Genomic DNA, 69,976 nt, shown 5'->3' on the forward strand with positions numbered 1-69,976 from the left:
TATGTATATCAGCTGCTAAATGCAGAACTAAGTATAAGTTCCTCACATCTGCTGTTTTCGGTTTTTTTTATTACATTTGGAATTTTTGTTGAAACTGGGTTTGCTAGTTGGGTCAACCAGATGATCTGAAATGCTGGCCGCATTCAGAGAGGCAGGGGAAGGGGATTGCCTTAGTTTAGATATTAAAAGTGAATTTTTATAAACTCTGCATTTTAGGGTTAGGAGATCATCTTGCATTACTACCTTTTTCCTCCCCACCTTGGATTGGAGTGATAATCTTTCCTTAGCCTCAATACAGCTTTAGAAAGTCTTTACCCTCCTGGATCAGTTTGGGTAACATTTTCCAAACAGTTTTTCAGGGATCGTTTCAGTGGCCTACAACCAAGGACTTTCCCTTTACTTTGAGTCTTAACTGTTTTCTCCCATCCCGTTGGGGAAGGGCTTCAAAGCACCACCTTTAGTATTTATTAGTACTTATACCATGCCTTTAATTTTAGTTATACACATTACAGTAATCCACTTGGTAAAGTGTTTAAGGAAAAACTAAGATAGCCTTTCCACAAGTATTTTAGGTTATGCCTGGGCTCCTGGACCCAAGCCAGTTGTTCTTAATTTCTAGATCTCATCTTCCTCTAGTCCCTTCTTTTGACCACCACTTTAAGAATCTGCCCAGTAGGTCCCCTCCGTTCTAGTGGGCATTTGCTAACTAAACTTTAGACTGGCTTTTGGGAAAGCTGTTTAACCTCAGTGGCTCCTTTCCTTGGAGGAAATGCATCCCCAAGCTGTGCAAAAGTGAAGTTGAGGCAGAGCAGAAACAACGTAGCTGTGCTTTCCTTGGGAAAGGGTGTGTGCTGTGGTCCCCTGGGAAAGGGTGGAGAGGGGACCATAACACTAAATCCAGGTATTTAAATTTATAAGATCTCTGATAAATTAGGAATGCAGGAAACCAATTAACATACTACAAAGACACACGCCCCTAATCTGTGCCATTGATTTTGTGATTTAGGTTGTTTTCATGGGTGACTTTATTCAGTGAAACCAGGGTTTGTCTGTATTTTTTTTGTTTGTTTTTTGTTTTTGCTACTATATATTTAAAGGTACAAATTTCTTCAGATCTCTACTGATAGTGCCCTGTGGGAAGATGCTGGAACACATTTTACAAAATGTGACTTTTTGTTTTTAGTTTTGCTTGAAGCCTGTGTCATAATGTCAGTTGCTGCTGCCTTTTTTCCTTTTATGAGGGTCCCAATGTTTCTTCCAGAAAATTACTTGATTTATGCAAGTCAGATGACTCTGAGGCCACAAAACCATTTGATGATAAATAGATTATCATTAGGTACATATCTTATTGATATTTTGTGAAATGTTATGCCTGTGTTGCAAAAGTTGAATAGTTTTGTCTTTATATATTGCTGTCTTCAGTGTACAGCATGGTTTTACTTAACTGAATGTTACTGTTGAATATTTTCTTCTTATAGAAGAGACCATGCCCTTTTGTATGACATGTTTTAATAAATGTTATCTGTCAACTTTGTAAAAGTTTTGTTATTCACTCTGGGTGGATGACCACATGTCTTTGTTTTCATTCTGGCTTTTGCCCCTGTGAAGAAAAGTTACATTGTGGCCTTTTGATAAACAAATGGCAAATAGGTAGTCTGAGCAAATAGGCAGTGATTTACCATTTACTGTGCCAGGTGTTTATGATTATTATCTCATTTAAAACTCTCACCAGCCCCATCAGGTATTTAGGTGTGCTGAATATTCTGTGTGCCTCTCAGGATCTCCACCCCTGTCGTTTGCTCCAAGAGACTGACCTCTGTGACTGAGGCTGACTTCTGGCTTCTGGTCAGCATCCAGCAGAGAGCTGGGAAGAGATTGGCCTATGAGAGAACAGAGAAGTTGGGGAGTGTACTCCCCTTGGCTCCCTCCTACAGTGCATTTGCTGTGGCTGGGTTTCTCTGCCAAGGGCCACAGCTCCTGTTAGGCAGCCTCTGGTTTTGGCAACCACATTCTCCCCTTATCCCTTCAAGTCTAGGGGTGGTCCTGACTCCTGCTTTTGCCAGCCTTTGGGTGTGCACTGGCTTCATTACATTCCTTTAACCATGCCCACACCCTTATAAATAGTCCTTTTATGAAACTCTCCTCAGTCATCCCATTTGAGTGTGCCATCTGTTAGCTGCCAGGACCCTGGCTGATACCTTGGGTATCCTCATTTCACATATGAGCCTGCGGTGATTCAGAGAAGTTACAGAAACTATGGGGTGGAGCTGAGATTCAAATGAATACTTCACAGCCACAAGGCATGGTGGTTATTTTTTCCACTGGTTTAATGCCTGTATGCTCTATAATAGGATCTCTGCCTCACCTCACTTTGCCCCTTCCTGTTTACCTACCCCCAAGACCCCTTTGCCTCTCCACCCTCACCCCCCCCCACTCCCACCTCCCACAGAAACCCTGAAGCAGCAGCAGCAGTGCTCTTTAAAAGTGCTTCAGGCACTAAGGGCCCCGCATATTTCCTAACAACAGCTCATTACCAGAGACACTGCTTGTTTTAGACCAAACTTAACCATCTTCCCACACAAACCTTCTGTTACCACTGTTTGTTGTTTTTTCCCCTCCCTTTGCGATTTTGAAGCCAATTACAGATTGCCTCAGCTATCTTAGCCATTCTCTGTATGGGGAAGGAGAAATTGAGCAGCACCATATCTATCTAGCCTTTATTCACCTGGTTGTCTGAGGCAAGGCCTGTCCATCCTGACAGGGCAAGAAGCACCAGCTCAGGACCTACAGTACAGTGACCCCACTACCCCCATTTTCACCCCTCCTAGATTCTCCCTAAGCCTCTGGTTACCAGCTGTTCAGCAGTACCCACCTAGGAAACGGGTATCCCCACAGCACACGTCTCCCCCATGGGGACCTCTGGAAAGTGAAAATAAGCACTGTGTTTCTCTTCAGGAGAAAGGAAGAGTTGAGTTTGCTCATTTGTATTTGGGAACAGAAGGAGGGGGTGGGATGTGAAGGGTGTTATCCATATGGAGCATATAACACCTGTGCAGTTTATTTAAATTTCCTCATAGTCAGTTCAGGGACCGCAGCTTACCATCAAACCACCGAAGCATTCCTTGAGACATTCTCCATGACTGGGCATCTTGGAAGGGTACACAGCTCTAGAATTTGCCTAGTCAATAAACCAGTTAGCAGGTCAACAACAGGAAATGAGGTAAGCTTAAAGTTGCTGTAACAATTTATTTGGTGATTATTTTAAATATGTTCCTTCTCAGTGTAGATACATAAAAGATAAGAACTCTACCCTTTCAAGTATATTGTTCTTTTAAGAAAAGTTGGCCAGTGCTGTATGAATGAAGATGACCACAAATGACCTTTTTTTCCTTGACAAAAAAAACGAGCTGGTGGGTGTGGGGTGGTGGTAATAGAGAAGTCTCGTGGTCTTTTCTATTCTGAACTGGTTTGACTAGTTTGAATCAGCACCAAATGATTTGATTTTTAAATCTTTTACCACTTTCAATTTCTTCCAAACAGATGAGCCATTGTGCTTTACAAGTAGCTTGATGCAATTACAGTACAGTTACAGCTGTCTTTTCGGAGAGTATATGGGCTCTATAAAAACAAGACAATTCATGAGCAGTATTGTAGATAAATACCGGTTATTACAAAATAGTGGCATCTTGCTTAGACGCTTATGATTATGAGTTCTATTTTTTCTTCCCAATATTCCAAAATAAGAAGCCAGTACTAAAGCTATTAAGTGTATTTATAACTTAATGAGATACTAGTTATTCCCTGGAGTATACTGGTCTGCCTAATGTCCCAGCTAATCTTTATTAATGGGAGCTAAAGGCTGCCTCTAGAACTGCCCATTTTGTTAATTTGAGGTCAGCAATGATGTGATAAAATCTCAGTTGTTAGGGTTCTCTGCAAAGATCCACAAAAGCACAGCACTCTACTTAAGATGAATGGATGGATGTCAAATTGGTAAACTCTGCTAGAATTCCTGCAGGAATTGGCACAGCTAGAAAGGCTTTAAAGTGACAGCAACGTGTCCTTGAGCCAAGCTAGAAAAGATTATTTTTACCTCATCTATATAGAATTGCATGATGTATAAACTTTTGTCTAATCACTGTATGAAAAATATGAGAGAATTTCTCTTGGATGGAGAGAATTTTTTTTTAATTGCAGTCTGTAGGAATTTATGTTATCACGTAGGCTCTGAATACCCACTCAACCGTCTGAATGCCATACTACATTAATAGGCATGAGAAGAATTGGGATTAGGAAATGAAAATAACAGCTCTAAGTGAAGGTTCATTGCATGTTTAACATGTGCTAAATTACTTAACTTATATTAACTCATTTATTCCTCACAACAGTCCCATGAGGTAGAATTTTCTTCCAGGCCACTTCATGAATTAGGAAAGGATAACTTCCTGCTCTATTGAGGAGATGTTTTTTGCCCCTCAGAGAAGTCCCTCTCTAAGCTTTTACTCCTGGGCCAGCAGACATGCCTGTTTTGGGGGGAGAGGCTCATGGAAGTCTTTCCCCATCTACAGCTTCTGATGCTGAGGAGCAAGGACCTTGGCCTGGTTTTCCTTCTTGTGCCTTTAGGTGGTGCGTGACTCACTGAGTCCCCTCTCAAGTTCTTGCACTCTGATCTCTAAGGAGAAATAGAGACACCACCTGGAGATTGTGTCCCAGACCTGGCATCAGCAGGATACCCTGTTTGAACTCCTTGGCTTCAGAAGATACATGGAGAAATTATGAAAGGGAGAGTCAAGTGATTTTCAAACTGATAGAAAAATCCCATTAAGGCCTACTCCAACAAAGGGGCAAGGAAAAGTAGCTTGACACTTCCTCCAGCCCCTTTTAGCCATAACAGCTTCAATTCCATGTTGTATAGCCAACAGGTTCCTCCAAAAGCTCAGGTGGTCAAGAGACTACCAGAGGACCTCTGACCACCCCCATGGCTTAGCAGCTGGGCTCAGGCTTGGGACTTACCACAGGCCTGCAGGCAGTATCCTCACCCCTTAATACAGCTTATTTTTACTATGTGCCTGCTGTGTTTGGTACTGTTCTAAGCACTTTCTGTGGGTTAATTCATCCATGACACAGGTGCAAGTGTCATCACTATATCCCACGGAATGGGAGGAATCTGGTTCACAGAGATGGTAAGAAACTTGTACATGAGTAGCAGAGATTCAAACCCAAACAGTCCTGGGCCTCTCACCAACTATGGGAGCTCTGTTGCTGTCCCATGACTAAGGGTTGAGAACATAGAAAGTAAACCCCACTCTGTCTTCCAGGTGTTAAATTTTTGAACTTAAATGAGGGGTTATAAAGGCCAAAGGCTCATCTATCCCCATCCACTCCACCACTACTGCCCTGGTATTTATCTCCAGGAGATTGTGGGTCTCAGCACCATCTGTACCTGTTTTATCTCTGATTGGTGGGCCCAAAGCGGGCCCATCCTAGTCCCTTCAGCCTTTGGGATGGCCACACCCTCAAACAACCTCCACTCCACTCCTACCTTGTTTCCTACTGCTAATCTTCTCCAAGCCATACCTTTCCTAAGCAGACCTGATTTTGTCACCTTACATAGTCCACTGATGGGATCTTAGCTTGGCATCATCAAGGCCCTTCCCAATCTAACATAAACCTACCTTTTCATTCTTATCTGTTACTCCCTATTTGGGCCCTGTGCTGCAGTGTGTAGGCTTCTATTTGTCCTTGCATGGGCAGTTTTCTCTGCCTTGAGTACTGATCTTTCTCTTTTCATCCACTCCATATTTGTCCTTCTGGCCAATTCCAGGCTCTGCAGGCTTCATTTCTGCAACATCTTCCCTGAACACCCCCACAAATTATGTACTCCACTCTTAATTATCCCATTTCATTTTGAACTATTGTAGCACTTGGCACTATATTGTAATTTTGCATGTACACCATCTATTCTTCACCCTCCTACCCCTAAACTCCCTGCCCCCATGTCCCCTGCTGGACAGTGAGCTCCTCAGAAACAGGGACTATGTCTTGTCTCTGTGCGGCTGTTTCTGGCATGGTCCTGATCCAGAATCCATAAGTACTGCTGACTTTTAAGAGAGAGAGAACGCAGATTCACTGTTGAATCCTTATCCACTACTTACAGCCATGGACATTGTCCTTCATCAAAGACCTTCTTAGGAAATGTAGGCACCCAACAATCTTGTCAAGTGCCCTCTTCTGATTGAATGTCAACCTAAATGTTGCTGACATCACCTATCAGATGAAAATTCTGAGATAAATTAGGGTTCTCTTTCCTAACCCAAGTGAAGGATTTTATATTAGAGCAGGTACTTAGCTATAATACTGGATACTGGTTTATTTAAGACATTGCAGAAAAGGGCAATGTAACTTATCAAGAAAAGGATTTCTGGTGTGGAGAAATCATGTCCAGCTGAAACCAAACTGTCTATAGAATTATTTACAGTTGACAATTTGCTTTGGAAGCAAACTGAAATTGCCACACTTAATAAATATACCAGCTCTATAGTTAAGAAAAGTGACTAATTTTGTTGTTAATTTTTACTGAGAAGTATGTTCTAGAAGAGGGCATGTTTCAATGAGATTTTGACACAATCTAAAACATATTTAGTGTGCTTTCTAATACTAAAATTTGTGGCAATTGATAAAGGATCAAAAGTTGCTTTTGGGCAACTTTCAAATTGTATTTGTGCCAAGTTGAGCTTTAAATACCTACAGAATGTTGTACTTGGGAAACACTGAATCTAGGCTAGACAGTTTGGGAAATACGTGCAATGTAAACAACGTGTTTAGTGTGAATCAGCCCCAAGGGGGTACGGCATGGGCCTTTCTGACCATGTGAAATTAGAAAGGATGGCACAAGAAACTGTTTGCCAGGAAGGTATTGTGCAGTTCTGCTGGAAGTAATGGTTTCTGGAAGTATGGGTGGGATGCTGTCCTGTAGAAATGCAGGTTGTGGTGAAAACCAGGCCATTCTACCCAAAAAGAAAAATCTGAAGAAAAGCACAGAGGTGGAAAAGTGTGAAAAGAAGCCGTGGAGATACAGCAGGAAAGGTAGGTTGGGGCCAGCTTGTTACCAAGGAAATAGATATCAGCTAATGAGCATTTATTATATGTCAAGCTCTGGCCCAAGTTCCATACATATGATATCTGATTAAATCTTTACAAAAATCCAACTTGATAAGTACAGAGAAACTGAGGCTCAGAGCGGTTAAGTAAGTGGCAGAGCAGGGATCATAACCAGGTCTGTCTGACTCTGGAACCCAAGCTCTTGGCAATGATGTAATGAAGGGCCACAGATGCCAGGCCAATGAGTGTGGATTTGATTTCCTAGGCAGTGATCAGAGCTGTCAGGAAGATTAACCCGATGGAATGATATAACCTAGGACATCGTACTTGTGCTGCATTCCCCGTAGGGACTGGGTGACTAATGATAGCCTTGCCAATGTGATCTCCTGGGTGTCAAACAGGTGTCTGAAGGGAGGCACCACCAGGTAGGCCAAGTTCAGAGTCAGTAATGGAAGAGGACAAACAAGACTCCTACCAACCTAATAGGGGTGGTTATTGTTAACCTAGGGAAGGCCATGTGAGAACAAGAATTGCAGAGGTTCCTTCTAAACTTGGTTTTCTTCCATGGGATTTTTTGCCTCTGGCACTGGTCATGCACTCTCCAATCAAACTCCAATTAGCAGTTTCTTTAAAGTAATTTAAAAATTTCCTTACCAGTGTCCTCAAGAATGGGCAAAACTCACCTCTTCTCTCCATGAAGGATGTCATGAGGTCACAAGGGAGTAGGGCAACTAGTAGAGAATCCCAAGAACCATGCTCCATTCCCCCAGAGATAATCAATTAAGGTCCAATTCCTTAAAGACTCAGAAGGTGGCTGCCACCACCCCTGACCTCATTATCTCTCACCTAGATTATTGTACCAGCATGGTCTCTCTGCCCCTCCACTTCATCCTACATACCCCTGTCATCCTCACTTTTCATCATGCCACTAGACTACTCAGAAACCTCTATCGGGTCCCCAAGTCCTACTGGCATAATCCCAAGCTCTCCAGACTGTAGGCTTAGACTCCCTTTCTGGTTAGTTCTCTCTATTTCTCCCTCCTACCAACTCTACCCTCTAGAAAGATCCCACAATCCATGAACTTACCCTAAACTTCTCTATGCTGCACTGTCTGATGAGGATGCCCATTCTTTCCTCTTCTCCTGCCAGAATTCTGCCCACTGTTCAAGGCTGTTTCTAATATCAGGTCCTCTAGGAAGCTTTCATTGTTCTTCCCAGCCCAGTTAACATCTTTCCCTCCTTAGAAATCCCATAAATCTCAGATTGTATCACCCAGGCAGGCATCATTTATATGCACATTTAAAAATTCTGTGAGAACCAGAGGGTGTAGAGCTTATTTCTTTGTTCATTGCAGCACTGGGCCTGACCCCAGTGAGTGTTTGTTCAGTTGGAGTCAGAACAGTCTCCTGAGGTCCTTATGAATGCTTGAGTGTGTCAATAGCAAAGGGAGAGACTGGGCAGACTGACATATTCACTGAGATGAAGAGACACGAAAGTCTTGCTCTGGTGAGAGCTAAAAATGTACAAAACTGTCCCATTATTGGTTGTATTCCTTCCTTTTGTATGTTCAGTTATCCAGCAAATACAGATTTTTTTTTTTTTTTTTTTTTTTGTAATCAGCTACCCTCAAGCCAGAAACCGTTTCAGAAATTATTAGATGTTGAAGGTTGGCTTTGTCACTTCAAGTTTCTCCTCTCTTGGGGACTGAATGATACTGACCCATTGAGAGAGGACCCTGCTGCACTTCCACCGGCCCGCGACCAACAGTCGCAGCTCATGTAGGGTGCCTGGGAAAAGTGGTCTCATCAGGTCATACAGCAGACACACCCACAGCTGAGCTGCTTCTGCTCCTTCCAGGCTCTCTACCCTTTTTGCAAACAAAGGTCTATGGTAATTCAGCTGTGTTTTCTTTTTGGACTTAGAAAAATGAATAGCTTGGCTGACTTTAAAAACATTGTCTCAGCCTTGTTCTTTGAGTAATCTTATCAGAGTCAGTTTAAAAACTTGCTCTTTTTAGAAGTCTGGATCCTGAAGAAACCCCCTACCTTGGGTAGGATGAAAATCCTCTTGTTATTCTAAAGAATGTCTGGGAGGCAGCTTGTCCTGTGATCAGAGTGGCACTTGGGGAAATTCTACATGATGGAGGGGCAGTCTGAGAATCTGTGGCTGGGAGTTGCTCCCCAAATATGACCCTTATTTGCTCCAGGCAAAATCATTACATCTTAAAGATTTTCTGCAGACAACAGCTGCATTTTCTAGCATCTACTGACCTCTGGCCTCCATCAGGAGTAATGATATAGAACTTGCACAGACTGTGATCCAAAGAAAAGAACTTGTGTGAGAGTTCCTCTCTTTTGTATGCTAGTAAAGGAAAGTTTTCTCCTGGTAGTTTAATGACCCCCATCGACACAAGAGAGCCGGGCTGGGTATGCCATACTTTATGTTGCTCTATGAGTTAGTTTAAACGTAAAGACATTTGCACAAAAGCTTTTATTATCATTGAGTGATTCATTCTTGAACCTCAGGATTTCCTGCTGGTCACCCACACTTTTTTTGTTTGTTTGTTTTAATTGAAGTATAATTGAGCATAAAATAATAGAAATTATAAATATACAACCTAATGAGTTTTCATAAAATAAGTGTACCTGTGTCACCAGAATCCAGATCAAAAACACGGGATTCAAAAGCCCCATCATTCCCCTTTCTAAGGGTAACCCTATCTTGACTTGTAGTGCCATAGATTTATTTTGCCCATCTTTGAACTTTATATAAATAGAATGAAACAAGGTATACTCTTTTGTACCAGGCTTCTTTTACTCAACATTGTATTTCTGAGCTTTAAACCTTTTGTTACATGCAGTTGTAGTTCCCCACAGTCATTTTTTTTTCACAGTTGTTTATCCATTTTTAACAATTTTATTGGGGTAAGATACGTATAACATAAAATTTGCCATTTTAACCATTCTAAGTACAATTCATTGGCATTAATTACATTCACAATATTATGAAACCTTCACCACTGTTTCCAAAACTTTTCATCACCCCAAACAGAAATTCTGTACCCATTAAGCAATAATTCCCCATTTCTCCCTCCCTGCAGCTATTGGTAACCGCTAATCTATTTTCAGTCTCTATGAATTTGCCTCGTCTAGATATCTCATATAAATGAATCATAAAATATTTGTCCTTTTGTGCCAGGCTTATTTCGTTCATCATAATGTTTTCAGAATTGACCCATGTTGTAGCAAGTATTAGAACATCATTCCTTTTTACAGCCAAATAGTATTCTGTTGTAAGTATGCACCATGTTTTGTTTATCCATTCATCTATTGAGGGGCACTTGGGTTGTTTCCACCTTTTGGCTATTGTGAATAAGGCTGTTATGAACACTGGTGTACAGTATCTGTTTGAATCTCTGTTTTTAATTATGTTGGATCAATACTTAGGAGTGGAATTGCTGGGTCATTTGATAGCTCCATGTTTAACTTTAACTTTATAAGGAACTGTCAAACTTTCCCATACTGGCTTGGCCATTTTACATTCTCACCAGCCAAGTACAAGGGTACCAATTTCTCCACATCCTCAGCAGCACTTGTTATTTTCTGTTTGTTTGTTTGCTTTTAATAATAGCCATCCTAGTGGTCCTAAAGTAGTAGCTCATTGTGGTTTTTTATTTGCATTTCCTTCATGACTAATGATTTTGTGCATCTTTACATCTACTTTTTGGTCAATTATGAATCTTTTTTTAGAGAAATGTCTATTCAAGTCATTTTCCCACCCCCACTCTCTTTTTTTTTTTTCGGCATGGGCAGGCATCAGGAATTGAACTTTGAACACAGACTGTTCTTTAGGCAAAGATTCTCAGGCGAGAACTCTGCCTGCTGAGCCACCATGGCCTGCCCCCACACTCATTTTTAATTCATTTGTTCTTTAAATGGTTCCCCCAAATTGCAGCTGAAATCCCAGTACAGTACCATACTTTCCACATTGGGTTTCAAGCAGTTTCAAGTATGAGTGAGATTGTCACACATAATACTTAGCCTTCTAAATACAGCATTCTTCATCTACAGGAATTTGACACAAATGAGGGAAACTATGGATATTAGGTGAGATTCATGAGAAACAGTGCGGTTTGAACTCTGTTGAGCAAAGAAAGGGCCATGCTCATACTTTTGTCTCCAATTCTTTCTTCTGAATTTCTGGGTTTCCTGATATGTAGGGCTAAAGTCTGGCTCTCTTTGGAGTATACTTTAGGATTCAAGAGAGTCTTTCTGCTAAGGAGGTTAAACTGGGAGAAGGAGCCAGAGTTTGAAACATCAGCAAAATTTGTAGAAGAGCTCTGTACATTTTATTGAAAAGAATGACTGTCCCATGGGTAAGTTTCTCGAATTCCTTGTTGGTACAAGATTTTTGATGGGAGAAAGGTAGTCAGAGGTGAGCCTGGACTCTGCCAGTGGGAGAAGGAATGTCAGTTACACATAGCCCTTAGCTCCTGGGGCATTGGTTGTTGATCGTTTTACAATTCTGTGGAAAGGCAGGGTAAGCAGAAATTTGGGGAGAAGGCTGCAGTGAGGACCACGGAGGGCTGGGGTGATCAGGGATGGTTGGAATGCTGCCCATTCAGGATCCACAGAGGACACAATGGATCTGTATTTTCAGTTCTGAACCATCTCTGGCAGTGACCTAGTTGGAGCCTGACCTTCTTACATCCTTCATTTGTTCCTTGTTTTAAAACATTTATTGAGCACTTGCCTTGTGCCCAGCCTGCTGCTGAGTGCTGGGACCCAATGAGGAATAAGACACAGTCCCTGCTGTCTAGTTACAGGAAGCCTCTGACAACAGGAAATGCTGGTAACTTCCAAGAATTGTGAGAGAGCAAGACAAGGTCCCTGTTGTTGAGCTGCTTGTGCCTGACAGACTGTTCAACAGATGTCCAGGGCTCAGTGTAATATTTCCCAGGTAAGTTGGATATGATAGAAAAGCTTCAGCAAGGCAATTAGACCTCCTACTAATAAACCCCACTGTAGACATAAGAGCTACTGTTTATTGCTTGTTTATCTTATACCAGGCACTTTGTAAATACTTTGCAATTATTATTTCACCGTAATACTCCCAACAACCCCTTGGGGTTGAACAATTATTATCTCCAGTTTATGGATGAGGAAACAGGAGCTAAGAAAACTCTCATTTTTATTCAGTGGGTTTTGACCATGGAAACTATGTCCTTAGCTTATTGTTTGACCAGAAGTTGAGCCACCCCTAACAAGACTTCTGGCCTGAAAGTCTGTGGTCTGCCTAAGAAACTTAAACAGATGAGCATGTCCAACTTTGTAAAACTCAAGGAGATCAAGGAAAAAGAAATAAGAAGCTTAAAAGGAGAAAAGAATGGTGTCTTAGTTGGCTAGGGCTGCTGTGACAAAGTACCACAAATTGGATGGCTTAAAAGAACAGAAATTTATCTTGTAGTTTTGAAGTTAGAAGTCTGAAATAAAAATGTTGGCAGGGTCATGCCTCCATTTAACAGGTATATCCATCCATGCCATTCTCCTAGCTTCTGAGGGGTGGCTGTGAATCCATGATGTTTGTTGGTTTGTGACAGCATAACTCAATCTCTGCCTTGCCACATGACCATTTCTCCGTCTCTCTCTTACTGTGTCCAAATTTTCTGTGCTTATAAGGCTACCAGTTTTATTGGATGATGAAGGGCCCACCCTAGTTCAGTTTGGCCTACTCTTAACTAGCAGCATCCTCAAAGATCCCAGCTCCAAAAGAGGTCACATTCAAGGGATCAGGGACTGTGACTTGAACATATCTTTTTGGGGACACAATTCAATCCATAACAAATAGATGTCCACTTATCTGAATGTCCAATGAATAAGGGGACAGGTATTGGGAAAAGGTTTCATGTGTAAATTGTCAGCTAAACCATACAGACTTCCATGCTGGGGAAATTACAAAAGTGCTTTTTTTTACAGCCAGGAGGAGGGATCAAGGCAAGATACTGAGATTCTCTCTGTGCAAAGGAGTCCCCTGAATGATTTTAACCCACTGACTAGTTTTGCAATGGGTGCCAAAGTTTCTAGGCGTTCCAAAAGTCTACTTAGCTTCAGAGAGGAGAAAAAATATCTTACAAACAGGGGATTAGATATAAGGAAAGGACCAAGATACCTCTTGAGTCTTGACTGACAAGAATGGCATCCTCCCCTTTGAACACGTTCTTTAGGCAATGAGGGTGGGAGGGAGTGAGGAGCGAATCAGTTGAAGGGTTTTCTCATTAAGTGGCTTGAGGCAAAGATTCCACAGAGCTAAGCTCTATGATGAAAGGGGATCTGAGAGTGACAGAGTATTTGAGGTGGTATGGGGGTGGGGAAGTCTGGAGGAGTGGGGGAGACAAAAACAGGGTGTACCTCCACACTGCGTCAACCCCTGCACTGACCCTTGCATTGCTGCCATCAGTCCCTCACATATTATCAGTGCCTGTTGATTCAGCACCCACTAAATGCAAGGCTCTGCAAAACATTTCACCTCCATTATCTCATGGAATTCTCACAACAACCATACAAAACAGGTAATATTACCATGCCCATTTTGCAGATGAGAAAATTGAGGGTGATTGAGTTACTCAGGCATCATTTCTCTCAGAGATGAGAGAGAAATCAAGTGCCTAGTAATGGTGGAAGCACTGAATCTGAAGCAAAGCCAGCCAAGTGCTGCGCCAGGCATGGGGGATAGCACCGCAGAACCAAGAGCAAGGGGGCAGAGGGACACCAGAGATCTTGGAGGAACCCAGCATGAGGACTGATCAGAGCAGGGCAAGTACACGGGGCTCAGGCAAGCCCCAGCTCAGCATCATCAGGGAGGAAGAAGATTACAGTCAAGAAGGCCGGTAACAGTGCCATGAGTTTCTGCTCCCCCATTCTTGTTTGACATGGAAAGGTAAGATCAGAAGAATTTCAAACTCATATTCAAACTCTGTCATTAGGTGATGTGGTTTCTTCTTCCCCTTCCTTTTCCCTACTTAATTTTCTATAGTGCTCCTCACCATCTAACATATTACATATTTTACTTGTTGATTTAGGCCTCTCTTTCCCTGCTAGCAGATAGCTCCTTAAGAGCAGAGATTTTTTTTCCTATCCACTGCTGTGTCCGCAGCACCTAGAGTCATATTTGGCATTTAGTAAGCACTCAATAAATATCTGTTGAATGAATAAATATGAAGCAGCAATTTCAATGATGGAGTCTCCTTGGCTTTCATTGTGTACCTCTGCTGCTCAGCTAATCTTGCCTTGAGCATAGTAATCTAATCTCTGCTATAGGACTCCCTCGGTTACTGATTTCTTTGCATAAACCAGCAAAACTGAGGATGCAAGTGGATTCTAGAAGGCAGAAGCAGAAACTAGATGTCGAGCATCCTGTTCATGCTTAGCCATAAAGAAAGGCTTTTTAAAATGCAATTTTATTGAGATACATTCACATACCTTGTAATCATCTGAAGTGTACAATTAATGGTTCCCAGTATCATCATATAGTTGTGCCTTCATCACCATAGTCAATTTATGAACATTTTCATTACTCCGAAAAGAATAAAAATGAAAGCAAAAATGAAGAACACCCAAAATATCCCATACCCCTTACCTGCCCCCATTATTTGTTTATTTTTTGTCATTGTTTTACTCATCTGTCCACACACTGGTTAAAGGGAGTGTTGGCCACAAGGTTTTCACAATCACACAGTCACACCGTAAAAGCTATCTAGTTATACAACCGTCTTTTGGAATCAAGGCTACCGGAATACAGTTCAACAGTTTCAGGTATTTCTGAAGAAAGGCTTTTAAGTAAAAAAAAAAAAAAAAAAAAAAAGCAAAGGTCATGATGGCATTGGTCAAAACCCATTATACTTCAGTAATGTGGATTTAAAAAAAAAAGCAAAGATTGGACTCTCCTTCCTCCTCCACAATACCTGGGACCATCCCACAGCCCCTGACTATACTATTCCCAACCCTACATCCTGATTCTATTGTAAGGAGAAAGGAATAAAAGAATAGCAGAAGGAAAAAAGAGAGAGAAAAATTAAAGAGAATCCCAGTCTCTAGATCCTCACATTTGAAACCTTTAGTGAGGTCATCAAACAATCAGATGCCTGACTCTTTTTTTTCCATGCATGTCTTTATCTTATTACTCTTCTACCCCTACACAGGATAAAGGAACTGGCCGTCACAAGGTTTTTACAATCACATGGTCACATGATAAAAACTATATAGTTATACAATCATTATCAAAGATCAAGGCTAGTGGATTACAGTTGAACAATTTCAGGTACCTCCTTCTGGCTATTCCAATATAGAAACTAAAAAGAAGCATCCATTTAATGATTCAATAGGCATAATCATTTGCTAAATCCTAATTTCTCAATTACACCTCCTCCCTCTTATTTGATCATTCTCTCAATCTTCAAGGATATTTGGGTAATGACATTTTAATTTCTTTGTGCTGGAAAGGGGTATTGACCTTGGGGTAGAGGAATGAAACATTGCTGTTCTTGGAGAGACTGGTACCTTTGGGCTTCAGGGCTTATCTGGCATAGGGCCAATACAGATGCCTTAAGTTCCTGAAAAAATAAACTTACTAAGAAAAACTTTTATAGAGTCTCAGATAGAATCCAGAGTATTCTTTAGGGTTCTCAGGAATACTGTGAGTTGGGGCTTGGAGATACCAGACTTTTATTTTTAAAAAGCTCCCAGCTCTAAGAAAAGCACTGAAGGCATATCTAAGGAAAATGGAACTATTTGCTCCAGGGAAATTCACGAAGGGGGACAAGGTTCAGTTTCCTCAGACATCCTTCTAAAGAGCCTTGGTCATCAAAGTCATCCTGCAAAGGCCTCTGATTTCTGAGTGAAGGTGAGCAGTATTTCTGCTCTAATGCTTGATGGACAGGATGATGGCTTTTCATTAAACCCCTGTGGCAGCATGAATGCTGTGCACGTGCAGTTTGCTCACTTTGTTGAAATCCAAGAGGTATCCAACAGGCCTGGTTTATAACACTTAGGACACACATTCACTTTTTAAAACCAGACTAGATTTTGCAGATGTCCTCACTTTTCTGACTTTAGGCAGACATTTGCCTGTGAGAAAAACAATGTGAGTCACAACAGTCCATCTTAAGACACAGCTGTCAAGAATGCCATTGATTCTGAGATATACGGTGGATTTAATACCTGCTTTGGGGGCCCAAAAACCCAACAACCAAATTAAATGTACATGTCAGTTATGAGATGTCTTCTGGTTTCAGAAATGTTTAAATGTTAAAAAGGATGCATCCTTTATTAAAAGAGGAAATTCAGTAATATTAGAACCCATTTTCAGATGAGTAAGAAAAACTCAAAAAGATTAAGTGATTTACCCAAATCAGCTCTAAAGACTCCTCCATGTTCTTAAACAGAACACAACACTGCCTACCATAGTAGGCGTGAGCATGGGTATGAAACATTACAATTAATGGCTCTGATGAAAACTGGGAGGAAACCACATTGCGCCAAAATGTATTTGTGTATCTCCTGGAGTGAAAGCACCTTTTCTGACTGGGTGGGTGTGTCCTCTGCAGGAACTTGGGTAGAGAAGACCCATGCAGATTTCATGAAAACCTTACCTTGCAAGCAAGGATTCCCTACAAATGTGGAAAGTACTTCTCTCTCCTCTCATCTATCACACTTATGGGTCAAGTAAATCTGCAAGATTAGGAGCTATACAGGGCAAGACCATTTACACAGGTGGGGAGACCCAGCCTAGCCTTAAAATGTGATGTAAGTAAAAAGGGAACAGAGAAGGGTTTTAGTTTTCAGTTCATTCTTTCATGGTTTCTTTCGGCAAATATTACTGCTGCCATCTCAGTACCAGCTTCTCTGTGGGGTACAGAAGAAAGAGAGCATTAAAATAGTCCCTGCCTTCAAGAAACATAAACTTAGAAGCAAAAACAGGTAACTGCTCATTATCTGTTTATTCAACAAATATTTATTGAATGACAAGCACCAGAGAAACAGCAGGAAAGAAGTCAGACAAGGCCTCATCCTTATGGATTTTACAAGCTACTGGGGAGACACAGATAATAAATACATAATTGTATAGATAATTAGTTAATTTTGTGGTTACTAGAAAGGAGAAGTACAGAGTGTCAGAAGAGTCCATTACAAGGGGTAGTGTTGGGGAATCAGCAGGAAACCAGGAAAGAGCAAACCAGGAAGAAAATTACATCAGGGAAGGACTCCAGAGCCTATACCTGGGCCCAGTGGGGTTCAGCAGAACTCAGGTCAGAGGGTGGCTGGGTCAACCTGGAAGCTGGGCAGGTGAGACAGGAAGAGAGGAGAAGGGAAATGGCCTCATGGAAGTGGATGGGGCTCTCACTTTCTATCTTGCTATCCTACTTTCTTTCTTGCTAAGAATAATATTATATTATTTAATCATCCCAACAACCCACTGAGGTAGGTACTATTACCCTCCCTGACCAGATGAGGAGGTTGATGCACAGCAGGATGAAATGCCCCAGATCAGATCTCTGCTTCATTGCTTACCAACAGCATTCCCTATTGCCCATCTTGGCTGTGGAAGGGAAACTCTCCAAACTGCACCCCATAGCATAATCACCATTTAACAGATGAAGAAAAAAGGCTTGGAGAGGTGAACTAATACCTGGTCTCCATCGTGCAGGCAGTGAGTACAAAAGGGGTCTTAAAGAAAGGAGGGTTCTTTCTGATCCAGGTTAAAGGATCCCTGACCCAACTGGGATGTTCTAGAAGCCAGCAGACATTTTAGAACCATTTGAATGACAGGTTTCACCTGCTGTCTCAGAACTATTCAAGTGGGAGGCAGGTAGAATGGGTACACCAGTGGGTCCTGGTGAATGGAGCAGGAAAGAGGAAACCTCAAATAATTCACATATTTTTTAGCGTGTAAGAGAGACTAATGAGTTAGTGTGTCCTGTAAGGACTCTTAAGAGGTGTTAATACAGACAGTAGCATTTGCCAAACTCTGGGGATTTCAAGGTGGGCCAGTGCCAAGTAGCACATCCTTACTTCTTGCAGAAAAGGTTTCCTAGTGGAAACCAGAAAGAGGAATGACTGGGATCAGATAACCTGACCATCTTGACTCTCCAAGAGCTCAGGAATCTGGAATAGATGAGAAGGAGAGATTTGGGCTGCAAGTGTCCTAGGAAGTGGGAAAGAAGGAAAGAAAGAGAAAAAATTTAACTTTTACAAAGGGCACACATATGCCAAGCACTATCTCAATTAACATATGACGTAGCGAGGAGGCTGGGAGATTTGGGTTAACTGAGTGCCCTGAAATAATACACTATTGACTGACCAATGGTTGTCACTGTCACAAATGCTGACCCAAGTTGTACCAAAGTCCCTCCTTTGCTGTGAATTGAAGGCTAACCCCAGATTTTGAGTATATATGAATTTGATCATTTTGTAAAGTTACTAGGGAAACTGGATACCTGTATGGAATAAATTAAAATGAGGGCTGTACATCACCCAAAAAATTCTTGTTGATCCCAAATGGCCTAAGGAGTTAAATAATTTTAAAATGCTACAAAGACTACAGGAAAGCAGAAACACATATATACCCCAACTGTGGATGGGTGACAATTTTCTAACTAAAATAAATTAGTAGAGACTATGACAGTCAGATGAACTAAAAGTTAATTAAAAGAAAGAAAGAAAAAGCAAGGGACTGGAACAATATTCAAAGGATAAGTGCCTATGGTAGCCCATGACAAACTCTGGGATCTGTCCTGTAACTGCCTGTTAAAGAATGCTTTGAAAACTATTGCTTTTTTCCTTTCTTTGCTTTGTATATATTATACAATAAAAGAAGTTAAAAAAAAAAAAGATAGGTGCTTAATGGCCCAATTAGGTGGGGGAATAAATATTAACTTATGAGGGGAAAACCCAGTATCCACTGGACAGATGGCCAACAACTTTAAAAAACACTTGGCAAAAAGGCCAAATTTGTAGGAACAATTTAGTCTTTATAATCATTAATAACATGCAAATACTCTTACCAGTAAATTGAGTAAAGATCAAGTAAAATAATAAGACCCAAAGTTGGTCTGTAGGGAAGCAGGAACTCATTCCCTGCTGTGGGCATGTGAATCAGCCCAGCGTTCCTCAAGAAACTTGGCCTGACAAAATAATGCATTCCTGTGACCTGGGTCCACTGATCTCACTCTTGGGAAACAGATCTCAAGGAAATAGCTCAGAGGAACAACAATTAGAGAGTGAGACTTTCTGTCCCGGTATCTACAGTTGGATGCTGGTTATCTAAAATTCTGAACTTGGAATGTTCTATTGCCACAGAAGGCAGAATCCAGTGTCTGCAGTCAGAGACAAGGGAGCCTATCCCAAATCTGCCATTTATTAACTGTGTGTCTTTGGATAAGTTATTTGACCTCTCTGAGCTTTGGTTCCCTCTTAATAAAAATGGGGATAATATTAGATCACTATTCCCTGGGGTCGTGTATTAAACGAGGTCATGTATGTAAAGTGTTATCATAGTGTCCTGCACATTGTTTGATAAAGGGTAGCTGTTACTGGAAGATGACCACTCTTGCAGACCCAAAAGAGAAGAGTTCCTGCTTGCAAAGGATGAGGTAGGATCAGGAAGTCTCAGCTTTGTATCTTGAAGAGGAGCTGGTATCTTTGACTCCTCATTTATTTTTACTACAAAGTCAGAAAATGGAAAGTAAACTTCTGCCACAACTACTGAGGAGCCCACCAAAATGCAAAAGGAAGCTATTCAAAGGTTGTTAGATTTGCCCAAAGCTGGGAGGAAAATGCTGGTTGCAGCCCACAATCTCACCCCGGGATGTGACGATGGGGGGTGGGGGTAGGAGAGCTCAGAGAATCTGAAAATGCACTGTTTTAAAAAAGGCTTTCTCTGTGATTGAGGTTTTATAACCCAGAATTGGGAATTTTTATCTCTATTTTGAGGGAGACGAAACCTCAAGGCCCAAGGTCATAAGTTAAATCACCTCTTAAGGCATGTCCCCAGATCCGCGCTCATAACCACTGCAGCTTACTTTACTGCCTTCGGCTGCCCGGCCGGCGTGGTTCGAATGAGGGGCAGACGGCCGAAGGGCTGGGCACTTGAGAGTCTCGGAAGGAAAGGTCAGGGCTGGGGGTGGACGAAGGTCCCCAATAACAGCGGATTGAGTGTACTGGGTTCCCACCCAATCGGTTCCGAGAGTCCCCGGGCACGCCCCGCGGAGGGTCCACCTCCAGCCAGCAGAGGACGCCGAAGAGCGCATGGGATGGCAGATTGCGCTTCACAGAGTTACGAACCCTCCCGAAGACTGGGTTCCGGGGTCGATATCAAGACCGTCACTAGCCCGCTGCGAGGGTCCGGAACTACAGCCTTGGGTCAGAAGCTCAGGCAGCCTCACCATCACCGCCTCCGCGCCTGCCCGGAAGCGTTGGCGCCGAGGGGGCGGGGCTGGGAAGCGCTTCCGGGGGCGGGGGGCGCGGGCTGGGGCGGCAGCCGGAGCTGCGGGGACGGGCTTGGCGCCGGCGGCGGCAGAGGGGGCGCCGCGGGCGGGCAATGTGAGCGCGGCGCTCTCGGCAGGTGAGGCACGCCCGACCCGGGTCGCGGACGGTCGTCAAGGCGCGGAAGAAGAGGCAGGGCCGGTGGGCAGCCCCAGGCCGCTGTCCGGCTCCCTCTGGGCGCGGCGGGGCGGGAGCCTCAGTGCTTGGACAGTCCGGCGGGCCGAAGGGTGGGCGGGAGGTATGGGCTGGAGTCGAGGCCGGGTGGGGTCTGGAGGCCCTGGGCACCTGCTCGGGCCAGGCCGCGTCTCCGAGGGGCCACCCGTGCTCGGTCCTGCACTCTGGGTTCCTCTGGCCCGGCCGAGGGTCGGGCTCAGGCAGCTGCCCTGGGTTGTCCACTCTCCGTCCCGGACGTCTCGGGCCCCTGGCTTCCAAGCCCTGGGCCTCGCGCCCCCGGGGCCACTCCCTATCGTACAGGGAGACGGGATGGGTAAGTCTCCAGGAGAACCGGGGTCGGCCCTACTGGCGACTGCGGGGAAGCTCCTGCCCTACCGCCTCCTTTCTCCAGGTAAACAGGCGGCGGCGCCGCGTTATGCTTGGCCTCAGGCATCTCCATGGTCACTCGCCCTCAGTCAGTCCTGCTGTTACCGAGGGCTGTTTTGGGCTGGGCTGGAGGTGTAAACAGTACCATTCTAAGCTAGGCGCCAGTACTTTAGGGCGGCACTAGGCTAGGAGACTCTGTCTTGAGGCTCTGAGCAAGGCTTGTCCTCGTTGGGTCTCAGTTTCCCAGTCTGAATAGCGAAGGTTTTTCAGATTAGTTCCTAAAGGCCCCTTCCAGCTCTCCCGTTCTGAAATTGGAAGGGCTGTCCCTGGCTTAAGAAAGTGGGCAGTTTAACTAAAGACTTTGCAAATATGGACTTTTAAAGCCATTTAATGCACTTTGTTTCAGACAAGCTACTAACAATTCCAAGAAGCGTTTTCTGAAGCTTGCTTTAATTAATTCAACCCTTAATTTTGTTCCTCATAGTAGTCAATCACATTCTGTCGATTTTTTTTTTGCACGCAAAATTTTCTGTTGCTTATATTTGCCAATTTTCTCTTTGTTCCCCAGTCCAAGCCCTCTTTGCTTCACATCTGGATTATTGCAACAGCTTCTTAGCTGGTCTCTGATTCCAGCACACACGCACACACACACCCATCCTTCCTTTATACTAATGCCAAACTTCCTATACTAAGTAAAAAAGAAATATAATGAGTGCTCGCTTGCTTATTAAATGTCAAGATACTGTTCTGTTAGGTAGGGGAACCAAGCAGCTTTACAGTGGGTGATGAGACATTACCTGTGAAAAGGTAATGATTGATTGATGACACAGGCAGTGTGCAGTAGAATTAAGAGGAAGGAGAGATGGGTCACTGTAGGTGGAGTGGTCTTGAAGAGTTTAGTGAGGGGATGGGCATTTAAGCATAGTTTTAAAGGATGAGTCTGATTCAGATAGGAAAAGAGGCATCAGACCCAGTGATTATATGGAGTTAGTGAATAGACCAGTCTAGTTGCAGAGAAGAGTTCTAGGAGGAAAGTAGAAGGAAAGATTGGTTGGAGCCAATTTTTGAAAGATTTGAACACTAGGCCAAAGTTGAAACTATTCTAAAGGCATTAGGAGCAACTTGAGACAAGCGGTGGTTTATGATAATTTGGTGGGAGGGGAGAGGAAAGACTAGAGGCCAGGAGACCAGCTAGGAGGCCATGGCAATTATACCACCATTCCAAAATGAGTAATGTCTTCTTGCTTGCCGCAGTGTGTCCAGCCATTGCCCACCTTGTCTTGTCAGTGCTCGTTGGTTTGACTGCACCCCACCTATCCAAACCTTGATTCCCTGCTCCTCCTTTCCCAAGTCTTGCCTCCTGCAGAAGAGAGTTGATTACTGCCTCTGGGACTGTTCTCCCCTCTGAAGTACTAGCCTTTTTCTTCTCTGGGCAAATTCTCACTTCACTTCCTTCAAGCCTCTGCTGAAAATACACTTCCTCCAGAGAGTGTTCCCTGACTGCCCTACCCCCCATGCCTTTGTGGCACTCAGAATCTAAAGCATAGGATTCTGCCCTTGTTCCTTGATTACTTAACTTGTTCTTGTTCCAACTGGAGTGGGAGGTTTCTTGAGTGCATTGTGTCTTTATACTCTTTGAGCCCTTATAGCATCTAGTACTGGGGTGGGGCTTTTCTAATTGAGACTCAATGATAAAAACTTCCTGATTTTTGCTGATAAACAATTTCTTAGTGTGTCCTTTTTTTTTTCTTAATGAGAAACTGTTTTTACTAGTTTTCAGCTTTCTCATATATCTCTCATGTCTGTTGCCATTCAAAGGAATGATGTTTTGAGCTTTCATTCTTAGGGTGTAGATAATACAAAATGAATATTTGAAACTTGAAAATATTTAATCCTGTTAATGGAAAAAGAAACATATAATTCCTCAGCAGGAGGCTGTAGGGAAAGAGATTTGGAATCATACAGACTTGAGTTTGAATCCCAGCAAGGCTACTTACTAGCTCTGTGAACTTGGGCAATTTATATAATGTCTTTGAGCCTCCTTTTTTTTTCATCTGTAGGTGGGGATAATAAAATCCATTTCATAGGATTGCTATGATATTTAACATGAAATAAGCATTTGAAGAAGGGAGCAGATTTGTAGCACATAGTGACTGCTTAATACATTTATTATTGTGATTATTATTATTATTGGGTGTAAATTTAACAAGGCGGATATGCCAGATTGTTGGACTTGTGTATATTCCCTGAATTGTGGATTTCTTCAAGTGTCTGTATACCATTTCTGCCTTCCAGTTGAAACACTTGTCAAAAATGTCTATTGTGAATACAGAATGCCATTAGTATGTTTTATTCTCTTTAATTTTTAGGTTACTTTAGTTTAAATTCTGCTTGATTTTTTTTTCAAACTTCTTAATTGTATCCATTTAATGTTTTGTAGCTGACAAACTGCTGAATTTAGCTTAGTGAAGGTCATCAACTGAATGCAGTTTAATTTCTAATGGTTATTTTCTGGTTGATGTTGATGGCATGGAAAACCTCATGGAAGAATGCAATTCAAGGTGAGCTTTTCTAATCCTTTTGTCATAAGAGGCTGTACTTAATGTATTTTCCAGTTCAAGTGCCCCCTGAAATGCTAGCAGTAAGCAGATAAGATATTCCTTAACATTTTTATTTTGAGTTCTTTTTTTTTTTTTTATTAATTAACGGAAAAAAAGAAAGTAACCCAACATTTAGAAATCATACCATTCTACATATGCAATCAGTAATTCTTAACATCATCACATAGATGCATGATCATCGTTTCTTAGTACATTTGCATCGGTTTAGAAGAACTAGCAACACAACAGAAAAAGATATAGAATGTTAATATAGAGAAAAGAAATAAAAGTAATAATAGTAAAAAAAACCCAAACAAACAAACAAACAAACAAAAAAAGAAAAACCTATAGCTCAGATGCAGCTTCATTCAGTGTTTTAACATGATTACTTTACAATTAGGTATTATTGTGCTGTCCATTTTTGAGTTTTTGTATCTAGTCCTGTTGCACAGTCTGTATCCCTTCAGCTCCAATTACCCATTATCTTACCCAGTTTCTAACTCCTGCTGGACTCTGTTACCAATGACATATTCCAAGTTTATTCTCGAATGTCCATTCACATCAGTGGGACCATACAGTATTTGTCCTTTAGTTTTTGGCTGGACTCACTCAGCATAATGTTCTCTAGGTCCATCCATGTTATTACATGCTTCATAAGTTTATCCTGTCTTAAAGCTGCATAATATTCCATCGTATGTATATACCACAGTTTGTTTAGCCATTCTTCTGTTGATGGACATTTTGGCTGTTTCCATCTCTTTACAATTGTAAATAACGCTGCTATAAACATTGGTGTGCGGACACAAATGTCCGTTTGTGTCTTTGCCCTTAAGTCCTTTGAGTAGATACCCAGCAATGGTATTGCTGGGTTGTATGGCAATTCTATAGTCAGCTTTTTGAGGAACCGCCAAACTACCTTCCACAGTGGTTGCACCATTTGACATTCCCACCAACAGTGGATAAGTGTGCCTCTTTCTCCACATCCTCTCCAGCACTTGTCATTTTCTGTTTTGTTGATAATGGCCATTCTGGTGGGTGTGAGATGGTATCTCATTGTGGTTTTGATTTGCATTTCTCTAATGGCCAGGGACATTGAGCATCTCTTCATGTGCCTTTTGGCCATTTGTATTTCCTCTTCTGGTAGGTGTCTGTTCAAGTCTTTTTCCCATTTTGTAATTGGGTTGGCTGTCTTTTTGTTATTGAGTTGAACAATCTCTTTATAAATTCTGGATACTAGACCTTTATCTGATATGTCATTTCCAAATATTATCTCCCATTGTGTAGGCTGTCTATTTTGAGTTCTTTATCTTATGAAAACTTATTCTTTTACCTGAAATGAATCCTTGTATTTGTGTAATAAACATGATTAGAATTTGAAACATCTCTCTGCTTACTTTACTTACTGACAGAAGTGAAAAAGAATAGACATTTTGCAGGGAAATGGCTGCAATCCACTTAAAGTACAATGTACTGTGACCCTTAAATTATGACTGTGTCAGATCTAGCCTGACTTTGTTGGTGTAATGATACATCTTTAAATGAGAAATGTTTTTCCATTCAAAGTTGATCAGTAGAATCTGACACCAAAACAAAACAAAAAAAAAACAAGCAAACAGAAAACCCCCTGCATTTCACCTGTATGTCTGGATTAAAATCTTACTCTTAATAGGAAATGAGTTCTGGCTCTGAAGACTGACAAATGTAGGTTCAAATCTTGGTTCAGCCAGTCATCAGCTATGTGACCTTTGGTGAGTTTCTTGGTCTCCCTGAGTTTATTTCCTCATCTGTAAAATAGGGATAATTGCTGTATCTAGTTAATAGTGTTTAGTCATGAAGATTTAGTGAGCAGAGTAAAGTAAGCTCTTAGCATACAGTCATTAGGAATTCAGTAATTGTTAGTCCTTGACATTGCTAGTAAGGTGAAAAAGGCCATTCTTTCTCCCACTAGCAATGCTCAAAAGAACCTTTTGATGTTTCACATTGACTGAAAGACAAATGGCACCATCTCAGAATTAGCAACGTATCTGAGCAGACCTGGAGAATGTTAACGCCTTAGTAGGAAATGTAACAGTTTGGATAAAAATGTTCTTTCAGGCACACATGAATTAATGCAGTAAGAACTCTAGACTTGTTTTCTTTTAAATTAGGATGAGTGCTTCATGAATATCCATCACAGAATGCCATTTTATTTATTTTTTTCTTGCATTGGGTTTCAGAAGCACCAGGATGTTTTGTGCGGTCCTGGTGTTATTTGGCTTCTGCTTTGTAAAGGATTCAATTGTAATTCATGGACAGCTCAATTTTAGTTTTGATCTAGACCCAGACAGAAATACCTAGAAAAGTTATTTTTGTATAGTTGTTACTGCTGTCACCATGCCTGTAAACTCCAGTGCTTTAATCTGTGGCCTTTTAAATGACTTTTTGTATAAGGATGAAAATTAGGAATCTTCAGGTTTTCAGTGCCTGATAGAAAACGCCTAGTTTTATTTGTCTCAATGCTGGCACTTCAGCAAGTGACTGAAGCCAGCAGGTGCAAATCTGGGTTTAGAATTATGAGCATCTTGATTAAGAGTAATGGTACCTCCTGGTGCCTTAAACAACTTTCAAATTTATAACCTTACTTTTTTTTCTTAGAAATGTAACTGGATATTTAAAAATAAAATGTAGCATCTTGCAGAGCAAATTAGAGATTTTATAGGTTAGGTGGGAATAAGCCAAGTCACTAGCTTTTACCTGTTGGCAAAGACTGTCTTGCTGTCTTGGATCTTAAACAAGAAAAATTGAAATCTGAGTGAGGGTGTAGTAGTGGCTGTGGTAGGTGGGTTTTAAGTCGGTTTAAGTTGAGTCAGCTGTCAGCAGACTTGTGCTGAGCCTCTCTGTGCCATATATACTGCTGGGCTCTGGGCATACAGTCCGTGCCCTCAGAGAGTTAGATACCATGAATGTGAAAGCTCAGCAGCAATGAGGGACTCAAAAAGTCATCGCATCTCTCATTGCTTAGTTTCTATACTTTTACTTTTGCTCCGGTTGTTATTATGGGAAGACAGTTCCAGGGCTTTACCCAAGAATGCAGTAGAGGCCATGTCAAGTCCCAAGTAGATGGTATGCCCAGATGACATATAAGAATCTCTTCCCATCTTTAGATTCCCTTCGAGATGGATCAGCAATGTGAGAGGATATCATATGTTTAGGATCTGGTTTTGTTGTTCAAATTCCTCATAGCTTACAGAATGAATAAGCAAAATTCTACTTAAAAATACTAGTCAATGGAAATGATGTTTTAAGGAGAGGGCCAGGAATGGATGTTACCCCTTTTGTTCTAGTTTGCCAGCTGCCAGAATGCAATATACCAGAAACAGAATGGCTTTTAAAAGGGGTGATTTAATGAGTTGCTAGTTTACAGTTCTAAGGCCGAGAAAATGTCCCAATTAGAAATGTCCAATCAAAGGCATCCAGGGAAAGATACCTTGGTTCAAGAAGGCTGATGGAGTTCAGGGTTTCTCTCTCAAGTGAGAAGGCACATGGCGAACACAGTTAGGGCTTCTCTCTCTCGGCTGGAAGGACACATGGCGAATATGGCGTCATCTGCTAGCTTACTCTCCTGGCTTCTGGTTTCATGAAGCTCCCCGGGAGGCATTTTCCTTTTTCATCTCCAATGGACTCTCCGCTTCGTGGTGCTGCAGCATTCTCTGCTCTCTCTGAATCTCTCATTCTCCAAAATGTTTCCTCTTTTATAGGACTTCAGAAACTAATCAAGACCCATTCAAATGGGTGGAGACATGTCATCCCCTAATCCAGTTTAACAACCATCCTTAACTAAATCACATCAACCAGAGAGATGATCTCATTAGTTTCAAACATACAGTATTGAATAGAGGTTATTCTACCTTTATGAAATGGAATTTATATTAAAACATGGCTTTTCTTAGGGGTCATACTTCCTTTCAAACCAGCACACCTTTCATCAGATACTATGTTATGATATGATATATCATAATATGATAGTATTATGGTGTGCTAGCTATTCTTAGCTCTTTTCTTTTTCTCTCCATGAGTAACCTCCACTTGCATGGCAGGTGAGCATTCTACCAGTGAACCACCCATGCATCTGCCAGTAACCTCCTCTTACCTGCTATCCTGTTAACACATTTTTTTTGTCACTCTCAAATCAGTATCTCCAGGTCTAACATTTCTCTAGAGTTCATATTTCCAACCACCTATTGGACAGCTCTACACAGATGCCCAGAGTATAGCCTGAATTCAGCTTGTCTGAGGCTAAACTAATTTGCCTTCCAGAATGGATATCTTCCCTCAGTCTTTTAAGTCCTAATGATTCCTTCTTTGGACTCATGTTCAAATCCACTGCCACCAGAATTTGGTTTGACTTCTCTAATCTAGTATTCAAGGACCTCCACATTTTTACTGTGGCACTCTTTCCCATGTCATTCCTTGTACTTGTGCCTTGACCACTTGATACTACTTTTTTATATCCCAAAATCAGACATTAAAAAAAAGCTTTTCTGTGCTTTGCTCCTGCCATTCCTTTTGTCTGTAGTATTCTTTTCCTTCTGTTCCATTTGAAATGGAAGGCCCTATCAAATATTATTTCTACCATGTTTATCTTGGTTCTATTTTTATTTTTTTTTAAATCTCTTTGGTCAAAAATAATCAGTCTTGTGATTGCTCCTCATAGTTATTTTTTCTGGCTTTATGTTTGTTTTATACAGTAGTTATCCATGTGTAGCCTATCTTTCTCTAGATCCTTGGTATTAAGTTATATGTGTAAAAAATTCAAAAAGTAGAAAATAAAATCTGTTTCCTTTTCCTCTCCCAGCCTTTAGTCTTTCTAAAAGTGACCATTGTTCATAGTTTCATGCATTTCCTTCCAGAGACATTTTTACGGCTATAACAGCATATATTTATCCTTTTAAGAAATGTAGACACACAAATGACCAATAAGCACCTGAAAAGGTGCTCAGCATCATTAGCCATTAGGGAAATGCAAATCAAAACTATGAGATACACCTTCATACCTACTCGGATGACTATTATTTAAAAAATGGGGAATAGCAAGTGTTGAAGAGGATGCAAAAAATAGGTATCTCTTACATTGCTGGTGGAAATGTAAAATGGTTTCGCAGCTGTGAAAACAGTTTGGTAGTTCTTCAGAAAGTTAAAAATAGAATTACCATACGACCCAACAATTCAATTTCTGGGTATATGCCCCAAAGAATTGAAAACAGGGACTCAAACAGGTATTCGCACACTGATGTTGATAGTGACATTCGTCACAATAGCCAAAAGGTAGAAGCAACTCAAGTGTCCATCAGCAGATAAATGGATAAATAAAATGTGATCTATATATACAATGAAATATTATTCAACCATGGAAAGGAATGAAGTTCTTATATATGCAACAACATGGTGAACCTTGAAGACATTGTCTTGAGTAAAATAAGCCAGGCACAAAAGGTCAAATATTTTATGATTTCATGTATATGAAATGCCTAGAATAAATTAATTCAGAGAGACAGAAAATAGATTACAGGTTGCCAGGAGCTAGAAGAAGGGAAATGGGGAGCTGTGCTTAATGGGTACAGAGTTTCTGTTTGAAGAGATGGAAAAGTTTTGGTAATGGATGGTGGTGATAGCATCACAATATTGTGAAAGTAGTTAATATCACTGGATTTTACACATGAATGTGGTTAAAATGGGAAATTTTGTGTTGTATTTGTGTTATGAAAACAAAATTTTTTAGATGTACACAAAAAGAATTACATATGTACATAAATATTATTTTATGTCTTGCTGTTACTTGCTAACTCTTAGAGCTTTTTTCATATTTGAGCATACACATCTCTCTTAATGGTTGTGTAGTATTTCATTTGTTGAAGTTTTTTTAAGCAGTTTCATTTGATGGATTTTGAGGGTTCTTAATCCACACAGTCATCCTTTTTTTTTTTTCCTATAACATAAAAATGTAGTAGACATCTGTTCTAGTTTGCTAGCTGCCAGAATGCAACACACCAGAGATGGATTGGCTTTTAATAAAAGGAGATTTATTTCATTAGTTCTTCAGAGGAAAGGCATCTAACTTTCAACTGAGGTTCTTTTTTAATTGGGAAGGCACAGGGTGATTTCTGCTGGCCTTCTCTCCAGGACTCTGGGTTCCAACAACTTTCCCCAGGGTGATTTCTTTCTGATTCTCCAAAGGCCTGGGCTGAGCTTCCAGTGCTGAGATGAGGTATGCTGAGATGAGGTATGCTGAGTTGCTTGGGCTGTGCTACCTTGAGCTCTTTTATTTAAGCACCAGCCAATTAAATCAAACATCATTCATTGCAGCAGGCACACTTCCTAGCCAATTGCAGATGTAATTAGCAACAGATGAGCTTCAGTTACCATTGGCTCATGTCCTCAGCAACAAAACTAGGTACCTTCACCTGGCCAAGTTGACACCTGAACCTAACTACAACATCCTTACTATCTTTTTTTTCCTGTGGGTACATGGGCCAATAATTGAACCCAGATCTCCTGAATGGCAGGCAAGCATTCTACCACTGAACCAGCCATGCACCCTCATATATAACTTAACATACTTTTATAGTACTGTTTATTTGTAAGCTCAATTCCTAGCAGTTAATTTGGATCCAAAGTTTATGCCTTTTACATTTTGATAGATAGTACCAAATTATCCCAAGGGTTACACTTGTCAGCTGTTTTAAAATGTGTGCAAGTCTGATAGGTGAAATTGTTTTCTTTTTATAAATTTTGTAATTCGCATGTCTTTAATTATGAATGAAGTTCAACATGTTTTCAGATGTATTTTGTCATTTTTCTTTTCTTTAACTTCAACTGTCCTTTGCTCATTTTTCCATTGGGTTCTTTGCATCAGCCCAATTTATTTGATTTATAAATTAAGGACTTTAGAAAGTAGCCCTTTGTCACATGTGTTGCATGTACTTTTCCTCAATGTGTTGCTTATCTCTTCACTTTTTTGGGGGAAGGGTATTTTTTAAAAATATTTTTATTAGGAAATCTTCATACACATACAGTCCATACATGGTATACAATCAGTGGCTTACAATATCATCACATAGTTTTGTATTCATCACCATGATCATTTTTAGAATGTTTGCATCACTCCAGAGAACGAAGTAAAAAGAAAAACCTCATACATTTCATTCCTCTTACCCCTCCTTCTCATTGACCACTAGTATTTCATTCTACCCAATTTTTTACCCTTTATCCCTGCCAGTTATTTATTTTTCATCCTTATTTTTTTACTCATCTCTCCATACCCTGGATAAAAGGAGCATCAGACGCAGGTTTTCACGATCACATGGTCACATTGTCAAAACCATATAGTTAGTTGTCCAATCGTCTTTAATAGTCGAGGCTTCTGGAACATGGTTGAACAGTTTTAGGAGCTTCCAGGGGTGAGGCATTTTTTTGTCATATACCTAATGTTGAATGTATTTGTCTTTGCCTTTATGGCTTCTAAGATTTGTGTCATGCTTAGAAAGCCTTCCTTATTTCAGTATTATACATAAATTTACCTGTGCTTTTTTGTTGTTGTTGTTAGCCCTGTTAAAGTGCAGGGCTTCCAAAAATTTTGTATAATACACATGACTTATATGATTTCTCAACATGCCCATGCTTTCTTTTAATTTCTTTTTTAATGATAAGCAAATGATTTTAAAATACTGGCATAAGAACATAATGACGTTAAATGGAAAATAATAGAATTTTCCATACATCCCCTGGTGCTTTATAAGAAATTGGTAAGCATGCAACACCTTTAAAAACTCAGGGAGGTGTGTTTTCCATTAACTGGATGTTTATTTATGTGAACCTATCATGGTGTTACATGTAAGTATGAATACTGCCTTTTTCCTCTTTTGCTCAAATTTATTAGGAGTGGAAGATGAGAGGAACAGAATATTGATTAATGGTATCCGTTCACCTTTCTCAGATAGGCCATTGTTTTATGTCATCTGGTTTCCCTGTCTTTGTAAAATGGTTTTCTTGATCTAAAATCTCTTCAGTAAAATGTAGTTTATTCATAATGAGCTTTGGAACCTGGATTGGGAGGGGGCATCATTCCTTGTTTGTTGCATTTCATAACAGCATCTCATCTTGATGCGTGGAGCATAGTGATGTGTTCTGTAGCTTTTTTTTTTGAGTGGGAAGTCGCAAAGAATTCAGGCAGCTTTAGTTACTATGCCTTGCTGTCATATGATCTTTTAAAAGAAATAAAATTTCTAGAATTCTCCTTTTTTACTTCAGGTTTTTTAGAGAAATGTCTGTGACTGGCTTATATGGTAATTTATAGGACAGTAGTGCTCTCTCCTGTGTCTTGTGCCCACAGTGCCTCTCTGTTTAAGTGGCCTTTCCTTCAGTAGCTCAATCTGCCTTAACTCTCATGTGTGTCCATTTTCTTCCCTTAGCTGCTCTCTCTCCACTCCTCATGGCTCTGCCTTGCTCTTGGGCTCTGCCTGCCTTGTTGACTTGGCTTTCTTTGTCTGCTGTCCTCTGGTGCTTTCAAACTGGGCTTCCTTGCTGCCTGGTCAGTACTGGATAGCCCCTCACAGATAGCTCTTGCTTTTTGAACATCAGTCTCAGTAGTGCTTTGAATTCTGTTGACGTGTGCAGCCCTCTGCATCTGCTCTCTCTTTTACCGTCTTTCACCTTCAGACACCAAAGGACCAGTTACCTGAGCCTAAATCAGTGGATTTTAATTAATTTGAGGTGTTAGTGTATAAATATAGCTTTTTTTAAAATTTAAAGCAGGTAAAATGAGCTAGGGTAAGGGGCTCTGAGGGAGAAAAGAGACTAAAATCTGTGAGTATGAAAAGCATAACATGCTTCAGTAGGAGGGCCATGTGAGACTTTTTTTCTACTCACAGCTCTTATCTCTGTTGGTGATTTTGATTTAGAAAAGAAAGTGCTGTGACCCCTTCTCCTCATTTACTTCTTCCTCACAAAGAAAGCGGTAGCCCTGAGCTGATACATGGATGTTTGTCACCTTTGCCTTTCCCTGGCCACTGCCCTAGGGCAGGAATGTAACCTTGGGCAACTCTTCTTTTAGTTGTGTCTTTTCCTCAGCTCTTTCATATCTTCCTCTGCTGACCCTGCTGTTCTCCTCGGAGCAAAATAAACAAAGATAAGAAGTTATAGTGAAGGAGGTCAGAAGGGTAGACTTTGGAAACGCCCTGGGAAAATCAGCTTCTTGATGCCTCAGTTTCTTCATCTCTAAAATGAGGGTAATACTACCTATCTTATTGGGGGGGGGGGTCGTCAAGAGGATTCAGTGAAATAACGCATATAGAACCTTTACAGGGCAGTGCAACCATGACTCAGTGGCAGAATTCTCACCTGCCGTGCCAGAGACCCGTGTTCGATTCCCAGAGCCTGCCCATGCTTAAAAAAAAGCCTTTACAGCATGCCTAGCATGTATCAAGCATTCAGTAAATGGTAGTTATTAAAGATGCTGCTGCTTCTGCCAGAAGAACTTTCCCAAGTAGTGTAAAGGGAGAAGGCTGAGTGTGGTGGAAGGTGGCATTGGTCCCCTCTTGGCAGTTGCTAGGGCTGGATGGGGGAGGTTGAACACATGGAAGTGGATGAATGTCGGGACTGCCCGTATCAGAAGGCAACCCTTCCCAGAACCCTCCCCTGAGACCCTCAGTGGCAGTCTCATCATCTGGCCACATCAGAGGCTGCATGTGAGATGAAAGTTGCTTCTACAAGTGTGAAATTATTCTTTCTTTGTAAGAGAGGAAGATATTCTTAAGTAAGAAATTAAATTAAAAAAAACAGGCAGTTTGTCTTTCCATTGATTGAACGAGCACTCATTGAAACTGAACTTTGAAGAAGTTGAGAAGCTGTCAGTTTTGAACTTCCCTAACAGACCGTTTTAACTAAGTCCTCTCCATGTGTGGTTTTTAGAAGAAATATTTCACATTCTTATCTAGACTATACTTTAAAAAAAAAATCTAATGTATATTGTATATATGTTGTATATATTAATACTTACTGTTAAAATAAATATTAATGGTACTGAAGAAAAATATCCAGCTTATATAAGCTTGTTTTTTAAACTAAAATATAGTCATGTAAACATCAATTTGAAGTTTTTTTGCCTAATGTAGTATTATTGAAAGATCAAGACCTATGACTAATCTGCTGAATTAGAGAGTACTAATTCAGATAGTTTTTAGTGAGTGGAGTAATTCAAATTCATAATTGTTTTCTGAAGCAGCTGTAAACTTAATCTAAAGGAGAAACTAATGTAAATCACTACTCTGCCTTCTCAAAAATGAATTTCACTCCCATGTCTCTTTGAGTTGGGAAGAATCTGCTTCAACCCTGTATCAAAATGCAAGACTGGAACTTTTATTCATGTTTGAATTCCCTTCAGTTTTGTGCATGTAGGAGACTTATTGAATGAAGATTTCCTATAAATGTAGGGAAAATAATTTAAATCCCCAGTCAGTAAGCAATTTAGCGGTTAAAATTAAATCTAGTACTTGTACCACATATGACAAAAGGCTAATTTTCTTAATTTACAAAGAGCTCTTGCAATTCATTAACAGGCAAGTGTGGGCAAAGGTTATTTTAAAGAGAAACTTTACAAATTGTTAAATATGAGAAAAGATGATCAAAATATAATTAAATAAGTGCACATCGAAACAATGAGATACCATTTTTACCTATGAGTTTGGCAAAAATGAAAAAGTTTAATACCCATTGTTGATAGTTGTGGGGGGGAACATGTGTTGTTGCTGCAAGGATAATTGCTGCCATCTTTTGGAGAGCAATTTGACATTATAGATTGAAATGAAAAACTAACCCAACAGTTCTTGTGGTTGTTGAGACTACAGATTTACATATCAAAATATCAAAAAAAGCCAAGTATATGAAAAGCTTATAGCCATTATATGTTTGTAATGGCTGTTTAAATTGTTTCTACCTTTTATTTGCTATTAATTTAGAATTGGTTAAGTAAATTGTGACACAGCCACCCATGGAATACTATGAATTTGGAAAAGATAATCAGGTAGATGAATGTGTGGTACTATGGGAAGATTTTTAAGGTCTCATAAATAAAAATTTTGAAAACATGAGTACAGAACTGTTTATGCTAATATGTTTAAATTTTTCTCTGAAAGAATACCTAAAAACTCTAACAAATGATTATCTTTGGAAAGAGGACTGGGAATGGGTTTGGGGAAAAAGTTTTACTATTCATTTTATACTTTCTGTACTACTATTTGAAGGTTTGTACACATGTATTTTATTTTAAAGATAAAATTGATTAAAAATTGAATCAAACTTAGATGTAGGCCCATTGTCATTCCATGTAGAGGAGAAAAGTTCTAGGGTTAACCAGTGAGTACCCCCTGTTGGGAAACTGTCAATACAAAGGAGTGGAGGATTATACTTGAACTTGATGTCCTTTTAGAAGATACTGACTTCCTTTATCTAGGAACCACTAGGCCTGATAAATGAGGTCATTCGTTGAATGTAAAACTTGTGATTAATTGTGCCTCTTGCTTCTTGTAATCTGATAATGTGCCTAGGACCTAACTGCAAATTCCCTATGTGTCAGTCTTTTAGAACCTCTTACTCAAGAGTGTTGCTTGTTAGCAGCTTTAGGGAGGAGTCTTTGAATCTCATTGTCACTGCTGAAAGGAAGTGTTAATGTTGGGAAGAGGATAGGGAAGCACTTCCCTACTCACTTTGCAGAAAAAATGGAATCCCTTTTTTAGGTGTAAATCATGGTGTTTCATTTTTCTCCTCAGTAATTTTCTTTCAAGTGTGGTTCTCTGTTTTCTTCTGAGAAGATAAAAAGCCAAGCAGGGGAGGAAGAAGCTTTATTGTGCAGCTATTTTCAGTTTTACAGACTTACTTCAGAAATGTTTTATTGCTTTCCTTTCTGTATAGGTTTTTGCTCAGAACTCCACACTTTTAAAAGGCCTCAACTCACCTTTCTTTTGCCCTTTAATTCTTGAAGTCACTATTTACACATCTTTGAATCATGAAAATAGGATCAAGAAGGGGTAACTTTTGAGCACTTGGTAGGTACCAGGCAGTATCTGTGGATCCAGAAAGCAGTCTGGTATAGTTTAGAACATGGCCTCTGGAGCCAGTCTTTTAGCTATGGGATCTTTGACATGTGCCATTACCTCTGTTCCTCAGTTTCTTCATCTGTAAAATGTATCTGCCTGTACAGTTCATAAAAATATCAAAGTAATTAATACATAAAAGGTGTTCAGCACAAGGTAAGTATTTGATCAGTACTTATGTATGATGTACATAGTCATTACATCAATTTCCCTCATTTAATTATCACAGCACTTTTGTTGGGTAGTAGGTCTAGAAAAGTAAGCCGTTTTCTCGATAAGAAAATTGAAGTAACCTGACTTATCCAAGGCCACAGAGCAGTTTAAATGTTTGGTGTTCTTATTTTTGTTAGAAAGTGACAAACTAGGGTTCATAGTCAAGTGTAGCTTAAAAACCAGTTTTCTCTGTTACGCTATCCTGTCTCCCTAAAAAAAGTATATAATAGCTTAACTTGAAAACTGTTGCCAAGTGCTAAGTGATTCCTATACATATATTCATCATCACAGCACTAAGAGGCAAGGACTATATCCTCATTTCAAAGCTGAGAAAGTAAAACTTGGAAAGGTTATTAAGTACCTTGCTCAAGATTTGTTTTTGTATATACTGTATGGTGGGGGTCACATTTAATTCTTTTTCCATGTAAGTATTCCGTTATTGCAGTACCTTTTTTTTTATATGTATACATGTAATTTTTTTTATTAGCAGTTGTAGGTTTATAGAAAAATCATGCAGAAAATACAGTTTCCATATACTACCCCCCCATAAACACACACACACACAGAGTTTTCTCTATTAACATTTTGCATTAGTGTGGTATGTAGAATATCTTTTAAATGCCCTTCCCCTTCCTTTTTTTTTATTAATTAAAAAAGATTAACTAACAAAACATTTAGAAATCATTCCATTCTACATATACAATCAGTAATTCTTAACATTTGTTGAATTTTTCTTTTTTGATGGGGATGGTGCAAGGTCTGGGAGTTGAACCTGGGTCTCCTTTATGGCAGGCAAGAATTCTATTGTTCAGGATTTTATAAGTGGAAAGCAGCTAGCATTTTAATCTAGATCTGACTTCAGATTCATGTTCTTAACAGTTATATTATGGTTTTTCTTTATCTTTATAAAGCTGGGTGAATTATTCTGAATTTATTTTCAATGTTGCTTATTTTTAATAAGTACGGCTAGGAAATTTTAAGAGTTCAAAAAGATTCAGTGAAAGCTGACAGGACTTCCACGGTCCCATCGCAAGAGGCAGTCAACATTACTTGTATTTTGTGCTTCATTCCAGAAACATTCAGTACATATCCACATATATCCAAGTTAATATGTTTGTTTCACATTTATTTTTTCTGCTTGTGTAGTAGTTTTTGTGCAGACGTTCCACAGTTTATTAACCATATTCCTCCACTTGGTGGTTTTAGTTTGTGTCTAATCTTTTGTTATTATATACAATGCTGTAGTAAAGTCCAGCAACTGAAATAACTCAGTCACGGGGATGTACAGTTATAATTTTGGGGTTGCTCTCCAAAGTATTTGTACCAGTTTACATTCCACTGGCAGTGTCTCAGTTTATTGTATAGTAGGGATTTAAAAATATTTTGTATTTTTTTTTTGTCTTTCTAAGTAATACCTGTTCACTGTAGAAAGTTTGAGAAATACAGAAAAGTACAAAGAAGAAATCTTACATTAATGTAAATATTTTGAATACATTCTTTTAGTATTATCTCTACATATATGTCATATCTCCTTATACTCACACTTTTAAAAAAGCCTATTTTATAATTTGTTATTTGGTTAACAGTTTTATTGAGGTATAATTTTCATATCATAAAATTCACGCATTTTTAAGTGTACAACTTCGTGACTTTTAGTAAATTTATAAAATGCACACCAGTCACCACAATCCAGTTTTAAGCCATTTCCATCACCCCAAAAGATCATACCAGCTAGTCTGTACCCTGATTTTTTGCTGTTTTATTAAATTCATTTAGTAAATATATTTTGAGTGTCTGCTGTGTATCAGGCACTAATCTGGGAGCTAATTAATAAAACAGAAAATCGTTCCTGTCCTCATGGAGCTTACATTTTGTGTAACAAGCTTTGAATTCTTTAATATCATTTTAATAATGAAATAGTATTTCAATATATAGATATACTATAATTTGACAATTCCCTGTTGTTGTACATTTAAGTGTTTCCATTGTTTTGCTATTGCAATATACTTATGGATAAATTCTAGTACATATAAATCCATAATTTTTTATGATATGGAACGCTGAGTGAAAGGAAATGCTCATTTTAAGGTTCTTGTTACCTTTGTACTCCAAAAAGATCATTCTGCTGTGAGTTTCTCATGGTGGAATATGAGAACACCCATGTCCCTACAACGTTGTCAGCTGGGTTGTAGTTTTTTAAGTCTTTTCCCAATTTGAGAAAGAAGAACTATGTCTCGTAAGTTTTTGTTTCTTTGTTTATTGGTGAAATTGTTATGTTTAATAGCTATTTTTTTAAACATCTTCATATTCTTTTGTAATATGTGACATTTAATGATTTGTAAGAGAGTTTTATACTTCTCTGCTATATATGTTACAAGTATTTTTCATTATTTGCCTTTTTTTGTAAAATGTATTTTTTTACTGTAAAATGTATTTTTCTTACTGTAAACAAAAAACATACATTCTTGACATACAAACATTCTTGGCATGGTTACAATCAGTGGCTCACAATATCATCACATAGTTGTGTATTTATCAACAAGATCATTTTTTGAACATTTGCATCTCTCCATCAAAAGAAAGAAAAAACTCATACATGCCATACCCCTTACCCTTCCCTGTCATTGACCACTAGTATTTCATTCTACTCAGTTTATGGTAAAATGTATATTTCAGACATAAAAGTTTTTACTACTTCTATAGTTAAATATTTGTTTCTTCTGGTGTCTGTCTCTGTGTGCTTAGAAATTCCTTCTATAAAAGTTGTTTTTGGGCATGGGATGAAACTTTATTAGTTAAGTTATCCAAGCAACATCAAATTATCGAAGCAACATTGATTTCCATAATTTTCCTTTTTTTCACTAATTTGAAACATCCTACAAGCCCGTTTTGGTGTAATTGCTGCCCACCTTGATAGCTTATTTGGCCTCTGCCCTTCCCCTTGCACCTCATTCAAGCTGTGCTATGACATTTCCAACACATCCTTCCTTCCTGTCTCCAGTTCTTTATCTTTGTACATGTGGTGCCTTCTGTCCGGAAAGTTTCCCTGCAGCACCCCTCCCTCCCACCCCCACCCACACGTATATCTGACTGACCTTTATACATCCTTTAGGTCTCATCTAAAATGTCATTTGTTCAAGTTGGCCTTCTGTGATAACTCCTTCATTATGTAAGATCTCATAGCTTTTATCATGATTTATAATGATAGAATTATAACTCCCCTGGATCCCTAGTACTTAGCACATAGAAGACACTCTGAATGATTTATAGCCTAATCATACATTTAGATAGCTGTAACTTCTGTTATATTTTTCTTTTTTCTAAAATTTCTTCAGTATTTATTCTTCTAGATCTGCTCTGGACAATACAGTAGCCACTAACCACATGTGGCTGTTGAGCACTTGAAATGTAGTTAGTCTAAATTGAAACATGCAGTAAGTATAATGGGCACATCAGATTTCTAAGACTTTGTACAAAAAAAAAGAATATAAAAGATCTCATAACTGTTTATATTGCTTACATGTTAAAATGATGGTTTAGATATATTGGGCTAAATAATATATATTACCAAAATAGACTTTAGGGCTTTTTTTTTAGCTTAAAAAAATGTAGCTACTAGAAAGCATTAATTACACACATGGTTTGCATTACATTTCTGTTGGGCAGCAGTTTTTTGTCAAGTTTCTAAGAAAACATTCCATTGGGCTGCATTATATCTATAAATTAATTTGGGGACAAGTGTCCATCTTTATAGTATTAAATCTTCCTGCCAGAAATATGTCTCTTCACTTACCCTTTTTTTTTTTTGTCCTTATACAAGTATTATTGTTTTTCACCAAGAGTTTTAGTCTTAGATTTAGTTATATTTAGTTATATATTACCTTATCTTATAATTTAAAAGATTTTCTTAGCAATTATATGCTGTTTTCCTGTTTTTGGGGGGGATTTTTTTTTTTTCCTAACCTCTTGAGTTGAGTGATTTCATTTAGTGATTTTTGAATGATTTCAGGGAAAGGCACTGACTTTCCCTGCTGCAGTTTTGTTGTTTTTGAAACCCTCCCCCCCAATATTTTGTTATGAAAAATTGCAATCATACAGAAAAATTGAGAGAAATTTTCAATAAAGACCTATCTGCACATGTTCTGGAGTCTATAATTGTTAATGTTCTACTATGTTTACTTTATCATAGCTATCAATTTCTTTTTTTTTACTTTAGAAACTTTCATTTTGAAACAATTTCACACTTACAGGACAGTTGTGAAAATACAAAACTCATGCAGAGAACTCCAAAATACCCCCTACCCATATATCCAGATATTTTTTTTTTTAATGCATACTTAAGTGGAATACAGACGTCACCTTCACTCCTAAATCCTTTTTGATGTGAGTTTCTCATTTTCTTAGTTTTATTTTGCTTTGATTATTGTCTTTGATGCAGTCATTATTGAGGAGGTGTTTAAATTTCTGTTGGTTGGTTTTTAAAACTAAAAATATAATTAAAAAATCTAAATTTGTTGTGTTTTGGCTAGAAAGTGAAACCTGGGCTATATATATTTCAATAGTTTTGAGTGATTCAGTGCTGCTGATACCTGAGTATAAGGAAGAGTTGTGTGCAGCAGTGGAGGGTGATGCAGTAATTCTTCACTGAAAGTGAGCATTGCTCTATGAATTACCATCCCAAAAGATATAAAGGTGTGCAGAACTGAAGGTATAAAAGTGTAAATCAAGACAATACTAGTAAAAATAGTTATGTGATCATTGTATCGAATGTGCTATTTATTAAAAGATACTAATAGAAAATAGGGCAAAATATTCTTTAGAACATGTTTAGGTGAACTTATTTTTTAAAAGTACTTCAAACTCTCTAAAGTAGGTGGAACAGGGGAAATTTGTTCCCGAAAGGATAACAAATTCTTAATCAGAACTGAAATAGCACTACTGTGTGTTAAATGTTTTAGTTTGGATTAAATTGAATATTAGACTATTAAAAACTAAGTTAATTGATCATTAGGTTATTTGGCTTTAGGTGAATAAACCGAGATATGAAAGACTAATAATGAACAAGAGGAAGAATACTCAGACAGACCTTAGAAGGTATAAGGTGGTCATGTTCTTGCAAATTGTATATATGTCACTTGTACTTAGTGAAGAGTCATTGGTGAATTGTGAAAACTCTCTCTCTCTGCAGATTACGCTTCATGTCAGTAGAAATGGACAGCAGCAGTTTTATTCAATTTGATGTTCCCGAGTACAGCAGCACTGTTCTGAGCCAGCTAAATGAACTCCGCCTGCAAGGGAAACTATGTGACATCATTGTCCACATTCAGGGTCAGCCATTCCGAGCCCACAAAGCAGTCCTTGCTGCCAGCTCTCCATATTTCCGGGACCATTCAGCATTAAGTACCATGAGTGGCTTGTCAATATCAGTGATTAAAAATCCCAATGTGTTTGAACAGTTGCTTTCATTTTGTTACACTGGAAGAATGTCCTTGCAGCTAAAGGATGTTGTCAGTTTTCTGACTGCAGCTAGCTTTCTTCAGATGCAGTGTGTCATTGACAAGTGCACACAGATCTTAGAGAGCATCCATTCAAAAATCAGTGTTGGAGATGTTGACTCTGTTACTGTCGGTGCTGAAGAGAATCCAGAGAGTCGTAATGGAGTTAAAGATGGCAGCTTCTTTGCCAACCCAGTTGAGATCTCCCCTCCATATTGCTCTCAGGTGCGGCAACCCACTGCAAACAGTGATCTTCGGATGGAGACAACCCCGAGCAAAGCTTTGCGCAGCCGCTTACAGGAGGAAGGGCATTCAGACCTAGGGAGCAGTGGGAGCATTTCTGAGTATGAGATTCAGATAGAAGGGGAGCATGAACAAGGAGACCTGTTGGTGAGGGAGAGCCAGATCACTGAGGTGAAAGTGAAGATGGAAAAGTCTGACCGGCCCAGCTGTTCTGATAGCTCCTCCCTGGGTGATGATGGTTACCACACAGAGATGGTTGATGGGGAACAAGTTGTGGCAGTAAATGTGGGATCCTATGGTTCTGTGCTACAGCATGCATATTCCTATTCCCAAGCAGCCTCACAGCCAAGCAGTGTATCAGAAGCTTTTGGAAGTTTGAGTAATTCCAGTCCATCCAGATCCATGCTAAGCTGTTTCCGAGGAGGGCGTGCCCGCCAGAAGCGGGCTCTGTCTGTCCATCTGCACAGTGATCTGCAGGGTTTGGTGCAGGGTTCTGACAGCGAAGCTATGATGAATAACCCTGGGTATGAGAGCAGTCCCCGGGAGAGGAGTGCAAGAGGTCACTGGTACCCGTACAGTGAGAGGTTGATCTGTATTTACTGTGGAAAGTCCTTCAACCAGAAAGGAAGCCTTGACAGGCACATGCGACTTCATATGGGAATCACCCCCTTTGTGTGCAAGTTCTGTGGGAAGAAGTACACACGGAAAGACCAACTGGAGTATCATATCCGGGGCCATACTGATGATAAACCATTCCGCTGTGAGATTTGTGGGAAGTGTTTTCCATTTCAAGGTACCCTCAACCAGCACCTGCGGAAAAACCACCCAGGAATAGCTGAAGTCAGGAGTCGCATTGAGTCCCCCGAGAGAACAGATGTGTACGTGGAACAAAAACTAGAAAATGATGCATCAGCCTCAGAGATGGCCCTAGATTCCCGGATGGAAATTCACACAGTATCTGATGCTCCTGATTAAGATGGTAAAGAAATGTACCCAAGCAAAGCACATTAATCAATGCATATTTGTGATTTGCTTTGTTGTAATCTTTGGTTTTCCCAACCATCTGGAAATCTCTTGGTCTCTGGCAGTTTTTCTACAGTTTCTGGATGGAACACTTCATTGTGTTTATCCTTCTCCCAGCTACCCCTCCCCCAAGGAGCTCAAAGCATGAAGGGCAGCATATCCAGGGAAAACATAGGCTGACAGTATTCCTCTTTGGCTGATCTCTTTTAATCCAAAATCTGTCAGTGATTTAGCTATGCCAACTGGTTGACCCTACATTCTCTGCCAAGAGGCACACTCTCTGTGTTTGCTGGCACCAGTGCATTTACATGGAGAGAGACTAGGATGCCGTCAGCTGATACAAATGGGTAAACTTTTCTAATTTAAAATTACTTTTAGAGGGTAGTTAGACAATTTATATATATATATAATAAAGTGATTATTATATATATAGTATATATACATTCTCAAATTTGATTTTATTCTGGTTGAGGTGAATGTAAGAGGAATATATAGTTTAATACAATGTGAACAGGGCTTTTGACTCTGTCTCATCCCTACTTAATATGTTAGGGTTTACTCCTTCATTTCCCTTATGAAAGAATGTTAATGGGTTTTCATATATATTAATCATTGTGTCCAAAAGCAAGCAAAGCAAATCACAGTTTTCATAGCTCTGCTTCACAACAAATACATAAACCAAATGCCATAAAATTTACTCAACTCTAGTTGGAAACCATTTGGAATTTTTGTTAGTTGTCCAGTAGGTAAGCTGGATGACCTGTGGTGCTGATCTTTTTACATACTGTAGTGTTATATTAGCCAACCCCAAAGGAGCAGTAAGTAGTTTTCAGTGTTTTTACTGGCTTACAAATCTACCTTCATTCCGTACTGTAGAAACATACATACCAGGTAACTAAATTGAATCACTCTACCATGAAGAAGTTAATACTCGCACTAAAGGAAAGGGATTTGTAGTTCTGTCTACAAAGTTCTTCAAGCAGTGTTGTTGTTTTTTTGTTTTGTTTTGTTTTTATCTTTTTTTTTTCTTTCTCTTTTCAAACAGCCAGTTCAGGTGCACAGCAACTTTTTCTACGTGCAGTTCCCAGGGAAACTGCAGAACCTTGGAATTTGTACTTTTTGTAAAGATATACTTTATGGGAATTGCAAGCAATATATCTATCTTAGTATTGTGTGTGCTAACGAGAGCCTCAATGGCTCCTCCACTCTCTCAGTGTTTCCTGCTTAAAGAAACCAACAGTTAAAAAGCCCTCTAAGATACTCTGTGTGTCACCATTTTTTTTTTTTTTTTTTTTGTCATGTGGTGCTATTTTTATGTTAAGTATCTTTTAGGTCAGTAGAAAATGTGAAATCTCTAATGGTAATAGTGAATTACAATTTTTTTTTCCTCTCTTGAGTTCATAGCTTGAAAAGAGACCTCAAAAGCATGTGCTAGCAAACACATACTGTATAAAAGCATACATGAATCCTATTGGAATAATGCTTTATTAGTACTTTAGGAAGTGGCTTCAGTTCTATATTTTGCTCATGTGTGTTCTAGTATACAAAACAGGCTTTAAAAGAATGCTTTGGTACTGTATACTCTCGCAGAGAGTAATTTTGTAAGTAATTTGGTCCTGAGTTTTTGCTGCAGGCTGTTGTTGGAATGTCAGCACTCCAGACTCTCTGTTTGAGAACCTTGGCTCTGAAACTCACAACCAGTGTCTCCACATGCGAACAGACAGCCACCTAAAAGGAAAAAAAAATGAACAGAACAGCCTCATAGGCTATGAGTTAACTTAAAAGAACACATACAAAAATAGATGTTTGCTGGTTTTCCATGCTTTTTTGGCTCTTAAAATACAAATACTGGTAGGATTTTGTTTGTTTTTGTGTGTGTGTATGTCTTTGAGAAAAAAAAAATCATTCAGGCCCTTTGTGTATAATAGCCCCCGGGGGTGGTAGCTGTGCAGTAGCATCTCTTTGGCACACAGGATCTGCTCGCATGTGAACTGCTGCACTACACATCAGTGTTACTACGTACAGATTATACTCTAAATCCTGCTGCTCCAGAGGAGCAGCCCTTGCTAAATCGGGTATATAGTATGCCTTTTTCCTCGTCAAACTGCCTAAGTAAGGGGTTTATTCTCTCCCTGAAGCATTTGTTCAACTTCTGTTATAGACGTGTGCCTCAAGGGGAGACTGGACCCCAAGTGTTTACCCACTTAAATATGTTCTGGGGTTTCAGGTAAAATGTTTGTGATTTTTTTCCTTATGTGGATAAGTTTGGTTTTGATTTTTTTTTTTTTGGTTAGAGAATTAAATGCAAAAAAAAAATGTGTTTTGATACAAAATAAGTTTGTGACAAGAAATGCCCAAATCAAGGACATGAGAGGTCAAGCTCAGGGAAGGAACCTCCTTTTCACTCAGGCTTGGGGCCTTCTGAGAGGGCCCCAGAGCATTCTGCGGTATATGAGGCAAGTTAGGAGGGGAGGGCACTTGGGGCAAGCACCTTGAATGTCCTGGTTCTTGTCATTGTATTAGTCTTAACCTTATTTAATGGAGTTCTTTGTATTTGTAAATTTAACTGGTTTGAGTTTACCAAAGAGTGACTTATCCAAAATTGTCTCTGACAAAACTATACATTGCTTTGATTGTACAGTTCAGGTTCAAACATTGTAATAGGACTGTTAAGGGGCAGAAAATTGATTGCGTTTCTCTCTAATAATCATGATTCCACATTTTGCAAGTTCTACTTGCTCCCATTCATGTTGCTAACACTTTACCCTTTCCACTGCTAGCAGTGTTAAGAATGAATTCACAAGCCATAACACAGTACTGTAAAGTTCCGCAGGGCTTCGAGGGAGGCAGTGCGTAGGCCAGCGCAGAGCTGTGTAGCCTCTCTGAGCGTTCATACCATCATGCTCCCCTTATGCATGACTGGTGAAAGAGTAACTCCATTCAGATCGGGCAACAGCAATTAATCGTGCCTTGTCACATGAGGATGTGCCAGGAGGATTAACATGACCACAGAAAAGAAACATCCTCTCCCCGAAGTTCACTTCATGTCTCCGCAGATGAAGTATGCTGTGTAACTCCTTAAAGCAACTCTTTTTGGAAAGCCAAGTCCCTATTTCTGTACAGTTTTAAGTTGGATGTTTCATTTTTAACAAATGCAGAAATCAATTAAGATAAAGTGATATGTGAAGAAATCTTTTACAGTAAAATATATCCTGAATTCATATAGGCTTGTTCATAATTGAGTCTCTTCTTGAGCTACCTTTTCAATACATAGACAATGTGAAAACAGTGACAGCGTCCTTTTCTATAGATGTTATTATAAACTGTGAAACAAAGAATTTTATACTTTTACAAATGTTAGTGATTTTAAATAGTTATTTTCATTCTAATCAGTTCTCCATCCTATAATTTCTACTAAAGCTATAAATACATTTAGAAATTATATTTGTAAATAAATACAGTATAAGATGACGAGTTAATTTTTTGGTCAGTGGAAAGGTTCCCAATTGGCTCTGCCTTTTTTTTTTTTGTTAAAAAAGAAAAACAAAAAATCCAGAAAGGATACTGTCAGTTCACTGTTAAGCAGAATATACTGTAGAACTAAATTGATAGTTTTTAAATAATCTTCCAGAGCATGAGTAGATGTCTTTTCTTATGATAGCAATCATAACCAACTCTTTGTTTTTCCTTTAGCCCAGACCATAGACCTGCATATTTCTGTGTGTGGTTTTGTTTTTATTTTTGTTTTTGCAGCCTAGACTCTAGGAAGAATTTGCAGGAACACAAAAAGGGCTGGGAGAAAATCATCTATGTGAATGAGCTTTACTTTAAAGAGATCAGTATATTTTATTTTAACAACTTTTTCTATTAGTTACTGTGATTTTTATGTTGTTGTCATTATTGTTAAATTCTGTAATGGTTTCCTGTGAAGCCTCCACTGAAAGGGACTCAAATATGCAACACCTAAACTATTTTCCAAGGGCACATGCCCCTTGAATGGTGCTTTCTAGACTGGTCAGGGTTATTTATTAAATTTTATATATGAAAGTACTGGGGAATTATGTAAATTCTTTATATGAAACTATCTAGTTCATAAATCATAGATTTCATAATACTCAGTGCAACTGAACTAAACGTTCAGAAAAGTCATTCACATTGTTCCAAATTTGTAATGGTTGTCACATGTCACATACATCTTTTTCAGTAAGTGCCAGAGTGTTTCCACTGTTTCTTCCCAGTGCTTTACTCCCTGAGTCTGGCACATACAGGGCTATTGTAGTTCTTGACCAAGTCCTAGGGTGAGACTTGTTTGGCACTCATTGTAGCAGATTCAGTAAACAGACCTCTTGCTGCCCCTGAGTGACAAGTATGCTGTGAATTCAACGTTAGGGCTTGCTGCCCAAGTCTTTGGTTACTGCCCTGACTAAAGTAAGAGGTAAACTTACCTGTTCAAGAATGACCATTTTCCTAATGTGAAAAACCAACTCTCTCACCACTTTTATTAGTAGGGCTAACATTTTTTCCGTTATAAATGGTTGAGCAATTTGAATGACTTAACAGTGTCATTATCTTGCAATATAAACTGGTAACCTCACAACTCCACACTTCATCACCATATGAAGTAAATGAAGCTAGCTAAGCGGATGCTGTATCAACTAGTAACTTGCCATTAAGGATTATTTTATAGCATGAATTTAAGACTATTTATTCAAATGATATTTTACTCTTGTATTCATTTTGGTTTAGATTTGTGACAAATATTCAGTGCTGCTTAATTTTGTTCTGATGAACTCTTGTTTCTTGCTTGTAAATGGCTTTTTTATGGTATAAAGTCAATGGAAATTGCTGTTTGTAAATAAAAATGCTGCTAGAGCACATGTGCTGTGGTCTCTTTCTATATTTGCCCCTCCTGTCCGAGAGATTCACTGGCTCTAACAAACATCTGCCATGTCATAGTTTCTAACCGCTGTTTTTGAAAGGTTAGGATTTCGTAAGGAGCTCTTATTGCCACTGTTGTGATGGGAGGAAGAGAAAAAAAGCAGGTGTGTTTTTAACCTTTCGTCTGGTGAAGCCTGGATTGTCAGTGGTCCTGGTATGTGCCCAAGCTTCTCCAGAACGATTTGCAGGTGAATCTTTTTCCTACTTCTCTTGAAAAGTATCCCCTTGGCTCCTTTGAATGTTCCTTGCTCACTTCTGCCAGACCTTAGAGTTGCGCATGCTGTTTCTTCTTTCTCAAACTATCTTCTCCCTCGTAGCCAGTTAAGTCCTTATCCTTCAGATTTCAGCTCAGGCGTCTCAACCTCAGGGAATCCTTACAGCAGCCTTTCCAGGTCAGGTTCCTTTAACATAGACTTTTTTATTGCACTGTATTCCTGCTCTTCAGAGCACTTATTTCGGTTTGTAATTGTATGTTCATTAGTGTGATTATTCAAGTAATGTTTCTCCAGCCTGTAAACTCCAAGGATACTGGGGTCCTGAGCTGTTTTCATAACCAGTATAGCCTTATCGCAGGACCAGGCCCCATTGTAGGTGCTCAGTAAGTATTTGTTGCTTATTCCCTAAGACTGGAAAAGGAGCTCCACATCACGAATCAGGGGCAAGCCTCTTGTGCAGGGTTAGAGGAATATATCAAAGAGAGAAAAGGGAAAGCCCTAGAAAAGGGAGCATAGACTGAGTTAGTTGGTTCTTATTTACATTTGCCTTTGCTTTGATTTCTTCCCGTTATAATTCATACAATTGTTAGCCAAGTTTGCCTGGCTTCAGAGATCTTTAAGATGTTCTTTATAATGTCAAAGGACTACCACCAGTCCCTAATTGCTTGCTGATCTTCATCTCTGTTCCCTGAAACATTTCCTTAACAGCCCTTCAAACTTCAGAGAAACTTACAGTTAAACATCTTGTGGGGTTTCTTGCAGTAAGCCTAGCTTGCCACCTTCTGTTAGCAAATAGCACTCAAAATTTGTCAAAATACAACATAAAGGGTAGAAAGAAACAAATGTTACAGAACACATCAAACTTGGTTTAATGTCATGGAGTCCTCACTGCATGATTGCTGTACAGTGATTGGCCAAAGGTGGTGTACAATAAAGCTTTCCGCTCACTGGGTTTGTGTTATACACATGCGCGCACATACATACAGTGGATTATAATGTAATCCAGAGCAATTTGGAGTCTGCTACAGCAGAGCTGCCTTCCTTTTCCCTCTGCCCTGGCCTGCTTTCTTTGTTTGAAACAGGTTGTGATGGAACCTCTAGGGGATAGCCACGTTCACCTTGGGGTGGAGGTGAGGGTCTAGCAAGGTATTGCTATTGGCTGCGCTGCCCACTTAGGCTACAAAGCTTTGCCCTTATGGCACAGAGAAGCCCACTACAAGCTTTGCTGCACAGACAGTGAGGTTCCAGGCACTTCATCCTTTTTAGACTCAGCCTTGGTGCTTTGGCAGCTCTTGGATACTCTTTGAATCTCAACATAAGCTTTGTGCCTGTAATTTGTCCTTTCCTAGGCTCCCCTGGTGGCTTTGTGTCGCTGCTTCCTGACTTGTGCATGGTCCAAGCTTCGAAGTCTCTAGCAAGAATGAATTGTGTATGTTTGCCTTTTAATCTTTAGGAGCTGTGTGTGTGTGTAAATGTACAAATAAGAGGGTAAGTAATTTTGAATCCTACTCCCTTCTCCAGAGTGCTCAAAGTAGAAGAGGAAGACCATTGTACCTTTCACTCATAATAACGGGAAGGGGCCTCCCAGGCTACTACTCCCTCCCCTCCTAATACTGGGAGTCCTACAATAGTTTACATAAGTAATTCTCCAACTTCTGTTTGCTTATGGAAATTGGCTGCCTCCTAAGGGGACTGCATCTTGGACAGCTTTCCATGGTAGAAAGTCCTTCCTTCTGAGCCCTGAATCTGCCTCCCTGGAACTTGTACCCTTGGCTCTTTGTTCTACTCCATAAAACCACTGAGTGTTTTAAACATTTATGCCGACATGCCAGCTTGCCTAGCTCTCTCGTTGGGCTTCCGTAGACTAAATGTGACTCTGGGCTGTTGTCTTTTCTGTAGAATCTAAGCTACAGGGACATACTTCCCTTTTCTCTCTGCCCTTCTCCATTTCAGGGCTTTAGCAAATATTACTGTGTGACATGTTTCTGAGAAGCAATCAGAATTTTGTTGGAACCGAGGTGGTGGAATTCATAACTTGGATGAGTGCCTCTTTGCAAGCAAATTACTTTTTTGTGTGACTGTTATTTTAACTAGCCTTTCTCTTTTCCAGATGATCTGTTCCACATACATCTGGGTCACTGGAGCTGTTTCTGGTTATTTTACAATTTTTTTCTTCCTCAGCCCCTTCACTCTCTTTCCTTGCTTCTCCAAATATTAATGTGAGAATTTAAAGTCATCTATCCACCTTTACCTTTAGAGGTCTGGGCTCTTGAGCATGGACTCCTGATCTGAATTTCTTCTGAAACTTTGTGTCCTTTCCCTTGAGAGCTTCCTCTCCCTTTGATTACTGATTCCTCCTGCTTTCCAGCAGTGCCCTCGCTTTCTAAGGGAGTTGAACTTATGTTCACAGATGCTGGTACGAATCGTCTGGGAAAAGGGATTCCTTCTGGCTTGTATATCATCTCTGCAGAAGGGAAGCACTCTAGCCAGTTGCTGGTTTCATACCACTTCCTCTTTGCCCTTTCAGCACAACTGCTTCTCCATTCTCTGGCTTTTTCACCCCTTCTTGTCTTCTGTACCCTGGCTAGTCTGTTGGTGATATGGGAATACAATTAAGTGTTCAATCTAACTAACTAAACTACTAGCTCCCTTCTTTCCCTCCACTGCCCTGCCCTTCTTTCTCCAGAAAGGGCTTCCTGGGGCCTCCTGCCACCAGGCTCTGCTGAAAGGCCCCACTTCCGACTCTGTGGTCAGAGGATGATGAGCTACAGACCCTCCCACCCTGAAAGTAAGCCCTGCATTTCTCTGCCTACAACTTATGTCGTTCAAATGTTTCTTGGGTAAACACCCTTTGTAAAGTGTCCAGCACTGGGATATAAAGGTCTAAGCCCAGATGCAAAGGACTGGGTGATCCCCTTCCTGGGGGCGCTGTGTGCATAGATAAGGCTTACCCAGCCTCATTGATTCTCCTCAGAGAGCCAGCAATAGAGGCTCGTAACCCCAAGAACTCTCGGAGAGCAGAGGATCCAAAGAAAGAGTTTTCTGTACGTGGGCTGTTATCTTGGGTCCTGGAGGGCCGACCTCAGGTGGCCAGACCATGATTCCCGCCTTACATTTTTCACGAGCCTCTGTCCATCCTGATGCCCTGTGTGAGCACATTGAAATGCTGCTGGTCCTGGGTTAGACAGAAAATTGTCCAGCCAGTGGATACATCTGAAGTGGAGAACCCACCCTTAAGGCTAAAATTACCTAGGACTTATTTTGAGGTCCCTTGAGAGTCTGTTACATCCTGTTGGGGGGAGAAGGGACCAGGAGAGACCCAGTCTGAGATAAGAGGCCCAGACAGATGAAGAGGAGGCAAAATGTGAAACAAAATTCACATGAATTAAATAGTTAAATGTAGAAAAATGAAACAGTGAAAGAACTAGAAAAAACAAAAGATGGTGAAGATTTATTTGCTTTTGCAGTAAGGAAAAACTTTTAAGGACAAGACATAAAAATCCTAAAGGACAAAAATAAAGTTGACTATATACAGTTTAAAATGTATACAGAACAACAGAACAAAAGCAACCATGAATATTAATATGCAAACTACAAGTCCAGAGAAAATTGCAACATACAGAACAACAGCTTTAAAATTAATAAGGAAAAGATAAATACTCCAGTTTAAAAAAAGGAAAGGATATGAAGAAATAAAGGAGATGGATAAAACATAGTAAGATCTTTTACCTCATGTGCTGGTTTGAATCTTGTACCCCAGAAAAGACTATGTTCTTATAATCCATTTCTGTGGGGGGCAGACCTATTGTGGGTGGGACATTTTAATTCGGTTGTTTACATGGAGATGTGACTCACTCAATTCAAGGTGGGTCTTAATCCTACTGGAGTCCTCAATGAAGATAACAGAACTCACAGAAAGATGTAGAGAGCATAGAGATGAAACCAAGTGGAGATTGCAAAGGGAGAGAAATGCCCTGGAGATGCTAAGAGAAGACCCACAGACACAGATAGCTGAGGAAGGCGCCCCCAGAGGAGCAAGCAAGGACACACACAACCTAACAGCAATGGAACCCAAGAACAAAGACCAGCAGACGTCTTCCCATATGACAGAGGAACCCCAGATACCATTGGCCTTTATTCAGTGAGGGTATCCTCTTACCGATGCTTTAATTTGGACATTTCCATGGCCTTATAATTGTAACTTTGAACTTAATAAATCTGTGTTGTTAAAAAACAACCAATTTCTGGTATATTGCATTTGGCAGCTTTAGCATACCAAAACACCTACTGGTAAGCAAATAAAAGGAATCAAAGCAATAATGAGAGACCATTTTTTCACTTACTTAGTTGGTGATACCCAGCATTGATGAGAATGGGGGAAGATGGGGCATTAATACCCTGCTGTTGGAAATATAAGCTGATATAACATCTCTGGAAGGTAGCTTGTTGCCATGTTTCATAATTTTTAAATGTGTATTTCCCCTTGATACAGTGATCCTTCTTTGAAGAATTATAACCTAAGAAGATAATCTAACAAGTGACTGAAGATGGGCACATCTATTCATCCCAGTGTTGATTATGATAATATTGAAAAATTGGAAACCACCATAATGTCCATCAGTAGATATGGTATAGCATCCTCACAATGCTATATTGTGGAGTCATTTTAAATGATGGCATTAATGTGTAAATAAATTCTCTGGCATGGAAAAATAGCCATGACATATTGTTGAGTGTAAAAAAGCAACTTACAAGGAACATGTTTAGAACATGTGTAGTATGAGACTATTTCAGTTAAAATACACGTCTCTACAGCATGTATTACATTTCACAATAATAGATACATAACAGCCCATATATTTAACACCTACAGATATCTATATTCATTTAATGAGATACTGTATGGCATATAGTAAATGCTTTATAAATGTAAGCATTTAGGAATGAGAGTGTTGGATGAATTAGAGGGAGATGCTGAGGTATATTTTATTTCAAGCTAGGAAATTTGAATTTCACCTTGTGGCCATAGGGGGGCAGTATAACAATTCAGTGAACACTGATGGAGCTTATACTACAGAAATGTCAAGGTTGAAAAGACTTCATAGAGAATATTGCTATAGAGAATGAGGTTTGCACCAAAGTACGGTCAACAAACTGACTCCTCAGGGTAGACTAAGGAAACAATTAACTTGAAGAGATACTGAAAGACAGTCAAGCTTTCTTGCCTTGATGAATTTACCAGGGCCTGGGGGCAGTTCACAGCCTTGAACACTTAGAAACCTGACTTTGGAACATAAGAAAAGTGGGTCTGAATCTACCAGTGACTTACATTTACTAAGTATAAAGACTGATGTATAGAATAAGAATGTCACCATATTAAATTTCAGTTAGAAATTAATATAGTAGCATCCACTGGAATGCTAAAATGTGACATGCTTAACACATTAATTTTAGGCAGACCTACACGGGAAGCTACTACTACTATTGCTACTACAACAAATAATAACAATGGATGCTATTTATTAATACAATATACCTTTAATGCATTATTTCATTGGATCCTCAGAATGAGTTTGTGAGATGGTTATTATTTTACAAGTTACCATTTTTCAAGAGAGGAAACTGAGACTTCCAAAGATTTAGTAAATTGCTCAAGGTCATATAACCTTGAGGTGGTGTGAGGTGGGATGTGACTCCCTAGCTTGCCCTATGTTAGGTAGTGTTAATTAAATGCCAAACTCATGCTAGGCACTGTAGATATAACAGTGAACAAAACTGACACAGCCCAGGCCCTCATGGAAACCAAGAGTTTAGCAATGGAGAAAGATGCCAGTTGCATTAATCATGTAGTCATACTAGTATGATTGCAAAATGCAATGAAGAGAAGGCAAAGCGAGCTGTGAGAACCTATAGCAGAGGGACATAACTTCATTCAGGGGTCAGAGAAGGCTTCCCTGATTAAATGGTACTTGAGAGAGATGGTGAGTAGGAGTAAATTAGGTGAAGGGGATGTAGATGGAGGGAGGAAGAACATTCCAGGCTGAGGAAGCAGCATGTTCGAAGACCTTGGAGACTAGAGGAATCCTGTCATTTACAATGAACTCTAAAAGTCTAACGTGGCTGGTGCACAGCAGGCTAGGAGAGTGGTCTGAACCAAGAGGTGTGGAGGGCAACATTCCTGGTGTTTGGCTCTGCATTTCTAAAGATTGCCTTGGCGACCTTCTATCTTTACTATGCTTTGGACCAAGCAACCCACCTCCTAATAGTTCCATTCCCTCCTTAGACTAGATAACTTTCTTTTTCAGGTGACAGCACAGCCACACTTTCTTGGCCTAAGAGCCAGCTTGTCTCTTTAAGGTCTTTGCATATCTCAATTCCAATTTACTTACTTCATTTGGTCTTCCTCCCTCCCTCCCTTCCTTCCTCTTTTTTTTTTCAAGCAAAGGAATACATAGTTTCTTTTATTTTCTCATTTTTACAGAGATAGTAACGTACTACATATATGTTTACAACTTGACTTTTAAAAACTTAATTTTGTTTCAAAATTTACAAACACGCTCTACCTCCTAAGCAACAACTCCCCCATACCCTCTTCCCCCACCCTCTGTAATCTCTAATCTACTTTCTGTCTCTACAAATCTGCTCTTTCTAGGTATTTCATATAAGTGAAATCATATGGTATTTGTCCTTATGTTCTTTCACACGGCTTAATGTTTTCAAGCTTCATCCACATTGCAGCATGTCTCAGAACTTCATTCCTTCTTATGGCCAGATGATATTCCACTGTGTGTATGTACCACATTTTGTTTATCCATTCATCTGTTGGTGGATACTTGGTTTTAAAGTTTAAGTTTCAGGGGACAATCTAACCTTTATGCTTGTGTGCGTTTTGTTTTTTTTTCTTTTTTTTTTTTTTTGAGGGGGGGTTCACTCTAGCCCCAGGCCTGCTAATACAGTGCTTAGTACTATGGTGGGCTCGGGGCCATGCACATGCAGTCTCTCTGGGCCTTGCTTCTGAACAGCTCACAGACAAATGGGGAATTTAGATTAAAAAATAATATGTGGTGTGGTTACATGGATGTATGACCTTTGTCAAAAGTCATCAATCTACTCCAGAAGGAAGAATAGAGGATAAAGACTGAGATGGTATAACGTAGGATGCCTAGAGTAGAAATGATGGTGATTAAATGTACAAATATAAGAATGTTTCTGCATGAGAACTAATGAATGCCAATATAGCAAGGTGTTGAAAATGGGATGGTATACAGGAAAAATTACAATCAATGCAAACTAGTGTCTATAGTTAACAGTAGCATTGTAATATGATTCGGTTGACTGTAACAAGGGCAGTATGCCAAAACTGCCAGTAAGTGAGGGATATGGGAGAGGAGTATGGGATTTCTTGTGGAAGAAAAAGAAACATCCTCATATAGATTTGGGATGGTATAGGCATGGCTATGTGATTATACTGGGAACGATTGATTTTTTACTTAGGTTGGATTGTATGATGTGTGAATGAAATTGTTTATAAATGAAAAAAAGTCATCAACCTATACATTTTAAGTGGGCACATTTTATTTTATGCAAATTATACCCTAATAAATTTTATTTTAAAAGGAAAACATATTCATATACAGCACTGGAAGAGAAGGGTAAGCAGTTCTTCCCACTATTAAGCTGGAGCCCCTCTTCCAAACTTTTAGGTTCTGAAAACCCCAAATTCTTCCTTTCATTTCTTCCGCCTAAGGGATGGTAGCAGCTTTCCACAGCTATTGCCACTCTTAGTTAAGTGACTCCTTTTGAATTTTTCTGATCTCCAATATCTCTTGAATCCATTCCTTTTATTAAATTCTGTTTTGGTTTGCTAAAGCTGCCAAATGCAATATACTCTAAATGAGTTGGCTTTTACAATGGGGATTTATTAATTTGCAATTTAAGTTCTTAGGCTATGAAAATGTCAAACTCAAGGCATCAACAGGATGATACCTGGACTCTGAAAACAGGCTGCCAGCATTTGGGACCAGACTCATGGCAACATCTGCTGGTCTTTCTCTCCTGGGGTCTGGCTTATTGCATTCAGCTTCTGGATTCAGCAGCTCCCTCTCTCAGCTCTTTTGGGGCATTTTTCTCTTCATTTCATCTCCTTTTTCCTCCAGAAAGGATAGTGAATTAAGACCCGCCTTGAATGAGGCAGGTCACATCTCAATGGAAATAGCCTGATCAAAAGGTCCCACCTACAATAGGTCTGCACTGACAGGAATGGGTTAAAAAAAAAACATGGCCTTTTCTGGGGTACATAACAGCTTCCAAACTATCACGCTATTGAAATAACTCATGTGGTTTCTGTTTTCTTGACTGGACTCTGGTCCCCCAAGATAGGATTCTGGGACTGATTTGATTGTATTCTTGGCCTTGAATACAGGGCTGCCTCCCTTACCAGTGAAAAATGAGGTACTGGTAGTTATGACAAGCAATGGCATCAGGACTTATTAAAATATTGTCTGGAGTTGATTTTGCAGAAATTCCTACTGAAGCAATGCCCAGGAAGTCCATGTGGCTACCACTTTGACCATTAAGGTAGAAATAATCCACATTGTGGATAATGAGGTGACTGTTCCTGATTACATTAGAGAACTTACAGAAAGGAAATGATAAGCTTAAGGCTCAGGGTATAGTCAGAGAATGAGAGCGCTTCTAAGGTGGGCCTAAAAGAATATCTTCTTTCTTGAGGTTGGGGTCAGCTTCAGTGAAAATTAGACTCAAATTTAATTTTTCAGGTTGCAAAATTACAATGTTAGTTGAATTCACAAACTTACCATCTTTCTCATGAACAAATTAGCACATTGTTTCAAAAGAAATTGAACCCTGAAGCCCTAAGTATGGCATTTGTATGGACTCAGATAAAGTCGAGAATCTTTTTTTTTTTTTTTTCTCTTTAGAACTGTTTATTTCACACATATACAAAGGTCAGGAAAACTTATACATGCAACATTGCACACATAATCCCAAATGCATTCATATTATTTCTTTGGAGGTCTTACAGTAACCTTTGGGGAGGTGTTTCTTATCATTGAAGAGATAAGAAACTGAGGCTCTAAGCTTCTAGTGACCTGCTTAAGGTTGCAGAGCAAGTAAGCCAGTAAGTCACGTATCAAGATGCAGATCTCCTGATGTTGAAGCCTAACATCAGTGACTGGGGCTGTGGTATTAGCAGAGGCGAAGATGAAAGTGGTAAATGAACTAAAGTAGAAATGCAGGCTCAGAAGTTGTGAGGTGTCAAATTACTTAAAATAGGAGATTGTGGGGCGCTGTAGCGACTTTACCTAAACCATGCAGCCCTGTGAAGCTCCTGCAACTAGGGGAAGCACAGCTTTATTTCTCTGGCCCAAAGTCAAGAATCTTAAATGCCTGAGAGACTCTGAGATTTCCTTGACACCGGAAGCAGCTTGCCTTCTTGTGTCAAAGGGAAAATTATTTTTTTCTTTATATGACATTTCAGGGGCCACAAAAGCAATTTTCTTTAACCTCACAGTGACTACTATACAGTTTTGTGGTACTGTCTCAGGTCTATGTTAGCTCTCTTGCTTTCTTCCATAGTCAAGCCCACAGAGATCTTGATTGACTCAACAACCATAGAACATTACACTGGTTTACTGCATGACTAAATAACATGGATTGATGTCAAGCACACAAGACAAGACAAGGCCTAGGCCAAGGCCTGTCTGATTCAGCTGGCAAAGAGTTAATGAGCCACTTTTAGATCCAGACAGTTTATAAACTGAGACAGCAAAAGGAAGATGCTGGCTCCCCATGGTCCTTATCCACTTGTTAAAAAGAGCTGATAATTGCAATGTGAGTCATGGGATACCCCCTTGCTGAGGAGCTAACTCTAGACTGCCATTAAGTGTTTTACAGAATAGATTCTGCAGCTCTAGTCTGAGGGGGTGAGGTGGGAAGCCTCAAACCTCAAAAGAACCTGGGAGGTGATGAGAAACTCTCATGACAGCCTGTTGGGGAGATAGAAAAGTGAGTGAGAGATGGCCTGAGGGCAACTCCTTACAAGCCTCCCAAACTCTTGTGTTCTAGGAGGATCACAAGGTGTGCTGGTTTGAAAGGATGTATGTACTCTAGAAAAGCCATGTTTTAATCAAAATCCCACTTCATAAAGACAGAATAATCCCTGTTCAATATTGTATGTTTGAATCTATAATTAGATCATCTCCCTGGAGATGTAACTCAATCAAGAGTGGTTGTTAAACAGAATTGGGTGGAGACATGTCTCCATTTGGGTGGTTCTGGATTAGTTTACTGGAATCTTATAAAAGAGGAAACATTTTGGAGAATGCAAGAGATTTCTGAGAGAGCAGAGAATGACATAGCCATGAGAAGCAGAGAGTCTACCAGCAAGTGACCTTTGGAGATGAAGAAGGAAAACGCCTCCCAGGGAGCTTCATGAAACAGGAAGCCAGGAGAGAAAGCTAGCAGATGACGCCGTGTTCACCACATACCTTTCCAGATGAGTGAGAAACCCTGACCATGTTCATCATGTGCCTTCTCACTTAAGAGAGAAACCCTGAATTTCATTGGCTTTCTTGAACCAAGTTATCTTTCCTTGGATGCCTTAGATTGGACATTTCTATAGACTTGTTTTAATTAGGACATTTTCTCGGCCTTAGAACTGTAAACTAGCAATTTATTAAATTCCCCTTTTAAAAACCATTTCAATACTGCATTCTGGCAGCTAGCAAACTAGGACACAAGGTATTCTGCCAAGACCCACATAGGCTTTTACCTGCACGGCCTATGTGGATATGTGCAAGGATGTCAGCATACCAAGGAGGAGCCATTGCCCCTAACCATTGGGACTGTTAGGCTGGAAGTAGCAAATACCTTAGAGAGGTAGAAGATCAACCCCACAAAGATTTAGGGGCTCACAACTTCAATGAAGTTTCTGAGGGTGCATTGATCTGGGAGAATGCTGAGGTACTCCTTTTAAAGTGAAATATAAATATTTTGTCTTGCACTACTTATCCCTAGAAAGAGGTACAGTACTTGGTGGGCCTGTTTGGATTTTGGAGGCAACATATGCCATATTTGAGTGGGCTGCCCTGACCCACTTCCAGGTTACTGTTGGGCTTCCAGTTTTGAGTGGGACCCAGAGCAAGAAAAAGCTCTGAAGGGGTCCTGGCTGCAGTGCAAGCTGATTTGCCACTTGGGCCTTATGACCCAGCAGATCCTATGATATTCCAAGTGCCTGTGGCAAATAGATTGCTGTGTGGAGTCTCTACCAAGCCCCAGTAGAATTACAATTCAGACCTCTGCAAAGCCACTTCCTCTTCTGCAGATAATTTTTTCCTTTTGAGAAACAGCTCCTGTCTTGCTACTGAGCCCTAGCTGAAAGTGAACACTGAATCCTGGAACAATGAATGACCACATGACTAAGTTGTCTATTATGAACTGGGTATTATCTGATCCTCCGTAAGACTGGATATGTGCGGAAGCAATCCATCATCAAGTGTAAATGATGCATAAGAGATTGGATTGAAGAGTGTCCAGAAGGTACAAGTAAGTTGCATGAGTAGATGATTCAAATACCCATGACATCTACTCCTGCTGAATTGCCTTCTCTTCTGCAGTGTAATACATAGCCTCAATCCATACCTATGTTGGCACAAACTGGAAATATATGTTAAAAATTATAGCTCTTCCCAAAATGTCTCTGGAAAACAGTGTGAAGAGAAATCCTCCCCGTGGACAATACCTTTGATTGTCTGTTTTGTGTGGTCTGAGAGGTGACCAGAAGTACAATTGTTCAGAGATGCATGAGCAGTGAACAATGGCTTGCCTGGATAGTCAGGAACTTAGGAAGAATAGGACTAGAAGATAGTCACAAGAAGGCTTGGAGAAGAGATATGTCAGTATACCTCTTATATTGCGCATAGAATGTTACCTATTGCTATATAACAAGCCACCCCCAAAATTTAGTGGTTTGAAACAATAACCACTTCATCTTCTCATGATCCTATGGTTCAACATTTGGATTGGACTTAGCTGATTGGTTCTTCTGTTGGTTTTGCTTGAAGTCACACAGCCATCCAGTAGTTTAACTGGGGCTGGAAGTCTATGATAGCCTCACGTGTCTGACAGGTGGGGCTGGCTGTTGACTAGGCTATGTGCCTCCAGCAGGCTAGTTTGGGCTTCTGCACAAGGCAGTGGAAGAGTGGGCAGTAGAAGGTACCAAGAGTGCAGAAACTGCAAGGCCTCTTGAGGCCTAGGCTTGGAGGCCACCAATGTTACTTCCACTCCCTTCTATTTGTTGACCAAGTCCTAAGGCCAGCCCAGATTCCAGGTTTAGGAAATAGACTGCCTTTTGGTGGGAGAAGTGGAAAAGTCAGAATGCAAAGGGTCATGCATGCAAGGATGGGAGAAATTATAGTGGGCATCTTTGCAAATAATCTACCACTATATTAATATGACATGTGAAGGCTAACCAAAGGGTGTCCATTTCAGAGTAGGGTCTCAATAGTCAGGTGGACAGGATGACAGGTTTTGTTTAAGTCAATCAGCATCTTTCCTCACCTATCACAGTGCTTGCCCAATGGACACATGGAAAAGTGGCAATGGTGGAAGGGATGGATCTACATGGGCTTAACAATATGGACTTACTTCACCGTGGCTGTTCTGGTTGTAAGCCACTGCTGAGTGTTTAACTGACAAAAGCAGGTAGCCCAATATGGCACCATTCTCCAAGGAGAACTTCTTGCTACCTGGTGTTACAGTGATTACATTAGACTGTTTCCACCATGGAAGAAAACAATTTGTCATAACTGGAAGAGAGTATTCTGAATGTGATTTTGCCTTGCCTCCCTGCAATGTATGTGCCAGCAGGACCATCCATATACTTATGGAGTGCCTCATTCGCAATCATCTTATTCTAGTCAATGTTGTTTCTGATCTATGAATTAACTTCATAGCCAAAAAAACTGGGCAATAGACTGATGCAGATGGAATTCAGTGGTCTTACTATGCACCCCATTACAAGAAGCTGCTGTCTGAAAAGTGGTGGAGTGGCTAATTGAAGTCTCAGTGTATATGGGTTGATGAAGGTGATTAGCTTTACAATTAATTCTTTGGATTACAGAATATTCCGTTTGACTGTGACTGAATTAAAGGAATGATTAATATTGTCCAGAAATATATACCATGCCTTTTTTGTTACTATGACAGCTTGGGATTTTTCTTCTTTTTTTGGGAGAGGTTGAAAGTGTCTTTGCTACCTAGTTGCATCTTACTAAGTGAATCATAAGGTTGTTTTGACATGGACATTCAAATATTTGTTGAATGGTGGATGTGGACTAACAGGGTGGACTATGTAAGTATATAAGCTATTAACTCTTAGTCACAAAATCCACCTCGTATACCTGTTTTGTAGTGCCAGAGGTGGGACTGTGAAAACTGCATTTCTACTTTACCAGCTGGCCTCCTGTTAGGATCTACTGATAGGGAGTACTGGAGGGAAAAAGGAAATCAGGAGAAAAAGAATTCTCTGTTTGCAGTTTCTATCAGCATCAGCCAGCAGATGGCCCTCCACTCTGGCAAGAGCAGTTGTTTCCAGCTTTCAGTTTTTTCTGGCACTACTGGAACCAGACTTATCATGCTCCCTCAGAAATACCAGCACCAGCTGGACAGTGCCTATTCCTCAGAGGCCTGAGTCACAGCTTCATGGAGCTTCCTTTCCTAATATCTAGGTTTGTTAACCCCAGCCTCTTTTCTTTATCCCTTCAACCTGAAGAACAGGAGCTGCTTCCTTCAGTTACTGCATATTATTTCATTGTTTCAACTTAGCATTTTCAGACATCCAACATCTGTTTAACCAATTTCCTTTATTACATTCTTTCTCTTTAAATGCCTTGTGTAGTTTCTGTTTTCCCAACTTGACCCTAATTAATATACCTGTTTACCAGGTTTCAGGTCTCAGCAGCCTGTTAATGAAGATGGGGTCACATTACTAGTAATGATGCACAATATGATCATTTCTCACAACCTCCACGCTTCTACTCCAATTCGAATCACCATCCTCTCTCATCTTATTGCACTCGTCTCTTATCAAGTCTCCTTGCTTCAACCCTCATTTCCCTTCCACTTCACTGCAACACTGTGAGCGATACTGTTAAAATGGTAGTCAGGTCATGATACTCGTCTTCTCAAAAGTCTTCAGTGGGTTTCCATATTCTTCATTATTCAGAATTAAAGCCAAGGTCATTACTGTGACCTATGTCTCGATCTAGATTCCCATCATTTATCTATTCCAGCTTCCTCCTTGCTTGGTGCACCCTTGTACCCTGACATCTAAACCTTCATTCCTGAGGGGTCTGGACATTGATAATTGTACCTTTTTTTCAGTCTATCATTGCTGCCTCTGTCCATTCACAGTTACAGTGGAGTAAAGGAGTATCAAGGGATACTTAAGCATATCCCCTTGGGTTTCACACATACCCCTCTCTGTTCCCATTGTGTCAAAGTGACCCTATCTCTTCCCTACTGGCATGCTGACTCCTCTTCTCATCTGCTGGTCCCTGAGCACCAGAAGTACAAAGTGCCCTGGCAGTAGCCATAACTTGAGATTTGATGGGACCCTTACAGTGTCCTTTGGTAAGAGAACACCCTTTTGGGAGACCAAGACCACCAACCATACAAAGCCCAGAGTTGCAGGGAAGGGATGCACAAAATCCCCCAGTGGCTCATTAGGAATAACTGTGAGGCCACTCTTTGGTTCCTAGATCCATGGCATTCTTTCTACTCTACTGGTACCATAGCACATTATAGTGGTCCCTGATTTAATAAATACTCTGTGGGTATCCTGAAGGATAGCATCCCATCCTTTCAGAGTGTTTTCTCTGAAGCAGAAATTCATTTGTACTTTTAGAAGGCCATTCTAGCCTTCCAGGGGCAATTGCCTCTGAGTTTTGTGGTATGTGACATGACTAGTAGGTCCTATGGTCAATGGGTCTATTTCTGTACCACTCTATTTTAAAGTGGGCCCCTGGTTGGATACTATGGTGTGTGAGATTCCAAGCTCATGGATCAAGCATTCTGTAAGCCTCAAGATAGTAATGCTGACTGAGGCTTTGTGAGCAGTAAAATAAAGCCTATAACTGCAATGGGAGAGTACCTGAGTGGATGAAATGCTGGTCCTTTGAGGATGGAAGGAGGCCAATGTCACTAAGTGACACTAAGTGGCCAGTTGGTCTCATCGTAGAATAGTGCCATATTGGTGGCTCAATATTGGTCTCTGTTGCTGACAAGTTGGACATTCAGAGGCAGAAGTAGCTAGATCGGTTTTGATGAGAATCCATGCTGTTGCACCCATATGTGCCTACCATCTCTGCAACTGTGACCACTCTTAATGTACCCACTGTTCCAGCTCTGGGGTGGTTGATGATGAAGTCTGGTTTAATGTCAAATGGCCAAGTCCTTTTGTCTTCTTGTTTTTTCAGTGCCTCTTCCACGGTAGAAGCTTTTTGGTGGATATTGACATGTGATACAAACATCTTCATACTTCCTGGCCATTCCCACATATCCATCCACATGCATCTGCCCCAGACTTCTTTGTCTCTAGTTTTCCAGTCCTTTTTCTTCCAGTCCCCTAATTAGACAGCCAGGTCAATGGCCACTGCCCAGGAATATATATACTCACTGTTCTAGTTTGCTAGCTACCAGAGTGCAATATACCAGAAATGGAAAGGCTTTTAAAAAGAGGAATTTCTTAAGTTGCTAGTTTACAGTTCTAAGGCCGAGAAAATGTTCCAATTAAAAGGAAGTCTATAGAAATGTCCAATCTAAGGCATCCAGGGAAAGATTGGTTCTAGAAGGCCGATGATGTTCAATATTTATCTCTCAGCTGGGAGGGCACATGGCAAACATGGTGACGTCTGCTGGCTTTCTTGTGGCTCTACAAAAAAGGGATTCTCTCCAAAATGTTTCTTCTTTGAAAGGATTAATAGGTGGAGTCACAGGTCCATGGAAGCTATCTGATCAAAAGTTACCACTCACAACTGGGTGGGTCACATATCCATGGGAACAATCAAAATACTCCCAGCCAGCAATATTGAATGAGGATTAAAGGACATGGCTTTTCTGGGGTCCACCAGAGATTCAAACTGGCACACTCACCTTGGGGCATTTCTCCTTCAACCATTCGTAGCTCTGCCCTTTGGGAAGATTTCACCGTTCACTCTATTTCAGGGCTGCTCCTGAATGTGGCTATAGAGCTGTCACTCTCGTTTTTCAACTTGTATCCATATATTGAGTCAGTCCATATGTGACTTTTTCTTCCCATCTTTCAATAGGTCATATACGAACTCTTCTTCTCCCTCCATATGCACTGGTGAAACTTGGGGGTTTGGGATACCTTACTCATGCCATCTGGTCCTGCACAGGTCTGGTCATGGGTGTACCATTTCCAGTCTATGTTGGACTGTTAATAAGCCTGTCTGACTTTATGACTTGGAGGAGCCAAAAGAACCCAGTTCATAATGGGTAGTTCTGGACACATGGTCACTTGATGTCCCATGATCAAGTGTCCCATCCCTGCCAGGGATCAGTAACATGGCAAGAGCTGTTTCTCAAAGGGCATTTACTTTTCTGTTGTGGATGGTATGGGTTTGTTCCAGAATCCTAGAACACTGCATTGTGATTCTCCTACTGTAGTTTGTCATAAACTCCATATTGTATCTTTTCTCACTACTGACACTTGTAACACCATAAGGCCTGACAGATCATAAGCAGTAGGGATGATTGCTCCACACCCTGGATCTTCTGTAGAGCTCTTTCCTGCTCCAGGCCCCACTAAAATCTGGCAGCCTTCTGTGTCACCTGGTATATGGGATGGAGACATATTTCCAACCGTGGAATATGTTGACTCCAAAATACAGAAGCAGCTTATCAGGCACTATACTTCCTTCTTTGTTGTAGGAGATACAGTTTCAACAATTTGTCTTTTATTTTGGAGGGGATATCCAAGCATACCTTTGACCACTGGACACCTAAAAACCTCACTGATGTAGTCAAGATTTGATTCCTCATATGGCTTACTTCCCACCCTCTGGAGTATACGTGTCTTACCAAGTGAACTAGCCTCTCTTTTACCCTGTCCCAATTAGCATGATGTTAGAAGATCCCCAGTTTGATGTTCTGTGGGATGCCTAGTAAGTCCAGATTCCTTTGGACTATATCATGACAGATGGCAGAAGAGTTGACATAGGCCCCAGGAAAAATCATAAATGAATATGGTTGTCTGTCCACAGAACTGTTTCTGATCTTCTTATATAATAGGAATAGAAAAGAAGACATTCTCCATGTACCTGAGGCCTTATTAGTCTGCTCTAGCAATAATACCATATTTGCCACAGGAAGTATAACTGAGGTTATTAATTGGTTAGACCTTCAGTATTCCATGGCAAGGGTTAACAAACTATAGCCTATGGCCAAATCTGGCCTGCTGCCTGATTTTGTATAGCATATGGGCTGAGGATGTTTTAAAAATATTTTGTATGTTTGATAAAAAGAAAGAATAATATTTCATGACCCATGAAAATTACATGAAATTGAAATTTTAGCACCTATAAATAGTAGTTTTTAAAAATACAGTCACATGTTAATTTATGTGTAATCTATGGCTGCCTTTGCATTACTAATGGCAGAGTTGCATAGTGTGACAGAGACAGTTATAGCCCACAAAGCCTAACATATTTACTTTATGGTGTCTTGCAAAAAAAGTTTGTTGATCCTTGGTCTACTAAATGCCACTGGTCATTCTTTAAGGTCCATCTAGTGTCTGTGGGAGCTGGATAGGCAAAACAAATGGAGATATGGTAGGAGTCACCAATCCTGTATCCTTTAAGTAGCACTAATGGTGGCACTAATTTTTTCATCTCCCCTAGCATACAATATTGTTTTTCATTTGCTCAGAGTGAGGGGCAGTTTCAGAGGTTATCCTTTGACCTTCCCCTCTATGATAGTTCTTATTCCACAGAATAAGGACCCAATGTGGAGTGTATTCCAACAGCCAAGTGTATCAGTTCTATTTATATACTCAGGGACTGGAGGAATTACCACCATGGGAAGGGTGTGGACCCAATGGGCCCACTATGTGCTGGACTTCAGCTAGGATTTCATTTATTTCCTGTTCCCCTTAGGTTCCTATTCTGAGGAAGACCATGATGATGCTTTGGGTCTCTGGATAGCAATGTCAACTCAAATCCTGTGTCCAATATTCTTTAAATGTTTGTTTCTTTTTCCCCGATGTTTAGTCATTTGATTAAGTGGCTATAATCACTTTGGGGAGGGACTGAAGGAATCATCATGGTATATACTTGTCATAGTGTTGTCCTTCCTCATAGGTCCTTCCTCCTAGGATCTGACCACATACCTCTTCAGTTGATGAGTTTTGGACCTGAAGATTGGCTCAGGCCTGGGGACTGAGCAAGGGATCATGACTTTTAAAAAAATGTGGTTAAAAAATATACATACCATAAATCTACTGTTAACCATTTTAAAGTGAACAATTCAGTGGCATTTAGTACGTTCACAAATCTTGCACAACCATCACCACTATCTAGTTCCAGAACATTTTCATTGCCCCCAAAAGGAGACCCCATAGGCATTAAATAGCCACTCCCCATTCCTCCCACCAATGCCCCCAGCCCCTGGCAACCCCAATGTGTTTTTTTGTCTCAGTGACATTAAATTACCTTTCCTCAGGAGAACCCTGCAAGGTAGGTACCTTCTTACAAACGCAAAAACTGAGACATGGAGATGTTTGAACACATATCCAAGGCCAAACTGCCAGCAAGTGGCAAAGCAAGGATTATTTCCTAGAACTGACTGAATTCAAAATTCATTCAAAAGACCTGTTCTTGCAGTCTATCCCTGCCACCCATGTTGATGGCTAGCTTTTCCTGAAAGCCCCTTGGGTGCACTTCACTACTGCTACTGTGCTCCCAATGATGGTGCTTTTTTGTGCCCTGTCCTCTGACCCCTGATGGCCCCAAGACATCAGCTCCCAGCACCTGGAGGAGCACTTTGTCCCAGAATCCTTTCTGCACCTAGATGCTGATGACCTCTGCATATAAGCTGCCTCTTGGGCACCAGGAAAGGGTGGGTTGTCCCCTTATGTTAGCTATCTATTGCTGAATAGCAATGTAGCACACACTTAGGGACTTAAAACGACATGCATTTATTATTTCACAGTTTCTGTGCATCAAGAATCTGGGCACAGTCTAGATAAGTCCTCTGCTCAGGGTCTCACAAGGCTGGGGCTGCAGTCAAATTTGAGGCTTTACAAGGGAAGGATCAACTTCCATGCTTGCATGGTTGTTGGCAGCATTCAGTTCTTCACAGGCTACTGGACTGAGAGCCCCAGTTTCCTGCTGACTGTTGCTCAGAGGCTGCTCTCAGCACCTTGCAATGTGGCTAATTGTTTTTAAAAACTCAGAAGAGAGAGTTTTCTTGCAGAATGGGTTACAATCTTGTGCAACATAATTACTTACAGATAATCATACACATCACCTCACCTTTGCCATTTTCTATTTTAGGAGTAGTTCAGGTCTAGACCACATTCAAGGGAAGGGATATGCAAGGCTATGGACACTGGGAGGCAGGGATCATGGAGGCCATTCTAGTATCTGTCCACTATAGCCTTCTTGTTGACCATCATTGTTAATGAGAACAAATCCTTAAACTGTCCCACAGCCTGGCTCTCCATAAGGTACAAGTCCATGTGGATGCAGCTGTGCTGGGGGATTGCCCCTTGGTCAACTTTCCTTGACCAACTCCCCTTTCCTCCTGTGGGTCAAAAGTTTCTTCCTTTCACAGAGCGTGACTCATAAACATGAGATGGGAGAGCTGGCCCACTCCATCAGGACATGACATTGATCGTGGGTGGTCTGAACTCCAGGGGACACAGATGAGATCCTCTCCACATCCTGTCTCACAATGTCTGAGCATGGGGATAAACATGATTGATCAGATCTTTACAATAACTTTCTAAAAACAATGTTAATGAGAAAATAACATACCATACAATTAACCCATTTAAAGTATAAAATTCAAGGGCTTTCAGTATATTCACAGAGTTGTGCAACCACCACCACAATTAAATTTAGACCATTTTTATCACCCCCAAGAGAAACCTTACATCCTTAGTCATCATTCCCTATCTCCCCATCCCCCTAACCTTAGGCAACCACTAAATTACTGTCTCCATAGATTTGCCTTTTCTGGACATTTCAGATAAATGTTTGCTTCTTTTCACTTAGTATACTGCTGTCGAGATTCATACACATTACAGCATGTATCAGTATTTCATTTCCTTTTTTTTTTTTTTTTTGCCAAATAATGTTCTATTGTATGGATATACCACATTTTATTGATCCATTCATCAGTTATCAACATTTGGGTTATTTCCACTTTTGGCTATTATGAATAATGCTGCAATGAATATTGGTGTAAAAGTTTTTGTGTGGACATATGTTTTAATTTCTCTTGGCTATATACATAGAAGTGGAATTGTTAGGTCATATGATAGCTCTGTGTTTCACTATTTGGAATGGCCAGACTGTTTTCCAAAGAGGCTGCATTATTATACATTTTCACTAGACGTGTATAAGGGTTCCAATTTCTGCAAATCCTCACCAACACTTGTTACTTTCCTTCTTATTTGTTATAGTAATCTTAGTGGGTGTGAAGTAGTATCTTATTATAGTTTTGATTTGCATTACCTTCATGGCTAATAAAGTATCTTTCCATGTGCTTATTGACATTTGTATATCTTCTTTGTAGAAATGTCAATTCAGATCATTTGCCCATATTTTTAGTTGAGCATACAACTTTCGATATAATTCAAAAGAAATGTGTTCACTGAAAACAATTTAGAAACTATGCATAAACATAACAAAAATAACAGGTGCCATTTAGCAAGCATATATTGCAAGTCACACAAGTAGAAATAATAGTAACAGATATTCATTGAGCTCCTTCAGGTTCTAGGCCTTCTTCCAAAGGCTTTGGGGTTATCATCTCATTTAATCCTTCCAACCGTTTTTCTGAAGGGGATGCTCCTTTCAGCATACTCATTCAACACTGAAGAAGCTGAGGCACAGAGATGTTATGTAACGCTCACATGCACATCTTGCTTCTGGCATAACAGGGTGTAGACTCAGGCAGTCTAGTCTGTCTCTGGGTCTTGTGCACTCAGCCCCTACCCTGAGCGTTTCTGAGTCCAAAGGCTCTGTGCAGAACTGGCTCTTGTTCTCTTTAAGTAAACAAACATCTTCTTTAATAGCTGTTGTTTTTTTTAATACAAAAATGGAGAGATCTCCCTCAGTGATCCCCAGCTTACCTAGAAAGAATTTAACTCTTAACTGAGTGTATTTCTTTCCTTTTTTCTTCCAAAAACTTTGGGAAGCACAGTAGCTACATCTTTCCATACTCTGATATTACTACAAAATGAATTTGAAAATTGTCAAAATGATGTTCTGCTTATCTATGTTTCTGAGAATGATTCAGCCTAAGACAGGGCATAGGGCCTCTCTGTGGGAGGCAGAACAGTTTTGCTGTGGCTCAGGACTTTAAGGCAACCTATTATCTCAGGGCATTAAGCAAGTTATTTAAGCCCTCTGCCTACCTCATTGTGCCTGGCACAGGATAAAATATCTGTGACTAGGAAGCCAGGAGACAGGCCTATCTCCCAGTTTCACACTTGTGTGGTCTTGAGCAAGTACCTTCACCTCATAGGGCCCAAGCGTACCCAGCTGTAAGTGGATTGACCTGATGGTTTCTGAGCTTTCTTCCGACTCTAACGTTTCGAACTCGGTGTCTACCTCCGAGTTGTAAAGAATAGGCACCAGGGTGATGTCCCTCTCACAAAACATTTTTTGTTGAAA

General features: G+C 40.1%; 1 protein-coding gene across 2 annotated transcripts; it reads left to right on the forward strand.

Annotated features, from left to right (window-relative positions):
- The first annotated feature begins 20,629 nt into the window (after window positions 1–20,629).
- Window positions 20,630–52,235, forward strand: ZBTB34 (zinc finger and BTB domain containing 34). 2 transcript variants are annotated; one of them, XM_077145175.1, is made up of 3 exons: window positions 20,630–20,719; window positions 23,621–23,741; window positions 41,307–52,235. In XM_077145175.1, the coding sequence occupies exons 2-3, from the start codon at window positions 23,710–23,712 to the stop codon at window positions 42,829–42,831; spliced, it is 1,557 nt and encodes a 518-aa protein (XP_077001290.1). In that variant the 5' UTR covers window positions 20,630–20,719; window positions 23,621–23,709; the 3' UTR covers window positions 42,832–52,235. The 2 variants fall into 2 exon arrangements, with proteins under 2 accessions (XP_077001290.1, XP_077001297.1); XM_077145182.1 differs by lacking the exon at window positions 23,621–23,741 and having other exon boundaries at window positions 20,640–20,719.
- The last annotated feature ends 17,741 nt before the right edge of the window (window positions 52,236–69,976 follow it).

This window comes from Tamandua tetradactyla, chromosome 2, assembly GCF_023851605.1.
Source record: "Tamandua tetradactyla isolate mTamTet1 chromosome 2, mTamTet1.pri, whole genome shotgun sequence".
NCBI classification, from domain to species: domain Eukaryota; kingdom Metazoa; phylum Chordata; class Mammalia; order Pilosa; family Myrmecophagidae; genus Tamandua; species Tamandua tetradactyla.

Excerpts from the sequence above, each read along its gene's own strand:
- ZBTB34 (XM_077145175.1), top strand. The coding sequence starts at position 23,710 with ATGGAAAACCTCATGGAAGAATGCAATTCAAG. Across the intron at positions 23,742-41,306 it reads ATGGAAGAATGCAATTCAAG|ATTACGCTTCATGTCAGTAG; the intron begins GTGAGCTTTTCT and ends CTCTCTCTGCAG.